This window comes from Vitis riparia, chromosome 4, assembly GCF_004353265.1.
Source record: "Vitis riparia cultivar Riparia Gloire de Montpellier isolate 1030 chromosome 4, EGFV_Vit.rip_1.0, whole genome shotgun sequence".
NCBI lineage: Eukaryota > Viridiplantae > Streptophyta > Magnoliopsida > Vitales > Vitaceae > Vitis > Vitis riparia.
This window is the reverse complement of record NC_048434.1, coordinates 4,605,600-4,666,547: the sequence shown is the minus strand read 5'-3', so window position 1 is coordinate 4,666,547 and position 60,948 is coordinate 4,605,600. Positions and strand designations below refer to the sequence as shown.

General features: G+C 32.4%; 2 protein-coding genes, 1 long non-coding RNA gene and 1 pseudogene across 6 annotated transcripts; 1 reads left to right on the top strand and 3 right to left on the bottom strand.

Moving 5' to 3' along the window:
* Nucleotides 1–206: 206 nt before the first annotated feature.
* LOC117912553 (transcriptional corepressor LEUNIG) lies at nt 207–17,605 on the bottom strand. Of its 3 annotated transcripts, none has more exons than XM_034827184.1 (19): nt 17,498–17,605; nt 17,142–17,265; nt 16,511–16,608; nt 16,279–16,388; nt 14,325–14,717; nt 14,090–14,178; nt 13,756–13,834; nt 13,608–13,683; nt 13,356–13,405; nt 11,589–11,894; nt 11,200–11,424; nt 10,216–10,461; nt 9,985–10,129; nt 5,874–5,983; nt 5,564–5,713; nt 3,448–3,603; nt 3,229–3,345; nt 1,183–1,389; nt 207–655 (listed from the first exon to the last, which is right to left on the bottom strand). In XM_034827184.1, the coding sequence occupies exons 2-19, from the start codon at nt 17,171–17,173 to the stop codon at nt 512–514; spliced, it is 2,733 nt and encodes a 910-aa protein (XP_034683075.1). In that variant the 5' UTR covers nt 17,174–17,265; nt 17,498–17,605; the 3' UTR covers nt 207–511. The 3 variants fall into 3 exon arrangements, with proteins under 3 accessions (XP_034683075.1, XP_034683077.1, XP_034683076.1); XM_034827186.1 differs by having other exon boundaries at nt 9,985–10,102; XM_034827185.1 differs by having other exon boundaries at nt 17,142–17,190; nt 17,498–17,600.
* Nucleotides 17,606–27,307: 9,702 nt separating this feature from the next.
* Nucleotides 27,308–28,686, top strand: LOC117912729 (annotated as a pseudogene).
* Nucleotides 28,687–44,722: 16,036 nt separating this feature from the next.
* LOC117913154 (probable indole-3-pyruvate monooxygenase YUCCA4) lies at nt 44,723–47,528 on the bottom strand. The gene is made up of 4 exons (XM_034828097.1): nt 46,489–47,528; nt 45,964–46,212; nt 45,659–45,781; nt 44,723–45,211 (listed from the first exon to the last, which is right to left on the bottom strand). Exons 1-4 carry the CDS (start codon nt 47,122–47,124, stop codon nt 44,987–44,989), a joined length of 1,233 nt encoding a protein of 410 aa, XP_034683988.1. The 5' UTR covers nt 47,125–47,528; the 3' UTR covers nt 44,723–44,986.
* An 8,176-nt stretch (nt 47,529–55,704) lies between these two features.
* On the bottom strand, nt 55,705–60,587 carry LOC117913485. 2 transcript variants are annotated; one of them, XR_004651098.1, is made up of 5 exons: nt 60,081–60,587; nt 59,811–59,902; nt 59,023–59,165; nt 56,668–56,994; nt 55,705–55,972 (listed from the first exon to the last, which is right to left on the bottom strand). It is a non-coding gene; the product is annotated as an uncharacterized LOC117913485 (long non-coding RNA). The 2 variants fall into 2 exon arrangements; XR_004651097.1 differs by having other exon boundaries at nt 59,811–60,587.
* Nucleotides 60,588–60,948: the final 361 nt, after the last annotated feature.

Here is a 60,948-nt window from a genome sequence, read left to right as displayed (position 1 = left end):
TCGAATTTTGATCATGGTTTCGAGATTGGTCAGGAAATTATGATTCGATGATCAAATTCATATTTGGCTAAAACCTTAGAATGAACCAAGATAAAGTTCAGGCAAAACCCAAGTTTGCTGAGCCAATGTAAAACCAATGTTTGGTATCCAGAAGGGCATGGTCTCAAATGAAACAATATAAATTAGAATAAACAAAATAGAAAGACTATCAGGAACTAAAACACATACCTTTTTATAGAGTACAAATCATTACACAATCGTTTCTAAAAACGTAACTAGAAAGTCCAATGTTAGCAAAGAGTAAAAAGATAGACATAACACAGCAACAATACAAGGTCAATATCCAGGACTACAAGGAGATGAAGTTGAGATCCAAAAAGGCAAAACACAAAACGGACAGAATGATCAACCAAAATAGATTTGTATACTAGACCAGCTTTTGATCAAACACTGAAAAGGAATCTAGTCCTGAATTGCAGAGGCAGTTTTTACCATGACAAAAACAGTTGAATCACTTCCAGAGCTTGACAATCTTGTCATGGCTAGCTGAAGCAACCAAGCCAGACACAGTTGATACAGCCAAGGCAGCTATTAGTCCATCATGAGCTGAAAGAGTCATTGTCTTGTTCTCACTCATGTTCCAAAGCTCTAGAGACTGTAGCAAATAACAATACTAAAATGATTAGAAATTAAATTCTTTGAAGTTCAAGGACTTGCATGGCCTCTTCAAGAAAATCTCTACTGTTGGAAATATAAGGAAAATTAAATGGTCTAAATTCACAATGCCCTCATTTTCCCACTTAGATCTTTCAAAAGGGATGCAGAAACCTATGGGGGTCCTGACAGTTTATTTGCTGGAAAAGATAGAGGGAAATTGTGCTTATAGATATTTGAGTAGTTGATGGGTCCTGACAGTTTATTTACTAAATAAATGTACAAGGGAAAAAGTAGGCATAGGTGTTTGAGTAAAGATCTAAGGATCCCTGTTTTAGATTTGACAAAATCTCCCTACATATGGCAGTATGACCCATGCAGGTTTAATGCCATCTTTATTAGAATCTTAAATTAACTGAATACTTTTGCACATAAAGCAATACATAGAGAAAAATATAGTGCTGACTAATGCTCAAGTAAACAATAAACAAGTATAAAGGAATTTAAGCAAAAGGACAAATGACTTGCCTGGTAACAACCGATGACCAGCAATGATGAATATGTTGGGTGAAAAACACAGGAGTGGAACTTGTTGCCATTACAACTCAACTCATGAACACACTCCCCTTCGTTTCCTGATCCAAGCGTCCAAACTCTGACAGAATCCTCACTTACAGATGCCAAGAACTCACCAGAAGGATCCCAGCAAACAGAATGAATTGGTTTTGTATGTCCCTAGCATTACAAACCCATGTCAGAAGGCCTATCACATATAAGAGACATCATGTATACCTCGCGGCACCTATTTCTGGTGCTTTCATTACAATATTTGACTCATTTTCTTATCAGAAGGAAAAAGGAAAAGGGACAACAAGGAAGGGGAAGAAAAAATTTTACATGATAATGATCAGAACTCATCAAGGTCCATAAGATGGATATTTATATCCTAAGAACCTTCAAAAGTCTATCTATACTACACATTTCATCAACTAAGTAGCATTTATCAAGTATAGAAAAAACATTGAATTTATCAAACCCGCATATATGTTAAATTTTAAAATAACCTGTCTGTCAGCTTTTGAGGTTTGAAAGTTATCTGAATTTTCTACTTTATATTATTTTTTAAATACATCAAAATGAATTCTGAATTGTATTACAGTTTGAATAAGTGAATAACTATACAATAAGGTATCTTTCAAATAGAAAGGGCAAGTCTACTAAATTTTCAATTACATTTCTAATTGAAATGGCACATATACGAGTAGCCTCATAAAATTCAGAGGGTCAAATTTTCCATATCCAATGAGCAACAATCAGATCATTCTATCAGAAAAAATCCTCAACTCCCTTATTTCAGTTTTGACTCTTAACACATAAAGTCCTTGTTTTCAACAATTCATAAATGGGAGAAGCCTTTTTACAAATAAAAGTGATTCTAAATCATTGAATTTGGAATTCTCCACCTTATAAAGGCAACCACCACACCCATCCATAGGGAGATTTTCAAGGGAAAAAGTGATTGATACATAATTATTGGAACCCACCTTTCAGAATCCATTCTCTCAGTAAATCCAGGATAACATACTTGTGAGCTAATAAATTGTATTTTATATCATTTTCGTATTCTTCTGTATTGTGAACTCATAAAAAATGTCCTCCCCCTAAAAGAAAAAACATTTGAAAAAGAAATTAATATATTGAGTAAAATTCTTCATTCACTTCAAGGGCACATTGATCAAATCACTCGCATAGCACCTTCCAAATATTCATTATGGATATACTTATACCTAAGCTATAATCTTTCACATGGTCCTCTAACAACACATATGTAGTGTTCTCTTGCATCATCATCTTATCCCTTCTTTTTCATCAACCATTTCTGAATTTAAATTATATTCTAAATTAATATAATAACTTTTTTTTTAAGAAAATCTTTTCCAAATTCGAGTTTTCTTTTTTTTCCCCTGAAAATGGAGAACTCACTCCAACAGTGAGGCAGTTATTCCAACTGCCCCACACCCCCTGTCCCTCCACCCTACAACACCTAGTTAAATGGGAGGCTCAAACTCAAGCCCTCTAGTCCAATGCCATAGATCACTGCTGAGTTACAGCCCAGAGGGCACTACTAAAGGTAAGTCAAATTCAATTATTTAGGAAATTACCAAAAATAGTCAAAACCAACAGTATTATAGTATCATGTATCATGTGTTGTATTGTGTATATATCACACTACAAACTTATGTCCCATCAGGGAACCACAAAACAAGAAAAAAGAAAAGGGAAAAGAGAGAGAGAGAGAGAGAGAGAGAGGCGGGGGAATGGCTCAAGTGGGATTACGAAAGGGAAGTTCCAAAATCAATTCCATGTAAAATAACTCTACAAGATTTAAATTAAAAAAATTTAAAATAATGGACTTTTTTTATAGGCATTTTTTTATGAAAGTTCTTATAGTGTCATTTGCTTTCTCTTTTTTTTTTTTTTTTCTCTGTGAAAAAAGAATGACACTTTCTTTATAGGCATTTTTTCATATTGTCCTTGGTTAAATTGTATAATGACATTGAAAAATATACTAACCTGTAATGAATGCCGACAAGCTTGCGTCTCCACATCCAGTATCGATACAACGTTCTCTGCAGCTGCTGCAAGATATCTTCCATGACGAGGTTGAAATCTCATTTGGGCCGTACCACCCTAATTGAAATGAAGAAAATTAGAATTCTCCAAGAATGTCCATACCCCTCCAAGGCTTACATAATTTATGAAATGCATAAACCAACATGAACTAGTTTCTACCTTGAATACCCTTGCACAGCTACCGTTCTTAATATTCCAGTATCGTATCTCACCATCTCCATCACAAGAGCAGATGAGATCCTCTTGATTCGGGTGGAAGTCCAACGACATAACAGACGCAGAATGTCCAGTAAAAGTACGTAGCGAGTAACTAGTCTGCAGAATAAGTCATATATAAAGTTGAGACGACATCAAGTACAATTAGGAGTCATACCAACACATAAGCATATAGACAGACTAAAAGGAAAATTAAAAAGTAAAAGATTTGACGGTACAGCCAATTTACAAGGAATAAAAACAAGCAGCTGTCAGTAATAAGCCAGTAGGCCCAGTACACAAATTACAAATCTCACATCCATATGAATAATGCAAATAAGGACAAAAGGTAGCCCTGGCACATTAGACTATAAGCAATAAATGCGTACACGCACAAATCACATTGTATTTAAACATGAAATCCAAATTATATGCAGATCTATTTCTTATTGAAACAGTACACACACTCATATGTCCACATACCTGTGCACCCATACATACAAGCACACAGGTATGGTACCCTTAACATGTGCCTATTACCATACATATATATATAATCTATTTATTTTATCATTAAAAACATTGAATTGATAACTGATAGAATTGGGAGATTTCGCAATCAAGTTGATGTTGTGGCACAAGCTGCACAACTAAGAGGACAATGTAAAGTCCCCAATATATTTCATTAATGAAGAAATGCCAGTTCATGAAAGCAGCGAAGATGATTTTTCTTTCTTTTTTTTTTTTCTTTTCTGGGCAAATGTATGATAGAGGATGCACCACCCAAGGATGCTAGATGTGTACAATTAGCATGCATCAATAATTATCCCTAGACCTTGGTAAAGGAGTGGGATATAATTACTTTTTGTAATAGCATTACACGTCCATCACGGCCAATCCCTTGGCTAAGCTATCATAAGTTTTAAAAGTAGGGGAAATAATACATGTTAGAAATCTTATTGTAAATATTTCCCGTATCTTTTCTAAAGGTGATATATCACAGCATCAGCCTGATTCACTAACTATTACCGACCAAAATATATGCTAGGTATTCATTGTTCATCTGTAAATGCATCAAAAAATGAAAGCGCTAATCTGGCAAGTATCATCGTGATCATTTGCATTGTTGCATGATGCAGAATACCACCCCACAGCATTGCAAACATCCCAACATATATTGGAAAGCAAGAAAACACTATTTGAGCTACGAGGCAACAACAGAGGAGAAATGCCCCCATCTTCATTTATATGGCAATTGTATGGTGCAATATACTAAATTTTAACATTTTTTTCCTTTTGTGATTGAAACAAACAATTGATTTGACAGGAATAAATGTAACAGTACAAACTGACGGATGCATTATTCTTCAAACAATCTCAACCCCAAAACACAAAAAAGATGTAAAAGAAAAACATGTTCCTATTAACACTAGTAATCTTTTTTTTTTCCCACCACTTAAAGATGAGAGAAAAGGAGAAAATTCAAGCACTTCACATAAAGAGAAAATGGAGAGAGAAGGAAAAAAGAAATAGAATAATGAACCACACTAGGCTCTTTTGTAAAAAAATAAAAATAAATCCAGTGTAGGAAAGTGGTGCTTAATCTCTCTTTCTTCTCACCAAATCACCTCAATCTTTTAAGGCGATCATTTTTTGTGGGCACAAAGAAAATTCCTCTCTCCTAACAGCCCTTCTCTCTTTTTTCTATTCATTGTTGACAAACTAAACTAGGGAACTCCACCACCAACAGGAAAACAATCACAGTTTAGAAGTCATGGATTACAAACAAACAGCCAAAAACATGCACAGTTTCAATTTTGTTATCTTCAAGCAACCAACTTTCTAATATAAATATGTAAAATGCATTCTCTCACAAAAACAGTACAATAAATGAGTAATCAAACACCACCAAGTTGACAAACTTGATAGGTCAATATAATCCTAGATGTAACCAGGTCAACTCCAATAAACCAATGCTCCAGACAGAACATTCAGAAGCAAAATATTCTTACAAAAACACTAACATTAGAAAACCAAAGAAAACACACAGAACTACAAAAAGAAGAACTAGTCCACTGACACTGTCAGCATCCCAAACCCTGACGGTTTTGTCAAATGAAGATGTTGCAAGACGCGGCATGCTCGGACTGAAACGGACATCAGTGATTAACATTGAATGTTCTTCAAGTGTAGTTTTTGTCTTTAAAGTGTCTGTATACCACAATACTGCCTGCATTTAAGACCATTAAGAAAACTAGTTCAGTTATTCTTCTATGATCCTAACTATGCAACACGATGAAGCATTTTGAGCTCCCCCTTCATCACATGTTTAGTGCTCTTCAACATTCACTTTTAATAATATAGGATACTTTAATCCTCTTGGCACTTACCTTTTTATCATGGCCACCACTAGCAAGCAGTTTTCCATCTGATGAGAAGTGGCAACAGATAACTTTACTTGCACTCGCTCGAACGGAGCTGACTTCCGTAAATGTAAACCCTGAAATAAAATGCAAACACCATATTTCAAATTTTATAAGAGAGAGAATTGCACTATCTACAAGCACAAATGTGAAATTTCATCCATTACTAATTCATAATTGTTTCCTAAAAGTATCTTACTTTACGGTTGTGCCTGTCATGGCGGGGAACTGGTATTGCAAGGAAAAAACCAAAACAAATATAGATGGAATATTTCATTTTTTATTTTATTTAAAAAATAAAAAAGTGCATCTCTAGTAGGTAAATAATGACATAATAATAATAATTTATTACAGTGGATAAATATTAATGGAAACAAATTATGCAATTTGAACTTTAAAGAAATATTTTATGTACAACTAGATGCTGAGGACTATTTAGAAGGGGTAAGATTTTTAGAGCAATCTCACAACATATAAGCAGCTACTGAAAGTTAATGAATTTAAAATACCAAAATCAACCATTTTTTTAGAAAGTGAACTAAAGTGCCTAATATCTTGCAGAGATTATCTATCCCAGATTCTGAGAGTAAAAAGTGGGGCATATCAAACAAAGTTAAAATGCCTATAAACATAGCAGCCAATTGTTGAATTGGGCAACTAAACTTATTAACAGGAAGATAAAAATACAAAGACAAGGTCTAAGAGAAGAAGATTAAAGAAGGAAAAAAAATCATCAAAGAGATAAGGCCAATAAAAAGCAGAAAAAATAGAATAAAAGAATGAAAACTATTAGAACAATAAACTAGGGTAACATCAAGGTCCCACAAATTAAAAAGTCACAGCTCCACTATCAGCATTAAAATTAAGTTCACAATAAGCAGACTCAGAAACCCATGGATAAGAAACATCCAACAAGTTAGGAATACCTACAGCTTATTCAAAAGGACAGAGAGTCTACAAGCTTTTACAGTACAATCTTTACTCCACTAGATGATGTTGGAAATATCACCTTCCACAATAAAAAATACAAACTATAAGCTTGAAAGCTTCCCATTGACTCAAGAAAAATGCTCATGATTCTTCTTTATTACCATAGTAAAATTCTGAAGGGAACCAATATTGCCAAGGTGACCTGGGTAGCCAAAGAAAATTGGAGACTTCCATAACAATTGTGTTTTCTTGTTTTCAGAAAACCAAGATGGATGTTCTTTTCAGAGAAGATAATGCTTAAAGTGCTTTAGAAATTGTCCATTTGTCCCACATGGGAAGGGCACACAAAGAGATATCATCAAACTAAACAATTTTAAATCAAACACAGGTGAGCTCTTTAATCCATTTTAAACAAGGATTTGCTTGGTAAGTGGAGTTGGAGATTTGCAATAAAAAGAAAGTCCTTATAGATGCAAATCACAATAGGAAAGCTATTAGAAAAGGGTGGGAGGTTATTAAAAGCAGGTATCATTCCAAAGTTGGGATAGGGAAAAGGGTAAAATTTTGAAATGATATTTGGTGTGATAATTTACCCTTGGAATGAGCCTTCCTGACTTTATTCTCTATAGCTTTGGACAAAAATGATTGGGTAGCGGATGTGAGGGAGCAAGGTGGGGAAGGGGTGGTTGGAAACCCAATTTTTCTGGGAAATTCAATGATTGGGAACTTGTGGAAGTTGAGAATTTCTTATGACGGAAACTCCATTCCTTGCCAATTAGAAGGGAAGAGGAAGACAAATTGAGTAGGAATGAAACCAAGCATGGCAATTTCTCGGTTAGATCTCTATATGCATGTTTAACAATGGGAGATTGAAAGCCTTTCCCAAAGGGTGTAGTGTGGAGTACATGGGCACCTATGAAGGTAGGTTTCTTTACTTGGGAAGCAACTTAGGGCAGAATTCTAACACTTTATCAGCCCAAAGGAGGGGATGGAATTTGTCAAATAGGTGTTTTTTGTACAAAGGTGAAGAGGAAACAATGGACCATCTGCTACTTCACTGTTCCAAAGCTAGAATGTTGGGGCAATTGATATTCTCTCTTTGGAGAGGTTTGGGTAATGCACTCTTATGTGAAAGAGAACCTTTTGGGGTGGCACGAGTCTTTTGCAGGCAAGAAGCAGAAAAAAAAAAAAAACTAGGAGAGCTGCTCCATTGTAATTGTTTTAGTCTCTTGGCAAGTTATGGAATAGAAGGTTATTTAATGATGTTAAGTAATTTGACCAAGCAATCAAATCTGATTTCATGTATACTTTTGTGAATTGAGTTAGTGCATACATAGAGAACCAATCAATGTCAATGATAGATCTTATAGATTAGCTAAGCTTCAAGTAAGGAAAGGGTGCCTTTTTGTTGACCTATTCTCGCTTAAATTAGGCGTCTATCTTATACATCGTGTGTAATTTGGTACATCTCCTCTTAGGTGCTATTAATACTAATTCTCATTTGCCTATAAAAAAACAATGGGCTCTTTAACTATTAACAATAAGATTATTTTGAAAACCCTTGATAAAGAAAACCTATCAGAACCATAAATTAAAGAACTCAAAGGATAAAAGGAGTTAGAATGACTCAATGAGCAAAGCTAATAACAGTTCCAATCTCTAAGAACAAAACTGATATGGTCCCATATTAGAGATAGGGGCCCAAATCATGGAAATCTTATTTATAATGAAGCCTATCAAGTCCAACTAATTGTCAAAATCCAACCTTTCCCACTTCTAAGCACATAACAAATGACCACATTCACTGCCCCCCTTTCACAAAGAAGCACCATGATAGCCAGGAGAAGATGATCTAGTGAAGGGGACATTGAATGGGTCCAAGTTATACTCACTAGGTCGAGACATTAAAGATAAGATTAGGGAATATTACAATGGAGAAAAAGATGATCATACAATTCAGCTGCATTTTTGCATATTTCAGATATGAAAATCTCGAAAGAAATCTTCCAATCAAAGCAACAGTTAAAAATATTACCAATATCCACAAAAGGTAGCCACCATTGACTGTCCACTACCAAGTTGCACAAATCATCACCTCAAGCACACCTAAAGGAAAGGCGAAAATGTGGGCTAACCACGGAAAGCACAATACAAAGTAGAAGCCAAGATCTCAAGCTTTAATCTATTTAGTCTAATACCAACAATGATGCTTTAGTTTTCAACCCCCAGATAAAATTAAAAAAAAGTCTATTTTAAGTTTTTTCAGTTTATAGGGACAAATATTAGAAACGAGAATGCCATCATCACAAAATGGATATGAGACACCAAAATATTCTTCCTCAGAACAGAAAGAGCTTCAATTCATGCTTCGAGCCTCTATAATGATTCAGCTTCAAATATTCACAACCAAGGTGAAAAGGAAAGAGAAGAGGTATGTTGATATTCAAATGCCTCCTGAGACATTATCCAACAATCAGGAGAAGAGAATCAATAAAAATTTTAGTTAGCCAATTTTGGAAGCCTACTTTTCGTGGGAGCTGAATAGTAGTAGAAACATCGAAATGTATAAGCAGCAATTAAGAACGTCAATGTTTTCTTTTTACATATAGAGGTTGTTATAGAGTGAAAATTTTAGTTACAAGAAACTCCTTAGCAATGAAGAGACTAGCTTGACAGTTCTGCTGATATGTACAGAAATGAAGAGGGAATGACTGAGGGAGCTCGAAGCTCTTTTTTCAGTCACATTTGGAAAAACACCCAGGTCTCTTATAAGGCCTCAGTCACTCACATCCTTTTCCATGCTTGCTTTAAAATCTATTGTTATTTTCTCAAAAGGAATTTGAATTCTTATTATCATTGACAAATAACTGGCCATAAATGAGTGCATATAAGACAAATACAAATCTGAAATAAAGTAGCAGGTTTATAAATAATTGAGCATTACAGCCATTACCTATGATATTAGGAATTTAGTGAATAATTTGCAAACTATAACAACTTATGCAACCAAATTGGAATACATAAACTTGCAAACTCATACCATGTTATGCAACCAAATCAGAGTACATACACAACACAAGAAATTTAAAAAGTTCAGGAAAATGGTGGTCACAATGCAGGCCAGATAAAAAAGTAGTCATCACCTCACCTTTACTGACATCCATACAACGACCAACTGCATCTCTAGGGTCTGTATCATCATGGGATAAAAAAGACTCAACATTATCGTCAAGGGAACCATCTTCCACAAAACGATCCATATCAGCCTGCAATTCAAGATCTTTATCATCCCACTGCCAAAATGGAATACCAATGAGAATTCATGCGAGTAAATAAAAAATCCCTTCTGTAAGTACAAGAAGGAAAAGACTTTGCTCACCAACTGATTTGACGGTGATGTAAGAGTTCCAGTACCATCAGTGCTGAACATCATCAACGGCTTTGAAGAGCTACCACTGTGTGGCAAAGCAGGCATTGAGATCACATCTCCAGGTGTGTGAGTTGACGGTGTAGAGGGTGCTGAGCTTGGGGAGGGTCCTGCTGTGTTTGCAGTTCCTGAGCTATTGGCTGGACCAGAAGATGAAACAGGCTGCTTTCTCTTTCTTCCAGTCTGGTTTTTTGAAGCCTTAAAATGCATTAACGAAAATTATATTAGGACCCACTCAAAACTGTAATCCTAAGAAGCCTATCAGAAAACAATATGTAATCCTACAAAGCTTATGTTCCAGACCAGCTCTGACATGATTGAAATACCACTTGAGAAACACCACCTCCCTCATTCTACCCCACCCCACTCCCTAACTAAGAAGGGAAAGAGAGAAAAAGGTTTAATGTCGGCACTTCTCTCCTTGATATATTCTTTTCATCACCTAAGCTGTTAAAATCATGCTTTCAATCCAGTGTAGAAATTGATCAGTGCTCAAGTGGAAGGGCAAAACTGCCATGTAAACTACAGGCAATGCAAGTGAACCTGGTGATAAAAAGGCAGATGGGATTGGTTTGGAGTAAAATTATTAAATACAGGGAACTGCTACTTCCACTAAATCTTTGCATCATTCACAAAACTGTCACTGTTTGAAGTAATGTAAATTACACCAAGAGGAATGAGAAATTAGCAGCCGCAACAAACTCATTTATGGAATAAGGACATCCCAAATTGTTAATTAATTGGCTAATTAACGAGAGGGGAAATGAGAGAGAGATTCACTGGAGTGTAAAAATTGGAGTCCGAAAATGTATTTAGCAAACATAAAATTTTTAAAGGTAGTGATACCATTTAAGGAAATGTTTCTATTTACTGTATTCCTGATTATTGCCATTTTTAAAAGAAATTGAACAAAGAAGGCTCCCACGTGGAACAGACCTGATCATTTCCTCGAAAAGAATTTGACATGCTACCATCCACAGTGATGCTGCCAGCTCCCCCCATTTTATCTTGCTGATGCATGTTGTGATTTGAACTCTGAGATTGCTGACTTGAGAGCGCATGCTGCTGAAGCTGCTGTTGCTGCTGCTGCTGTGGTTGATTACTGTTTTGTTGCTGCTGCTGTTGTTGTTGCTGCTGATGATGCATTTGGGCCATTTTTAACTACAAATAATGGATACTTTCTTCAGTCAAAAAGGTCATGAAATGTGCAGCTAGTTGGCAAGACAACAGTGACAGAAAGAGGAATGAGGAGGAAATAAGAGAAAAGGCAAATAAGCCAAAAACCATAAGATGATAGCAGGATTATTGACAGAGAGGATGATCACCTTCATTAGCATCTCAGTATCTCCACGAGGCAAAACAGCGCAACCGGGTTGCAGGGGTGAGCCAACATTTGGAACATCACCAATGGAATTTGAAGGACCGTCCTTCCCAAGATTCATATTCCGATTATTCAGAAGCATTCTCAGCCTTCTGCTTTCATCACTGGGAGGGGATGTCAAACTTTGTTGTGCAAGCAAAAGCTGTTGCTGGTGTTGTGGTAGCATCTGGAGCTGATGAAAGGGCTGAGGAGCAGCTTGGATGAAAGTTTTTGGCTGCTGAAGTAGCCCAGAGCGAAGTTGATCCAATCCCTAACAAAAGGAAAGAACGGTCGATCAGTAAAAGAATACTAAAAAGGCTGTATGCAAGGCCTACCTGGCAATTTGCATACCAGCTTTATACCATAATAACAAAAATACAATGGTGAATGACAACCAAACATACATAAATCACATTACCATAAATCATCTATTTATAAGCTTTAAAATATACTGAAAAGCATGAAATAGAATCACTATTTCCATTAAAAAAAAAAAAAAAGCCCTGAGGTCAGTATTCCAGGAGAGGGGTACATGCTAACTTCAAGAAAAATTTAAGGTTATACAAAAGCTGGTCATCAATAGAAGATTGTTAGAGATCCCCTGCCTAGGCCCACAGCTAACTGGGTTCAATGGTTGGCTGTATGAATAGAATAGTGACCCCCGAGCTCATGTCACATTTCTTTCTGTATCTTCAGGGAAACACTTCTTACAGACACCAACTGCTCCCTCTGCCTACACATCACCTTTTAACAATAAAAACCAAGCCCAGTAGAGATCTTGCACTCAGTCTGCTTGGTTTAATCCTCAAGTGAGGTGATTCATATATTTCTGGATGCAAGCTAGTACCCAAATAAAGATGAGATTACGAACACAACTCTTCATAAAACCCTTGATGACCATTCCACCAGACTAATACCCAAATAAGGAAGCAATTACAAACACAACTCTTCATAAATCCCTTGATGAACCTTCCACTAGCCTCCTCACTAACCAAGCAAAAACATCCTAATGAAAAAAGAGGTATCAATGGACGCCTAGCTCCTTTTCTGTAAACCAGAAAAAGCTCTCTTCCCTTTTTCTTATTCTAGCATGTTGAATTTCTATTAAAATACTACACCCACAAATTGTTGACACTTCTAACACAAACATTTTTGTCAGGCGCTATTAGTATAAGTGATCTTTGCCTATCAAAAAACGTTTCATGTACAGTTTTGCCCCTGAATTCAAAATCTTTTCCCAATAGTTTACAATTAATATTTAAATTTTTATGACTGTACTCCGCCATCTCTAATTAACATTCCCTAATACTTCACAAAGAAATTACACATTTTTAGTTTTACCTTTTGCAAAAATCTTATGCCACATCAAAAAATCCAGCAAGATTGAAGATAGGATTTTTTTTTTTTTTAATCAAAAACCAAAGATGAATTAATTAAAGATAATAAAGCATAAGAAGGATGAGATACAAACCTGATCAAAACACCCTCCACTTTACAAGGAGATTTCTACAAAAAGAATAAATAAACTATACAAAAATACAACTCAAAAGCCAAACTCAACTCCTCACCAAGTAGGCCCAACCCTAAGGAGTACATACCGAGAGCCGAATAGCTCTCAAAGGGAAAGGATATTAAAACAAAAAAAGAACTTACTGACTAATAAAACAAACATATCATAATTGCAGTAAAAAGGGGCAGGAAGACAGCAATCAGCCAACTACAAGAAACTTACCGTGAGCGGCCATCCTTTCAGGGTCAAATTGTTACCACCTTGATTTGATCCTGAAACAAGAGGATACTTGTTAGTAACAATTAACAAGTATCACCATGTGATAAAGAATAATTATAAATAAAATAAAATAAAGTGAAATAAAAAGAAAAGAAAAGAGGAATTCAAGTTTAATCCAACAAAAGTTTTGACAATCATTACTTATAGGAATGACAAAAATAAATCACTGTAGAGGAGAGACTTGAGCAAGGATACCAGGAATTCCTATCAATGATCCTTCAGGACCACCAGCTCTGGGGTTCAACACTGGATTCATCTCACTCTTTATATCCTGATTCCACATGATAGCTTAGAACAACACAAAATGACAACTAATGCAACAATCTGAGAAGCAATTCTATACCGGTGTAGATCCTGGTAGTTGCTGATTCCGAGCTTGAACTTGTGGAGACATACCTCCAGCTGAAACATGCAATACTTGCCTGAAATTATGAGTTTAAAAATAGTAAATTACATATCAACAGAAGCAAGCATCAAAACTATACAATTGATTGAATGAATTGTTATGTTGATACCACATAAGCATATCCCATTTTGTTTTTTCATTAAGGCTCAAATTCATGTTACCATAGATTCACATCAAAAATCATAAAAGAAAATGATATCTATTCATGTTCCATCATGGGCCCTAGAACCATATATGCAAAGAAATAAAGGTCAATCATATAAAGAAGCACCCTGAAGGCTGGCCAGCTGCTGCAGCAGACTTCAATATTGTGGCATGATTTGGATCCAAAAGCTGGCCCACATTCTCATTAAATCTTTGCTGTTAAATATTCAGAAAGATGGTTAAGAATTAGAAAGGAACCATCTCTTAAGAAATCTCAAAAGAAACTTCCATTAAAAAAGGAAATTTCAAATTTCAAAAAATAATAAAAATTTAAAATTAAAAAAAAAAGGAAACCATATAACCTTCATTGCTGCATCATCCAAAGAATCCCGCTGAATTGGCAATTTTAACCTCTCCTCATACATCTTTGTAGCCAAAGCATTGGCAGTGGCAGGATTTGTCCGCATAAGAGGATCATTTCCAACAAGCCCATTTGTAGTTCCATTTAAGAGATGGGCACCATCTCTACGTTGCTGTTGCTGGGGTTGCTGTTGCTGTTGCTGCTGCTGTTGCTGCTGTTGCTGCTGCTGCTGCTGCTGTTGTTGCTGCTGCTGTTGAGCATGCCTCTGCAATAACAGCTGTTGCATCTGCAATTGTTGCTGCTGCTGTTGTTGTTGTTGATGCTGTGGTTGTTGGGGTTGCTGTTGTTGCTGCTGTTGCTGTTGTTGTTGTTCCCTTGCTTTAATTAATTGAGTCTGAAATTTCATATGCAGTAAGATCCGTATGTAAAGTTCGTAAGGATTAATACTAGTGCTATAGTAAATAGATTGAGTAGTAGTGCTATATTATCTTGCTTTATTCATAAAAATAATAAAAAAATAGATTGAGTACAGTCTCTAACAACGCTTGTGGATCCCATACCAGCACCATTTATATTATAAGCACTTCATCAATATCAGAGAGCTCATTCACCACAGGCAATAAATCAAAATGAATATGCATGTATACTCATGGTTTACCAAACAGAAAGCCTCTGGAATCAGTTGGCTGAAATGAATCCCTTCTCCTAACAAGGGGTAAGGTTTGCTCATTTTGCACATGAACCAACCACGAGGACCTTTTCATGACTGTGTATCAATGATTCCTCAGTCCATCATACAGAAACCCTCTAGGATCCATTTGGCTGAAAGGAACTCGCTATCCATGATCATGATATGGTATTTTCTTTAAATCAACTAGAAAATCCCTTCATTAGTTTAAGACATGAACTCTCCTTGCTTCACATCTAATCAGCAAGAGCCTCTTGCGATATCTAATAAGCTGATCCGCAGCCAATTAATTTCCAAGAATAGTAATGGATACAAGTTTTAGAGAGATGAAAGGAACAGGAATAACAGGATAAAAAGTGTGGAAATATTCAAAAACCAAGCAGGGTAACTATATCTTAAGTGCAAGCATCATTTGTGGGTTATTTAGCATGATATAGACCACCATCGTAACTCCTCTATTCTTGATTGGAAATGTGCAGAACAAGGGCACATTTTCCAGTTCAAATATTCCAACCACAGGGATAAACACAAATCATAGAACAAACAAACAAAACCAGGAACCAAGATTACGGGCATAAGAGATTTTCAACAGTTTCAGAAAATGCAATATTTGAGACTTTCGTTCCAAACAGTAATGGATCCTATTTCTTGGGAAGTCCCCAGTCTCCTTAATTGAAGCAAGTAAGCAAGCCATAAGTGACAGTGGATTAAGAGTCCTTAAGAAAATGATGAATACTAGTGACCCATGCAAATACTTCTAATTCATTTCATTCACTGGCCGCACAGACACAGAATTAGGAACATCAATCCTAGAACAAGTAAATCACATTATGCAAACAATCAGGCCACAGACAGAATATAGACAATAAAAGCAAGTTCCTAGAGCAAGACTTTCACATTACCAGTCAAAAAACAACTATTTTAACAAAGAACATAAATGAATAACATATACAGCAACAAAGAATACAAAAATCATCAAGCAACAAATTTCTAATACTGAGGCTGAGATCAGGGATCATTCGGTTACCATGAACCAGCCGGAGTTATGAAGAGGAAGTAGAAGTTTCATCTGAAATTTCAGAAACAATTTGGCTAACAATGCAGGAAAAAGGTGTGCACGGGTCTTTAAGACTGCATCTATCATTTCTATCTAATTTTTAAAAGCAAGGTCATAACTAAAAATAAGATAGGGATAGCATATCACAGTAAAGTTGCAAACCCAGACTAGAGGAAACTTTCCATTTTGAAGAAACATTCTCTAACAAACCTCAATATAAGATGCAGCAACCTCTGAGTGTTTTTCATTAGTCCTAGCAATGAATATATCCCAAAAAACCGACCACCATTCGAATAGAAAACCACCCGGAGCATCAATAGCTGGAAAACACAATCAAAATTCATCACCAAACAATAAGTATGTAACACCATACAATAAGTATGTATATCAAAACTCAACAGGGTTTTTCTTCCCTTTTATCATAGTCCTGAAATGTTCATACCAACAGGATCAGATGATACTTTCCCCTCAGCTTGAAAGGCCTGAGCAGATGCCTTTAAATCCCTCTTCACTAAATAATCATGGATGTAGACATCTAACCTGTTGATATATCAAACAAAAAAATTTAATAAATTATTGCACTATGAGAAGAGAAGGAAATTTAAAACAAAAAATAGAACTTTACAAAGAAAAACTGCTTAAAGCAATCTTCCAAGTGCAAATATTCAGAACGGATATGAGAGAAGGCCTCAACGAGAAAACTAGAATAAACAGAAAAAATAGACTAAATACCATAGACCCAAATGCTATAACGAAATATTTCAACCACCCAGCAACCATAAACATCTTGCACGAATTTAAACCAGAAAAGAAACGGCAGAAACGAAAAACCCTAGAATACACAAAACGATAAATACAAACCCAGATATACGCTAATGCAGATATTAGCAAGAAAGAAGAGAACTTGATTCAGAAAACCCTCAAAAGGGGCAAAACCCAGAAAAAAGCATATACCCAGAAGCCAAATCAAGCAGAAAACAGCAATAAAATGCCGTGAAAATAGAAGAAAACTGAAATCCTGAAAGAAAACTGTCACAGGATGGAAAAATGGGCAGTATAAGAAGGAAACTTACATTTTATCAGCTTCCCAGTTGGTTTGAGACATGATGCTGTATCCAAAACCTCACACAAAGAGCGGATAATAATACTGTCAGATTCTAAGATAATGCCTTTTTCAGCTTCTTCCACCTTTGAAGACTATCAAACCCAGAAAAAGAAGAAAAAAACAAAGATTTTTTTGTCAAGAAAACTGAAAATCCTCATACCATTCCCAAAAGAATACACAGTGAAGAGAGAGAAAATTAGAGAGAATGAAAGCCCCAATTTCGACAAATAAAAATACAGAAAAAATATATATAAAATATTAGTATTTTTCAATTTTAAAACCTTTAAAAAAAAATTAAAGAAAGTGAAAGGAGGATGTAGATACCTGCAACCCAAAAACCCCTTTTGTTTGCAAGCTTTTTAACTAAATTTTTTTATTTTTCTCGTTTTTTTCATTTTTCAGACAGAAATTTTTTTCTGATGGCTTCGGTGGATTGAGTTGCTGTTGCAGATATCATTGTGTTTTTGTGGGGCTGGATTTCCCAAACTAGCCTTGCGTTCTCATCAAATTTTCACTTTAAGCTTTATTTTACTCTATGACTGAAATGGGCTTTGAAACTCATGTATTCCACTCTTCACTCTGCAAGGAAGGCGGTGTACTTTCTAGATTTATGGTGGCCTTTTTGTCTTTTCACTATATCCTGCCACGTGTCCGAACTTTTCAAATTTGGGACCTATGCTTTGCTGTATTTCTATATTCATCCTCTCCCTTTCCTGTATTTTAATTTTTCCTAGCCCAGTTCCCCAGTCCACCAGAACTGAAGGCTGAAGTGAAATGACTCTTTTGGACCTCCGTTGTAAATTTCTAATTTTCAACCAAATTTCAAGTCATTTTCTTTCTAATTATTCACTAGTAAAAGAAATATTTCCATATTTGTCCAATAATTAATTTATCATCCCTTCTTTTTTTCCTTTTATTTTGATCATTTATATTGGTCCCTTTTATACATTTCTATTTTTATTAAATATTTACATTTTTATAATAATTAATTTACCAATGTTACCCAAATTTTCTCTCTCTCTCTCCATATATATAGTCTAAATAAGGTCAGTTTTCGGGTAAAAAAAATAAATTGAATAATCAGTTTTATATGTCATAAAACTTGAACTTAAAATATTGAAATAATAAATGGAACCAAATCAAGTTGATTAAAATCGGTTTGGTTCCATTTTCATAGATCAATTTTAATTCAACTTAATAATTTTTTTTAATCCTCAACCCAGTTGTAAATTTATGTTTATTTTTAATTCAAAGCCTATTAATTTAAGTTTATATTATGCTGTAAATTTAATTCATTTTTTAAAATAATTGAAATGAATTTTGATTTAATATAAAAATATATATTAAATACATTTAAAATTAATTTGATCATGATATAAAATCAACAAATTATTTTAATAAAATCTAATATAATTTTTTTATCAAATATCAAACAATACATAAGTTTTGATTTTATTTTTATCAATTAGGAGACAATAAAACCAAAAATCTTACCAATAAGTTCGGCTTTCAAAATTCTTAAATAGAATTGACTTTTTTTATTATTGAAATCCAAATCAATATGATCCGCCTGAATTGGTTTGGATCAGTTTATTGGTTTTTTCAATTTTGTTTAGACCTTGTTCATATATATATATATATATATATATATATATATATATATATATATATATAAAATGAATAAGTTTTGTATATTATTTTATTTTTATAAATTAAAAATGTGAAAATTTTTGTTTAATCAGATTTTGAGTTCTTAATTTCATCCTATCATCCACAATTTATTTCCATTTATAGCCAATAATTAATTCATAACATAAATATTTCACATTTACTTATATTAAAAATTATTTGTAAAAAAACCTTACGTAACCGTTGGTGCAAAGGCAAAACGTTGGTGGGCAACATTCAAGATAATATCAATGAAAAATTTTAAATTAATAAATAAATATAAAAATTAATTCATAATAATTCTACTCAATAATTCATCATTGTCTACAACAAGTTATATATGACTAATACCATCATCAGTATATAATGGAACATATTTCTCTCAATATCTCTAATTAACTTATTATTTTATTGTGTATTTTTTTTAATTTATAATTTAATTAAGAATTATTAGCATTAAACTTGAAAAAAAATTCTATAAAAAAGATGATAGAGGGAAAAATAAAAATTTTCAATTTAAAAAATATTTTTTTGGAAAAAAACTAAAGACCTGCTTAGGAACTATTTTTTTTAGAACAATTCTTTGTTATTTAGAACAAAAAAATACAAAAAAACACTTTTGATAACCAAAAATTGTTTTTGTTTTCTTGTTTCAAGTAACACATTTTAGTTTTTTTCTATTATTTTTACTTTTTTTTTAAAGACCGTTTTAAGAAATAATTATACTATGTAAAATGCTTCAAAATAAAAACTAAATATAAAAATTATTTTTAAAAAGTATTTAAAAATATTAAAAATAAATTAAAAACATTTTAGGTTTATAAACAGACTTTTGTTGTATAAAAAATCAAATGATAATTTTTTAAATCTGTTTTCAAAAATTATTTTTCATAATTGTTTTAAAAAATAGTTAGTAGTTCACTCTTAATGTGAGTGTTACATTCATTCGTAGTCATTGTAGAAGATTTTTACTACGATAAAAAGGATAATATAAGAGAATCTCAAAATGTCTCACCCTCTTTTTCTCTTTGTTTTTTTCTATCTCTCAATACCCCAAAAAATAAAACTTTCTCTCAAAATTGGCTACCTTAAACATAATATAAATAAGGTAACCAAATCACAAATGTAAAATCCCCAAAATGCCATAATTTAAAATATTCTTACTATTAAAATAATAATTAACCGACACCTTAATATATGTATTATATTTATATATCATAAAAGATATTATATTTTTATAAGATTGAAATAGACTTTAATAATTTATTATATCTTATCTTAATATTATAAGAGTATGTTGAAACAGATATAAACAATAGGACACAAAAAAAAAATCTAACCATCTAATATAAGCAAAACAAACACTCGCTCTAAATTCTCATGAAGGAAAAAAAATCCAGAGAAAGAAAAATAAAAGAAAGGAAGAGGTGAAGGAATTTAAAATTAATAAATTATTTTTATATATTTTCTTAAACTCATCTTTTATATTAAAATTAAATAATTTTAAAATACGATAAGTTTATAACTAAATTTAATTATATTTTATTTTCTTTCTCAATTTTATAATAAAGAAAATATGAAGAAAATTTGTATTTTTTTCTTAGCATTTTTTTTCATTTTCTTTCTATTTTTCATAAATTAAACATAGTTTTAACATTTTTCTTTTTCTTTTTTTAAGTACTTTCTTAAAACCAAAGTTGCAAAGGACTCGTTGGCAACTATGCTCAAGAACAAAAGAAATTAAGTAGACTTGTTTGATAAATAGAAAATTATTTTTTATTTTCTGTTTTCAAAAACAAAAAATATAGGATTTATTTGGTAACTATTTTCGAAAATAGTTCTAAAAAATAGTTTTTGAAACTTTTGTAAAATAAAAGTATGTTTTGAATTTTAAAATATTTTAACCTATTTTTAAAAATAAATTTTATATCCAATGTTTTATTTTTAATTATTCTACATATTTGTATAATTATTTTTTAAAATAACCCTAAAAAAACAAAGTGAAAATAATAGAAAACAACTTAAATATGTTTTCTAAAAACACTTTATTTTTTGTATTTAAGAACAAAAAAAATATAAAACATTTTTTAATTATCACAAGTGTTTTCTATGTTTTTTGTTTTGAATAATAAAAAACTGCTTTCAAAAACATTTTCTAATAAACCCATAATATTTAGTTGTTTTTATTTATTTTTTAAGAATTATTTTAAAAAATAATTAAAAATGTGTTATGTTTTCAAATAGATTTTTATTTTATATAACATTATAAAACAATTTTTAATAACTATTTTCAAAAACTATTATCAAACATGGCGAACCATTTTAGCAAACTCCTTTGAAGATATCCAACAACTAGATGATCCAATAAATTAAGGATAGCAAATCTTTTCATTCATCCAAAAAATAATTAAGGCTCAAAATCCGAAGAGAATAAGAGACCAAAGAAAGGACAAAAAGGGAATCCTATTTCAATTGCAGAACTTTTATAGTATACTACAAAATACTAGCAAAATATAAGGCAATGTTTGGTAGAGGGAACCTTTTGAGGTATAAATAAGAAATGTAGGCAATGGAGAGGGGTGGGGTTTAGAAATATGGTAAAGGCAAAGGGGTGTAATCATACAAAGCCCATCTTTTGGTCTGTGGCATGATATAGGAGCTTTAAATCTTTCCCATTAATGAAGGTTTTGTCCAATAAATGTGTAAAGACTAAAGGTACCCCCAACTTTTGTTACTCCTCAATCCTTATGCCCCTTGGATTTTTCATTTTTGGGTGTCCCATACCCATGCCCACTTCCATTTCTTTGATTAAAGAAATAAGGGGGAAAAAAAAAGGTTTGGTTTGTCACATTGTTCTAGTTTACCATTGAACTTTTTGTCCACTCAGTTGACCAATTGGTACATATGTCTCTTTATTCATTTTTATATGTGACATAGAAGCACAAGCCACTTTCCAATCAACTCCCTTGTATCACAAGTGTACGTAAAAATGATTTTGACTTACTTTTTAAATTTTTAACTAAATAAAATAAATAAAAATATTTGGTTATTTCTAAATAGTAAAAATAATCTATTGATTTTTCTCTATTTTTAAATACTTAATAAAAATAAAATATTAGAAAAACAAAAACTCAATACTTAAAATTGTTAAGTACTATTTAATTTTAATTTCTATTTAGAATTAAGTAAAAACAAACAAACAAACAAACAAACACCATCTACTAAATTATGATTCTAAATTATTTTACTAAATATATTTAATCTATTATGCATTAAATGCTTCAACGGCTAGTGAATCAATCGACCCCTAGTTTGATCGGTCGAGGTTACCTTTTGCTGTTTTTGACTTTTGAGCTTAGAAACCTATAAATTGAGAGCTCCACTTCATTTATTGAGGAGAGAACATTTGCAATCAATAGTCTACCTACCTATTCTTGATCAAAAAACTCTCATTTCTTTCATAGTGCATTAAACCATCACTTGCATATCCTTTAGTGCACTATTGTGTGTCATCCTAGCTTTGTCTTGTATTTGAGCTATCCTTAAGCTAGGTTGAGGGATTATTTCTTGTAAAAACCTGAGTGTTAAAGCCTTCAAGAGGTTTGAATTCTGAAGAGATTGTGTAAGAGCCCATTGAAGCCGGAATCCAAGTGTAAGAAGATTGAAAGCTTGGTTGAAATTTCAAGTTAGTGGAACCCTCACTCGGTTAGGAGATTGAGGAGAGTGAACATAGACAAGGAAGTGTCGAACCACTATAAAACCCGAGTTTGAATTCTCTAACTATATCTCTTTATTTTGCTTATATTGTGTTTGAATTTGTTGTGTTTGAAAAGATTTTAAAAACCCAATTCACCCCCTCCTCCCCTCATTTTGGGTGTTTTTTTTAATTAAGCATAACCTTTGTTTTCTCAATTACTATTAAAATCAAATCAAGAAAATAGTAATAATAATAATAAATGAAAATAATAAGAAAAAAAGGAATGTAAGGGTGTTGGAAATGGCGGGCAGTGGCTATTCGGGGAAGATGTGGGTATGTTGGAATAGAGGAAGAAAATAAAAATAAAAAGAAAAATGGGTTGTGAGAGTAGTCTCGTGAGTGTGGTAGTGTGTGGGTAGGAAGAAGAGAAAGGGAAGAAAAAAAGGAAAAAAGAAGGGAGGAGATAGGGAGATGAACAGTTGGTTGGGTGTGGGAGTTGGCTGTGAGTGGAGTGTGGTATTGGAGAAAGAAAAAAGATGAAGAAGAATGGGGGGAAATGGGGGAGCTGGGCACTATTGGGAATGGGTAAGGAGAGAGAGATGAGGGAAAAATAGAGTAAAAAAAAAATGAGGCATGTGTGAGAGTTTTTCTTTGGGTAGAGAAAGGGTTTTCGCCAAAAGGTAAGAAGCATGGGGAAAAAACCAGAAGAATGGAGGGGCCGGTCATTCTATGGGTGTTTTGGGAGGGAAAACAACAAAATGAAAAAAATGCAGAGAGGAATTGGGGGGCTGCTAGCTGCTGTTTGGGGGAGATAGTGAAAAATCGAAAAAAAAAAGATGAGGGAGGGGCCGACCAAAATGGAAGAAAAGAGAGAACGAGAGGGGAAAAAATGGGAATAGGTGAGAAGAAAAAGGAAAAGAAAAAAAAAATGAGATGGTGGCCGGTGGTGAGGGGTATGGGAGGAGAAAGGAGTTAGTGGGGTGGTTGGAGAGTAGGAAGAGAGATGAGAGAGGAGAGATAAAAGAAAAATAAAAATAAATGAAAATAAAATAATAATAATAAAATAAAAGTAATAGTGATAAAATAAAATAAAATAATAAAAGCTATTAAATGGTGAGTGGGCAAAAAAAACACATGGAATTGGAATTTAAAATCTAAGGACAAAATTGAGCTCAAAATTAATGTAAAAATAAAATTGGGACAAATTTTGGGGTCTACACACCCGTTTAAGTCTATTTAAAAAAAAAATCACAATGATATATATATTTATTTAATGAAGAGTATTCCTATGCAAATGGAAGAAGTTTGAGAAAATACTTATGAAATAATGCCTTAAAATGTATCACAACGTATCTTATATTAACGAAAAATTACATATACCATTTATTAACTTCCAAAACATTTTTCTTTGGAAAATCTATTTCAAGGATTGATTTATGAAAGTTAACATCATTTTGGTTTCGCGTAAATCACAATATATATATATATATATATATAAAATAAAAGTTTCTACTAATTTTATTTAAAAGTTTTGAGCGAGTATATGATAAAACTTAATACTTATTATTTAATATTTTAAATTAATTTTAAATTAAATTATATTTAAGTTGTTAACTTAAAACTTATTATTTAATTCTTACTTTGAGCATTAATGTTATTTGATAAAATTAATTTAAATATTATTATAAGTAATTAAATTGACATATTTATTCTTATAAATCATAACTAAGGGAAATGAAGTCGAGTAATAATAAAGACCGTGAAGGAGTAAAGAAGATTATGAAGGTAATTATGATAAATAGAGACAAAAAGATAATATAAAAATGCGAACTTAAGAATGAATTAATTATCTTTACTTATTATATAAAATTGTTTTTGAGAATCAAATTAAAAACCCATATTCAAACCTTGGAGACAGCCATGCATGGCCCTACTGGGTTTCTTTTTTTTTTTTTTTTTTTTTTTTTCTAGTTACTAATTTTAATTATATAATTTCAAACTAAAGTAAATTAATCTTCATTAAATTTTAATTACGTTTTTAATTTTGAAAAGTAAGCGTCTATTTGGATACATTTGCCCTTTTTGTGTTTTTGGGATCAAAAACTTCTACATAAAAATAGAATATATTGTATAAAAAATATAAATTTGTTAAACATCGCTTTCAAAAATTTTAAAATTCAACCTACTTCAAAAATAAATAAAAATGTTTTGATGAACTGAAATATGAACAAAACATGATTGAAGCTTCTCTTGCCTCAAAGCGTTTATATTTGAAGAATAGAGCAAAATTAAAAGAAATCTCAAAGTTTGCATCAAATGGCTTCATGTCCCCTCTATCTTGTGCCTTTTTTTTTTTTTTTTTTCTAACCCGTATATTCTTATTAGCTTATTTTGAAACTTGACGAAAAGGTGAATGACTTCTCTCTCACAGACTCTGTACTAGCTTCTCGCATTGATTTAGTTTTTGTTTGACAATGCTCTTGAAAAATAGTTTTTCGAAATTGTTCTTCAATATTTTATAGAATAAAAGTATATTTTACTATTCGAAATGCTTTTAACTTATTTTATATATTTTAGAAATAAATTTTATATGTGATACTTTTTTTGAATTGTTATTCATATATGTATAATTATTTTTTAAAACAATCTTCACAAAACAAGTGAAAACAATTGAAAACAACTTTTTCTATTCGGTAATCGTTTTCAAAAATGATTTTCCATTATCTGAAACAAAAAACACGATTGATTAATAAAAAATTAAAAACAATTTTTTGTTCTTAAAAACAGAAAAAGTTGTTTTCAATTGTTTTCATTTGTTTTATGAGGGCTATTTTAAAAAAATAATTATACAAATGTGGAAATGATTAAAAATAAAGCACTACATAAAAAATCATTTTTAAAATATAAAAAATAGATAAAAAAACATTTCAAGTTCCTAAATAGATTTTTATTTTATAAAACATAAAAGAAATTTCAAAAATTGTTTTTAGAACTATTTTCGAAAACAATTATTAAATAGGTCATAAAAGATGTTATTTGAAACTATATTTTTAGTTTTTAAGAATAAAAATTGTTTTATAATTTTTAGTTGTCAAATGTGTTTTCCTATTTTTTTAATGTTTTGGAACAAAGAAATTATTCTTGAACCAAATAAAATCTTATTATATCTAATTTGAGAATTTTTCTTTTTAGGTTGTGTGGGGATAAGGTTTTTTTGTTATTTTTCATGGCTTAAGTAGACAAATTCGACACTTCAACATTGGCTTAATGATTTCACTAAACATATTTATTCATTTGCTAAACAATCTCATTGAGCACATTTCTCCATATTTTAAGTGTATTATGTCATACAAGTCAATGTGCATATTTTGTGTTGATTTATTATGGTTATTATGGTTAATGTGCATACCAATTAATTAATTTAATGTTATTTGATTCAAAGGGTCATTGGAAACCCAATTTTGGAAATCTAACACTTCATTTTTTTTTTTGGCCTCATTTTAACAAAAATACTTTCATTGTTTTTTTTTTTTAATAAAAATAACATTTTAAAAAAAATATATTGAAAATACTTGAAATAGTTAAGAACATTTATGTTAAAATGGTTACTCTTCAAACAAAAACATGAGAGAGGATAAATTTACAAATATAAATATTATTTCATCGTTTTTAACCAATTAATTAATTTTATTATTTGATTTCATTTTTTAATTTTTATTTTTATTTTCGTGTTGTTTGAGTATGATAAACAAAGATGTTATATTGTTTAAAGAAATCTTATTAAACATGATTAAGACATCCCTACCTCAATGTTGCTTGTTTTGAAGAAGTCAGACAAAATGGAATTAGGCTTATTCATATTTTTTTTTATATATGGTTTTTGGAATGTTTGAAACTTTAAACAAAGATGTTGGTCTATCGTTAAAATGGATGTAATGTTGTTTCATTTTAAATGAACATCCACGGAGACCTTAGGGTATTCATTTTTAAACCTAATTAGTCTGTTTTTGCAAATTATCTTAAGAAAAGAGGATTTTTTAGATGTTCAAAATGAAATCCTTTTAATTGAAATCACTACAAAGGGGATTCCTTAGACAAAAATAAAAGAGAAAAAAATTAGCATGTTTTTTACAAAGAGTCATCTCAAACTTTTCCATATCATTAAGACCATGACAATGACAAAATGAGTAAAAGGTCCAAAAGATTCGAATGTAGGGTTTTGATGAGGCTATTCCTTGTGTTAATGTTCTCACTATTCTAATCTTTTTTAAAAATCCAAATAAGCAAACCATCTTATTACTTTTTCTTTATTTTTTTTCATATTTGTATGGAATAACTAGAAAAATGTGAATCAAAGGGTACAATTATCCTCTCATGAATTAGGTTTCCTATGGGAATTCAATAAATAGGTGACCTTTAGGGTTCTTATCATGCTCGATCCACCTTTTCGATAATTTTCTCAATAATTTATTATTTTAGAAAGAGCATGCTTGCAGACTTGCATTTTTCATATGCGTTCCTACTCGACGATAAGACTCATTTTTATGGTGAAAATTTGATTTTTTGAAAAGTTAGAGTCGTTAATGTAGAACCCTGTTGTGGTGAGGGCCCAGGGGGAGAGCTATTACTTCTTTTTTTTCATTGTCATTATATTTTTTTGAAGTGTAGGGGACCCCTTTTGGTATGAAACCAACTGCATCGGACAGGTAGCAGAAAGAGGGAGATGGCGGCCATGTTGGTGGTTGAAAAACGCCATGCTTTGCTGAGGAATGAACAGGAAAGCAAGTAGTGGCTTGCCAAGGAAGATAGAAACAGGAAGAAGCAAGACAAGAGACGAGGGAGGGCAGCGAGTTGAAAAGAATCAGAAGATCCGCTCAACCGGATTCTTTTGGTCCAGGTATGGTTTTAGTTTGTTTTGCTTCCCCGTTTTTGAACTGCTTTCCCCTGTTTCTAGTCACTTGTGGACTCCTTTGACATTTGAAGACTACATGTACATTTTGTTTTCTGTTATGCCAAGCCTGTTGTTCTTTTGGAAAAGCAATTGTGATGGTAATTTAGAGCAAGTTTTAAGTATACCCACCCACAAAATTTGCCTAGTTCTGCTGCAAACTATCATCAGAGGTGACTCCCGCACTTGTATGGCGAATGTAATCTAGATTAGTCCAGATACCACGACTTGGATAAGAAAACTCTTGCAAAAGTTGGCAGGGCGAGCTAGCTTTGGACATGGTTCTTGAAAAGGCAGTTGTTAGACAAAGAGGTGATGTATGGAGGACCGTCCATGATGCCTTTCTGCCTATGTACTCATTATATCCCCATGCGCCTCACTCACACCCCCACTAACCCATTTTCTCCATCATTTATCATATCCATCCCGAGACTCATCAAACCAGCTCTGTTTCACCATCTTTCTACCATTTGTGCCAGTCATACCCATTCTTCACTCACGCTTGCTAGAATCAAGCATCCTCCACCACTCTCATGTTCCCTCCATTCATTCTTCATCCAACCTTCTCTCTTGCATGGAGCCTCATGAAGGCATGATGTCTTTTCCCTTTCAAATACCCATTGAAACCCTCACTCATATTTTTAATCACCCCATGCATGGCCACCATCCGCAACCCCTCGCGTCCTTCTACGTTCTCCCTGGAATGACCTCCGCGACCGCCACTCTACTTCAACCCAATCTGCTACTTCTTTGGATCACTCGCACTCCCTGTCGGAGCAGTTCGCTTCGCAACCGGATTCATCAGCTCCGTCACGGCTTTCTCTACCGTTTGCCTCTTCTTTGCCGCTGGCAACATGTTCTACTCCTCCGTCGGTCTCCATTGGGGCATGGCCCAACGCATGGTCAGCGCGGTCAACGACTGGTCAATAGTGGAGTACGCCCTCGATGTCGGCTATGGCTGTGACATCCTCCTCAATGTCGTCGCCATGAAGCTGAGAAAGGAGGGAAGCTCGAGACGCGTCATGGGCCTGAACCGCCGGAAGACCATGGTTTCCACGCTTTGCACCGCCGGGATCGAGGAGGTGCAGGAGTACGTGGACGTGCCGAGAAGGCGACGCACATCGGCTGTCGTTCTCTGACAATTATTTCGACGTGGTGGTGTCGGTCGCTGCCGCCACGGAGAGGTGGCGAGGGTGTTGAAGTTAGGCGGGGGGTAGGTTGTGAAAAGATGGGTGCCTTGGGCTTGCCCATGGCAAGGATATTGGGCTTGAGTTTGGAGCCCAACCTAAGCATGTTGATGGGGGGCCTCATTGCTCCTCAAGCCAATCACTCTCATGGCCTATGTCCATTTTAAGATAGCCCATTTGGCTACTCCAATTCTAAATAAGTTTTCAAACCTCTAATCTTCGTAATTATTTAATCTATTCATTCATTTTTATTTTTATCTTATTTTATTTTTACCTATTATGTTAACTCAGCTTAAACACAACTAAAAGATAAATTATTAGGATGGAATATTGTTTTTAAAACTTAAAATAATTTATATTTCATTTTCTTTGCTTTAGTTATGTCTAATCATCATATACACAAATTTTCATATAATTAATTTATGTTGGTCTCAATGAATTTTCTACATTCCAAATTTTAAGTCCCATCTTCAAAACTTACGTATTTTAAAACCATTCTTCAAAAATTCGATTTCCTAAATTAATTATTAATTTCAAATATTCGACTATTTACTTTCAGCCGTTTAGATATTATTCTTGTTATTATTATTATTAGTCCGTATTTATGTATTTAATTCTTCTAAAAATTCCAATAATTAAAATTCCATTCTTCAAAAATCCGATTTCCTAAATTAATTTTCAATTTCAAATATTCGACTATTTACTTTTAGCCGTTTAGATATTATTCTTGTTATTATTATTATTAGTCCGTATTTATGTATTTAATTCTTTTAAAAATTCCAATTATTAAAATTCAATTCTTCAGAAATCCTACTTCCTAAATTAATTTTCAATTTCAAATATTCGACTATTTACTTTCATCCGTTTAGATATTATTATTATTATTATTATTATTATTATTCCGTATTCATGTATTTAATTTTTCTAAAAATCCCAACCATTAAAATTCAATTCTTCAAATATCTGACTTCTTAAATTAATTTCCAATCTCAAAATTTCCACTATTCAATTTCACTCATTTAAACATTATGTTTGTTAATTATTATTATTATTTTGTATATATTTATTTATCCTCTTCCAAGAATCGCATTCATTAAAGTCCAATTCCTTCAAAATCCCATGTCTTAATTTAATTTTTCAATCCTAAAAATTCCATTATTCGTCTAAATGTTATTTTCGTTAATTAGAATTATTATCTCATATTTATTTATTTATGTAAAGGCCCAATTCTTCAAAAATCCAACGTCCTGATTTAATTTTCAAATTCAAAAATTCCACTACTCATTTTCTATTTGTTCAAAATGTTATTTCCGTTAATTAGCATTATTATTCCATATTTATTTATTTATTCTAATCGTTAAAGTTTAATTCTTCGGAATCCGACTTTCAAATCTAATTTCCAATCTCAAAAGCTCCACCGTTCATATACCGTTGTCTAATGATTATTCTCGTTATTAATGTTATCCCATCTGTTTATTTATTTAGTTATTCATATACCAAAGATCTCACCTCTAAATAAATTTCTTAAATTTTCAATCTATAAGTTTAATCTTCAATCTCTAAAAATTCCATCTCTCGCAATTATTTACCTGACCTTTATTATTTCACCATAGTTATTATTCCATTCATTTACTTATTCACTCCTCCACTTGTCCACTCATTTAGAATCCCGAGCTCTCAAATCATTTTCGAAATTCCAATCTCGTTCAAATTTAATTTCTAAAATTTTCTTTCTCACATTTAAAAGTCTGATCTTCAAATAAACTCTAAAACTCCAATTTTTGAATAATCTTCGAGACTCCAATCTTGCAAATAAATTTCAAAAATCCGATTTTCTCTCAAATAGTTTTAATTCCACTCTGGCTTTCTAACAACCTTCTGTTCATCTTGATTTTAATAAGCATGAATGAACTTTTTCATAATTCCGAAATAATGGAATTTGAGACATTAACTCATGCAAAATAAACGGGCTGTGGTGAGGGCCCTACATAAGTGATTTTATGATTGATTGATTTATTGTTTGATTGCATTATCATACGTGATTGATTTATCCTACTCTCTGACATGCATGAGATTATTCATAAACTGTGCACTAACTCTCTCTATTGATAGCGCATGGTGGCTCGTTGCCCAGGTATGTACCTATTTTCCCTTTAATCGTTGTCTATGCATGTCCCGATTCTCACATGTGCATGATTTATTATGGGTATTCATTGATTCACTCGTCCATTGCCATGATTGCTTCAATTTTTTTTAGTAGAGACCCGACTTTAGGGGCTTAGAGGGGTGCTGCGGTCCTTGCCGTACCTTCTTGATAAGTAACCTGACCCCCGAGTTCGATCTGGTTTTTCACAGGCCACATTTTCCAAAATAAGGAGTCACACTTAGGGTTTTCTTTCTTATTTTGTTTACCCTTTTAAAAAATAATAATAATAATAATAAAACAAAAATAAATAGCGACTCCAAGTCATTTTTCTTAATCAATAAAATCATTTTTCAAAATCAAAATTGAGTTCGCCATCGAGTGGAAAATGCATGAGCCAAAATGCAGGGTTCACAGTTACTTATTTTATTTATTTTTAAAGAGAAAACAAAATAAAAAAATAAAACCCTAAATTGACTCATTTTTAAAGAAAAAGCATATTTGCAAAAACCAAGTGTAAATATGAGATTTGTTTACTATTGAAAGGGTAGCATAAGGGTAGAACGCTTCTAAGCCCTAAAAAGTATTTATTAAACAAATGAAGAAAATTATGACAATTAATTAATTAATCATGAATATTAAGAAAAAATTGATACAATTATATACATAAAAGGATCAAGTTACAAAAAAGTACAACACAAATGATAAGAAAACTACACAAATCAATTTATCAAATTGATTATTATTTTTTATTATTTCAAATATCATATAACACATATTTAAGAAATTTCAAAAAGAATTTATTTACATCAAAGACAATTTCAATTTAATGATTTTGATTTGTTTTATTTACATAGAAGAGTTTTAACCTATGTATAACAAATAATTTGATTTATTTGTTCCTATTCAGTTTTTTTTTCTTTTTTTTTTTAAAAAAAAACTTTTCTTATTTTTATTGAAAGAATTTATTGAATGCAATTTCACTAAAAAAATATATTCAAATATATATATTAATTGGGAAAAAAACGATCTTTACAATTTTATTTTCAGAAAATATTTCAATTCATAAGAAGATTTTGACAACTTATTTAGAAAAATGATTTTCACAAACTTATTTACAAAAAATAGTTATTTGAATTCAATTTTATTTAAAAATAATTTTTACATCTTTTATTATTATTATTAATTAAAAAAAAAGGAGTTTTACAAATGCATTTACAAAAAAAGTTATTTTAATTCAATTTTCATTTAACAGAGACTTTATTTAGAATAGTGATTTTTGCATTTTTTTTTATTAAATAAGTGACTTTGTAGTTTTCTTAAATGATTTTGTAATTTTTATTTAGAGAAATATTTTGCAATTTTTATTTGAAAAAAAAAAAACTGATTTTATAGTTTTTATTTGAAAAATGATTTTGCAGTTTTTATTCAAAAATTTTTATTTCTGCTTACTAAAGAAAAAAGATTTTCAATTGCATGAAAAATATGAAAATATTTTATTTTATTTATACAAACTTAATAACAAAAAATACTAGAAAAATATTAGACAACTCACAAGAAGACATTCAAGGCATATAAAAGAAAGCAAAATACTAAAAGAGTATTAAACTAAATATGAAAATAATCAAATAATTAAAAGAAACAAAAATGAGGAAGAAGAAGAAAATATACTATGGACTCTGTATTTTTCACGTGCGTTCCCACTCGAATGGCTAGATATGTCTGGAAAAGAAAACCCTATGTGACTCCTTATTTGGAAAAGACATGTTTGCAAAAATATAATCTGGATCGGGAGTCAGGTTATTTATTGAGAAGGTACGGTGGTAAGTCGTACTACCCTTCTAAGCCCGTATACGTACGACTTCTATTAAACGAATTAAAGGAATTGTGACAATTAATTAATTAATCATAGATACAAGGAAAAATAATCATGCAAATGAGTATGTATAAGTCATGGTGAAAATCAATATACACAAAAATAATGATGAAATCTAATTATAAGAATACACAAAATAAATAACAAGAGAATTATGCAAAATGATTTATTGAACAAAATAAAATAAAAAAGATATTAAAAAAATAGTTTTCGAGAAATCTTAAAGGATTTTATTAAAAATGTTTTTGAATTAATGATTTCAATTTATTTATTTACAAAAAGATTCAATTTATTTTCTCAATTTCATTTGTATTCAATTTTCAAAAAAGTTATTTACACTTATTGTATCAAAAGAATTTATTACAAAATTTCAATTTGGGTGCAAAAATTATTTTTACTTGCTTTTACAAAAAATGAATGAATTTTTACAATTTTATTTACAAAAGTATTTCAATTTGTTTTCATTTAAGAAAAATGACTTATATAAATTATTTTAAAAAATATAACTTTATTTGCAAAAGAATTTTTAATTAAAAATTAATTTTTGGGAAAATTTTATTTACAAAACAATTTTTGGATACTTTTTATTAAACAAAGAAAATTTTGGATTATTAAAAACGATTTTTCAAATTCTATTAAAAACATTTTTTTTTTCTAAAAGCATTTTTCTAAATTTTTATTAATAAAAAACTTTATTTTATTAAGAATAATATTTTAAAATTATCATTTTATTAAAACATGTTTATTGAATTGTTCCTCTTATTTAAACACAATTTCTGATTTGTTCAATATCTAATTGTGTGCACAACAAGTAAATATATATAAATAAATATTTACATAAACTAATAAAAATAAAATCAAATAAAAGTGCGAAATAAAACGTATACCCAAACAAGCTTACAACAAGTTCAATGTCTTCCTACAACTTTTCAAGTCTTACTTTTTTCCATGAAATTTCGTGTTCCACGTATCATAAATTCGTACTCAGCTAACAAGATTGCAGAATGAGCCCATGCAAAAACAAAAATAGCTCAAATTTAATATCCCCGTGCCAATAGCCATAGTGCAAAATTTCTCAATTAATTACCAAAATTGAAGCACAATCAACCAAACCTAAAATTGGATAAATTAAAATAAATTCTACTAGGCCTAAATTTAATATCCCTTAATCCAAACCTAATTTAATATACACCACAATTGTCCCATGTCCAAATTAAATAGTTCAAATTGGCCAAGCCCATATCAAATATTCAAGTCATCTAACAAATTTCACCCACATTGTGGGCCCAAAATCCATATCAATTAATAAGCCCACATTAATAATACACATGATCAAATGAAATAATGTCTCAAGCCTCATCTAATAAACCCAAATAAATAACCAATAAGTAATAAGCCCAAATCCAAATAATATAAACAATATGAAATTGACATAATCCAAATATCTTAAATTAATTACCAAGTGCAATATATCCACAAACTCAAATCTTATATCAAAAAACAATACATGGTAGAGATTAAGAATTTATTATAATAAGAAAATAAAAACACATAAATAATAAATAAGGAAATGAAAAGTTACCCCATTTCAAAGCCCAAACATATGACCCACAAACAAACACACCCAATTTCAACAACAATCACTATTAAAATCAAAGAAAAAAAAACTTAATTTCAAATTTTGGAAGGATGAGAAAGAGAGAGAAAGTTGAGGAAATGGAAGAATGAAAGAGGGAATGAGGGAGTCATTGGTTGGCAGTGGCTCGCCGGCGGCGACTGGCCGATGGTCCTATTGGTAGCGGGAAGGGTTTTTTTTTTTTTAGGAAATAAAAAATGAAAAAGGAAAGAAAATTGAAGGAAGGAAATGAGGTGGGTGTGTGGCAGTGTAGTGTTTGGAGGAAGAAGAGCAAGTGGAATGGAGATGGGGAAAAAAATGGGGGTTGGCCACTGCCATGTGTAGGGGGAGGAAAAAAAATGGAGAAAAAAATGGGAAAGAAAAGGGAAAAAGAAAAAAGCCAGAGGGGAGATGGGGGCGGGTGGTCTTGGGAGTAGGGGGAGGTATGAGAGGTAGGTGGAGTGGTTGGGGAAGAATAAGAAGAGAGAGGAGAAAGGAGAGAGAAAAGAAAAAAAATAGTAAATAATAATAAAATAAAGTAATATACAAAATGATAAAAACTAATAATTAGATGATGAGTGGGTAAAAAATATAATATATAATTGGGATTTAAAAATTAAGAATAAAATTGGGCTAAAAATGAATACAAAAATAAAATTGGGAAAATTTTTGGGGTCTACATACACCCTATGCAAACTTGTAGCAAAAGCAATCCTAATGACTTTCTACAACTTCAGTGTGAAGTTATAATGAAATACAAACAAGTCTCAACTCTCTCACCAAATGAAAAAAATTAATAAATATAGAGAGACCCATCCCCCTCTTTTGAGCCCTGAGGTTTGCGCCTTCTTATAGCTTTTAGCTTGGTCTTCAAGTGAGAAAATATAGCCTTCCACATGATTATCATTCAGACTCCAAACAAAAGTAATTGGATAGAGGTGGTAAAAATTGGTCATGCACAAAATCAAAATAGGGTCGAAGTTAGCATAATAGCAAGCTTAAGACAACAAAAATTAAATACAATCCAAACCTAAATGAAATCAATGAATCTCAAAATATAAAGCCCAATATGACATCTAAAACAAACCATAATATATTTTAAGCCCAAGTCAATACATGAGCAACCCAAATCTAAAACATGTGTTGTAGGAATCAAAGGAAAGAGGCTTACCCATGTTCTTGAAATCTATGGACGATGAAGTGTGGCAACCATGAACATAGACGAATGATGGGGTGACAGTGCAGATGTGGACAAGGGTGAGATCGATGCAATTATGAGACGAAGATTACCAACAACATAGTCATTATTGGGAAACCCTGCATTACTTTGTTTCTATGTTTTGGATCATTAGGGTGCATGGAAATCTATCATACACTCTCTAAATCCATCGCAACAAAAAACTTGATATTAAAAAACAATCAAAATACCACATTAAATATAAAGCTAAGGAAAAATATCACATACCTAAAATCCATAAGTTTTTGGATCGATTCCAATTGGTGTAGAATACTCCAAAGTTGAAGTAAATTTCATAAACATAGTAACCTTCCTCCCGATGACTTCGCTTTGAGTGTAGGCATTGAAATGGTAGAGATCTTATAGGCATTGTGTTTATATGTAGATGATTTGATTATCATTGGTAATAATTTGAAGATGATTGCAAAATTTTAAAAAATGATGATTAGTTGGTTTGAGATGAGAGATATGAGATTGATGTCCTATTTTTTTATTTTTTTTTATTTTTGGACTAAAGTAATTCAAAGGATTTTATTTTATGCAAGTGATATTCCTAAAATATTCAAGATGAAATTATGCAATCCTATTATAAGGAATCGTGCAATCTTATTTTAACTTTAGTTGAAGAAAGATTGAAATTAGGAAAATATTGCTCAGGTGAGTTAGTTGATCCTACAAATTTTAAAAGAATGATTGAGAGTTTACGGTATTTAATTTCTATAGGACCAGATATTGTATTTGGAGTTGGACTCGTAAGCAAATTCATAGAGTCTCCACTCTAATGTCACTTGTAAATAACAAAACTTATCTTGCAATAAATTAAAGGTATGCATAATGATGATATTTTTTATGTGTATGGTAATAGGATTGAGTTTGTTAGACATTTGGCATGTGACATATAAAAAGGAAAAGTACTTCAAGTTATGCATTCAATTTTGGTTTAGGAGTTTTTTTTTTTTTTTTTAATAGAGTATATTGCAACTACAAACAATGCTACTCGAGTGATATGATTGCATAAGATGCTTTTTGACTTTAAGCACACTCAAGAAATTCCCATAATGATTTTTTGTGATAATAAATTGGTAATTGCATTCATTAAGAATCTAGTTTTTCATGGAAAAAGTAAATATATTGACATCAAATTTCATTACATTAATGATTTGGTGAAAGACAAAGAAATTATGTTTGAGTTTTGTTCTTCTGAAAATCAAGTTACAAATATTTTTACTAAATCAATAAAGGGGAAACATTGCTCAAGTTGAAGAAGATGATGGGTGAAAATGTAGGTTTTCATGGATATGTTGATAACTTGATCTTACGGATATATTGAAATATCGGGAAATATCAATGGATATTTTGATACTAACTATCGATGAAATAAAAATTTATCAAAACTTAAGAAAATATTGGAAAAATTTATAAAAAAAATGATTCAAAACATAAAATAGACATTTTGAAGTTGTTTTATTGAAAAAAATTATATATATGAGAGATATATTAGGAAATATTGATAGAATGAAAATTGATAAAAAAAAAAAAAAAAAAACTCATGGAAAAAAATAAAAAAAAAATGATAGAAAAATTAATAATACATATATTGAAGCTATTTTAATTTTAACAAAGAAATTAATGTGTATTGAAGGATATAAAAAAAAATAATGATATATATAAATATTTTTATTTAGAAATTTATATTTGTATTGTATTTAATTATTATATAAAAAACATGATAAGATAATTAAAATTAATTTATTATAATAATTTTATTTTAATTAATATATAATATATAATATATAAAAGATAATATCTGTATACATATATAATTTTATGTGCCATTATAGCATCAAAACTCATTTGGTCTGGTGGTAAAAGGCAACACGTCTCATGTGTAAGGTCTCTGCGTATTTGGATTATTTTACTATTTAGCTTAAAAATGCAATCCCATCCCGATCTAACATCGAAAACAGAAGAGAAACTAATGTAGTATTTATCGGTGAAGATTGGGACAAGATTGGGCCGAGGAATGATGGTGTCCAAAAGCCTTAAAAAGACTCGACCCACTTGTGTCAAGGAATTTTGGAGAAGGGAATGACGTAGATGTGGGTAAAAAAATCACCGATAAATCGGACATATCGGTCTATATTTCCTCAATAAATCATGACATTTTCAAATATTGACTAAATTTAAATTACTAATATGAGTTTGGTTCTTTTTGGGATTTGGAATCCTAATTCTATTAAGAGTTTAGTTTTTATCATAATTAGGTTTTTATAATTGTTCGTATATATATTAAAAAATAATAGAAAACACGATGTGGTAAATTTATATAATTATTTATTATTTGTTTAATTGTTTTTCATCCTTTTTGTATAGAGAAATTGTTCTTATACTAGAAAGATTATTTTTAATTGTTCACAAGTTAGAAAGTAAATAAAGTTTTTACAACATTACGTCATTAACATAATCAGGATAGAGTTTGCTTGGGGGAACTTTCCTAAAAACGTTAAAAAATAAAAATATCGCACTTTTTTCAACGTTCACTCTTTGAACAATGACAAGGTTGGACCATTGGGCTAAGGCCTATAATTATTTTCAATTGGCAAAATTTGTATATGTATTAAAGGTAATCTTGTTTCGCTATTGAACATTATCATTTCAAAAATTATATATTTGTTTTACCTTCTGATTAAAAGACTCGACTTATGAGATGACAATTTTATTTTTTGATTCACCATTTTCCAGTTACTCCACAAGAATATGAAAAAAAAATGAAGTTTACGAAAAATTAGGGAGAGAGAAAATTAGTATATGGAAATTGTAGGGATCCATCCCCCTGATGACACGTGGCACACATCCCCTGATGACACGTGGCACGCAATCTTATCCGGAGTATTCCCATCCGGATTTCCCCAAGAGTACACGTGGCGCGCTTCTCCTATCCGGACTTCCTAAAAGGAGAAGCACACGACACTCACAAACATTACATCCGGACGACCGCCATAGCACATTCGGACAACCGACATAACCTATCCAGATATGTTTGTCCGGATCATTGACGGAAGTAAGCAAGTCTTACACGTCATCACAACAGCCTGCCATGGCCCACGTTCCGCCACTTGCAGAGTGAAAGGACAGGAATGAAGTGACGGCAAGTCACTTCCCACGATCTCTGACAGTCACGGCGCCTCCCACGATCTCTGTCAGCCGCCCGTAGGGTGATGATGATCCTGCCACCACCTAGTGGCATCATGACAAGCCAAAATATCTCTCTACCATTAAAGAGGGAAACAAAGCTTCTGGTACTATATATATGAACCTTCACACAAAGAGGAAGGTAAGCTTGCAATACCTAGTAAAAGGCCAACTGATTATTCTCTCTAACCATGGCTGACAAAACCATCGAAGGGTGTGTCCGGACACCCTGTCCGGACGCCTTTTGTAGGAACAGTTGAACCAGGAATCTATATTGGTTGAGATCGTGCGTCCATCCATTTGGCAACTACGTGGATCACCAGGGACGCGAGGCCTCAACAGAAATGGCTACATTGAACAAAATGGTAAAAATGATTTCCATTCCCTTGCAACAATAGAATAGTAAAAATATGAACAATATATCCCTATTTCAACTTTGTTAGCTAGATTTCTTCAAACCCATGCAGTTTTGGGGAAGGGACAGTCAATCCCATTTTGATTCAAAAAACACACACACATTTACTTGTATGACATAATTTAACCAAAATATAGAGAAGTATGTTAGAGAAATTTGTTTAAGTGATGAACAATATTAAGGCAAATTTTATTAGATAAAAAAAAAAAAAAACTTACATTCACAAAAGAAAAAAAAAAGGTTATTTGATTAAAAGATAATTTTAAATTATAAGTAAAAGATAATTTTTAAGTCTACATATTTATAAGTCTAAATAACTTAAAGTAAAAGATAATTTTAAATTATAAGTAAAAATAATTAACTTATTTTTAAGTCTACATATTTATTGTACATTTTTACTCATATTTACCCTAATTACTTTCATGATCATTTGCTATTTTACAACTTCTACTTTTACTCGATCTTCTTTATCCTAATTATAATTTATGAGGATAAATATGTTAATTTGATGATATGGAATAAGTTTCAAGTTAATTTTATCAAATAACCTTAATATTTAAAGTAAAAATTAAACAATAAGTTTGAAGTTAATAAATTAAATATAATTTAACTTAAAATCAATTTAAGTCATTCAATAATAAGTATTAAATTTTATCAAATGCGACCTAACACTTCACTCCCTTGACTAATACATGTGCTAACAATATTAAGAGTTTTAAAAAACCCATGGAGTCAATTTTTGGGTTGGCTTTATTTGGGTTGGAAAACAAAACTGTAAGCTAACTTGGGCCATTGGGCCATTGGGCCTTGACTGTTTTTTGGGGCCTTTATCCCAATATTAAATGGACTGGTGCTTACTGATTGGGCCTGGGTATTTCCACACTCAGCAGGAAATGCATTTCCATTTCTTTTCCTACAAAATTAGGAAATTTATGGGAACTGTCCATTGTCATGAATCGAAAACAACATTAAAATTGCTCACAACTCATGTTGAAAATGAGGGTGACACAGTTTAAATTTCATAAATGGACTCACAACATTGGTTTCCATTTCCCATTCCCATTTCCCCTCATGGGTCTATTTGGTAACAGAAATAAAACCCATTTTTAATTTTAAAAAAGAATGTAAATAAATAGAGTTGGGAAAATAAATAGAAAAAGAAAAGAATACAGTGGGATCACGGGCAAGGAAGGTGGTGACAGAAGAGTGAAAATAGAATGCTATTGGGGGGATAGGGATAGTACCACAACAATGATCCATGACAGATAATTAGACACCATGCAAAAATCCAAGCTAATTATTGATGGGGGGCCATCAAAAGAATGGGCTAGCTCTACTCTTGCTGCAAACTATACGTGCAACAATTGCATGCCATGCAGTAGTCAGTATGCATTTTGCATTGGAAATTAAGCCCATCCATGTGCCCACCCTCAGCCCACAGGGTACTTTCTCACTGTTTTTGCAGCCCCTAATTATCATTTTTTTTAAAATATTAAATATAAATAAAAAATGAAGTTTTCATTAAAAAAAATACATATATTTTATTATTATTATGTTATATCACTATTGCTTTATTATAAATTGTGTTGGTCTAGACGTACATGTTGGGAGTGAAAGGAAACTTTAGTGGGACATGGAAGAATGGACAAATATTTTAGTTTTTTGCAAGCAGTGTAAGGTTTTAGGAAGAAGTACGTATTGTGTATGTGATGAATAGAGATTAATAGAAAAAGAAAGAGGGAAAATGTTGTAGCAGATGGAATTTAACAGGCAAGAAGGGAGTCATTGTGAGGTCATTCTCATCCCATACTAATTTTTATTTTCTTTGAATTCTCTCACGTTGTGTCATCAGCCCAACCAGCTGCAAAAAGCAACATACCACTGAGATAAGTGGGACCATGTACATATGTACACATCAAGAAAGAGAGAGAGAGAGAGAGAATTCCCCATGAGCTTCTCTTTGGATCATCACTTCCCAGAAACCACCATAACAATCCAAGAATTCCAACCATAAATGACAGACTACCAATTTGTCCTCTGCGATGTGTAATGCCATCCATGGCATGCATGCACCATCAGTCTTTGATCAGTACATTTGCATGCCATGTCATGCCAATCTATACTTGCTTACATTAGATACGCCTGCATTGGATTATGGGTAAAAAACCAAACCATTCCGCCTGCCCCCCCCCCCCACCCCCCACACGCGTGTCCCCCACGCTCCACTTTCCGCCACCTGGCTGCTCACCCCCTCATCCACCCATTTCCAGATTTCCCGATTTATGACCCTGTACGGCCTCAGAGAACCAGTGCTGTGTTGGGCACAAGTGGGCTGAGAGAATGGGGGATGGGGAGGGTACGTATCAGGTGGAGGTGCATGCAAATAAATCTATCACAGAGAGAGAGAGAGAGGAGAGGGGGAGGAGGAGGAGGGTGGTTCATAAACCAGGCAATCTGGGTTGTGCAGAGAGTGGTCTGAGTGGGGTAGGGATGTGGTGGGAGTGACGTAGGTTTCACCGTAAGGCGTGCTTGGAAGCGTGTGATAGGGATTTGGAAATGAATGCAGAAGGGGTTTTAACTCCAGCCTTGGACTTTTCGCTAATCGCTGCACTTGCACCACCACTATTGTCTTATGGCGGCAGAGAGATGGAGAGAGAGAGAGAGAGAGAGAGAGAGAGGAATAACAAAGGAGGGGTTGAGTGAGAGAGAGCGAGATGCTTGCATCAGCAATGGTGGAAAAAGGGTTTTTGGAGGTGTAAGCAGTTGTCAATCCGTTCTGAGAACTCGTACGACCCTCTATGGAACTGGGTCAGAGCCCCATCATTGTCTCAATAATCAGCAGCGTGAGTGAGAGAGTCTTCCTTTATCAGCTGATTCAGCTCCCTCACTCTTCTTAGTTTTTTCCACACTATCACCATTCAATTCACTCTTCTCTCCTTCCTCTAATTTTGGCTTTTCAATGAACATAAAAAAATGGGATCCTCCAAATCACTCTCTGTATCATTATTGATTAATAATATTTCAGTTTTCACTGAAAGGTACCCTCTTGCTGCAGTCTCTCTTTGAAGGCAAGCTATATATTGAAATTGAGCCTAGAAAACAGCAATTATTTGGACTTTTGAACATGGGTTTAGTCCCAATTTTGTCAGCATACATAATACATTGGATATGCAGCAGATCCCATTTGAATCTGATTTAACTAGAGCTCTGGATTGGGAGTATGGGTTACCATTAAGAACCCAATGAAAAAGAGAATAATGAGAGAAGAGGCAGTACAAAAGGCAATACCAAAAAAGAGAAGGGTGGAAGGGGTGGTCATGTACTGCAATTCTACTCAAGCTCAGTTTAGCAAAGGGGAAGGGAAAGGTGTAACTGTGCAAGTAATAAAGAGAAGCTTTCAAGGGCAGGCTTTTGACAGCCCCTGAATACAAGCAAAGATTAATTGAAGCTCTGATTCTAATTTACTCCTATTCCTGTTTTAACAAGGAAGATCATTATCCATTTGTTAACTATTCCTCCCTCCCTCTCTCCCTCTCTCCTCTCTCCTCTCTCCTCTCCAGCCTTGACCTTGCGTCACATCAGTGAAATATAGGGAATAAATGTCCACTGCACAAACCCTCCCTCTCTCCTATTTATTACTCTTCGATAAGTAGAAATTCAAAATTTTAATAATTTTTATATAATATCAAGAAATTATTAAAGACTTACATTGTAAAAGTAATGTTTTAAAAATATTTTCAAAAAATTTGAGGTATCACAAAATTCCTACTCCCTTCAAGTTTAAAATTTTTTAATATAATTTTTAAAGGTATATGATAAATTTATATATTTTTTTTACAAGAGATATATTTTTTTTTTATAGAAGTTTCTGATTTTAGGAAGAAAAAAAAAAGTGTGTTCAAGGACACACTCCCTATTTTCTAATTTTAAAATTATAAAATATTAATAAATTTTATGTAAAATATAAAAAAATAATGATTTTTAGAAGCTTATATTGAAAAAAAATAATGATTTTTAAAATTCTTTAAAAAAATTGAGATAGAACAAAATTTTGCTATCTCAAATTTTAAAATTTTAAAAAATATGAGATAAATCTATATTTTTTTATACAAAAAATTCTACTTTCATATAATTTTTTAATTATTTTTAAAATACAAAATAAGAGACATATATGCAAATAGATACTTGATTTTTAAGAATGAAATTTTAATTTATATTTTCATTTTAATAAGTAATCATAATCAATGATGAAAACATTGATAATCACACACACACATATATATATATATATATATCGGTACTAAGATATATGGCGATAAATCGGTGGATATTTTGATTCAAAATATAGGTAGATCAAAAATTGATCAAAACTAATGAAAATATAAGATTTTTTTTTAAAAAATAAAATTAGAAGTATAATAGACATTTTAAAATTGTTTTGCTGAAAAAAATTATATATGTATTATATGATTTGTGATATTAAATTTAAATATATTATGTCGATCGATAAGAAATGTGAATTTTATAAGTGTACACTAATTATGAAGTTAAATTATTACAAATATACTAATTATGTGATTCAAATATACTACTATGCTAAGTTAATTTACTTAAAAATATATTAATTAATTATAAAAGGTACTAATTTAAATTCAATATTATACTAGTTTATGTACTAAGTTAATTTATTCTCAATATGTTATTATTACACTTGAATATCAAAATAAAATAAAATAATTAATTTAAAACTAAATTATTACAAAATGTAGTGATTTAAATGTATTTATCATTTTTATTTAAAAATATTGATAATTTCATTTATGATTTTATATTTGTTTTATATTTAATTAGTATACAAAATAAATTATAATATAATTAAAATTAACTTATTTATGATAATTTATTTTATTTTATTTACAGATTTCACTGATATATTTGATATATCTCCAAAATTTCAACGATCTTTTCCTATTTAGGGTCGATATTTTACTTGTATTGTCAATATATCTGTATCGTCATATGATATATCTTACCTATATATCGTATCCACATTTTCCGATACATAATATATTCCGATATTTTCATCCTTGATCATAACACACTAAATAAAAATTTATTTTAGCTTCATGTGGAGGAAATTTTGATTTCTATTCTTATTTTTTAATAAATAATATAAACACAATAATAAATAAAAATAAATAAATTTTATATAGAAAATAAATTTCATTTTTATTTCTATTCCAATGTTTTAGATATTTTCAACTTAGTAGTATTATATATACCAAAAATTATATTGTTTACAAAATTTTGGAATTAAAATGGTAAGAGGGTGTTTGATTCTTAGAAAATTTGAAGAAAAATACTAAAAAAAAGTGAATAAAAATAAAAATAAATTTGAATTATTTTTATATTCTACTTAAAATTCATTTAATTTATTTTAACTATCATACATATAAATTAAATAAATAAAAATATACAAAATTTTATTATATTTGATTTTTATATTTTTCATAATAAAATCATGTTTTAATATTTTTCTTTTTGTCATATACTTTCTTGAAATCAAACATATTCTCTAAGACGAAAGATTCTATTCATAAAATTGCTTTATACAGATGCTAAGGGAAAAAACATACATGAGAGGAGGAGAGAGAGAGGTAAAAACCCCATGCAAAATTGGTAAAATTTACAAGAGGGTAAAAAAAGAAAAGGTGGAAATTCTCCTGCTTGGTGAAGAATGAAACACCCCATATAAACCCTACCATCCCAAACTAACCCAACCCAATTTCTAATTTTCCTTTTTGTTTTTTTTTTCCTCTTTAATAATGATTTTTGCTATGGTTTTCTTCTAAGGATAACATGGGTATTACAAATATTGTTGGTGTCATTAGATGTCCTCCACTGCTCAGCTATGTCCCGGGCGATATTAACTGCGTCGAACGCCGTTCCCAGGAGCCCCCTTCTCGTAAACCCAACTGTGTACAATCCATCCCCTCCCTTCCAACCGTTAGGAAATGGCGTTTTGGGCATCCCCCCATCTTGTGTGAAAAAGTCGCCACTCTGCAAGTATTTCCCAAAAACAAAAATTAGCCCAAATCTAACAGAAGGAAAAGATCTAAACCCAAAAAAAAAAAAAAAAAAGGTAAAAATTTACAAGACTAAGAACCCATTTGGATTCTATCTCCCCAAAAGAGGAAAGATAAGCACTTTCCATACTTCTGTTTTTCTCAAAATTCGTCCTCAGAGCACAATATTTCATGACGGTTACATAACATGACAACCCACAAAGATTCATTTTGTTTTTTTTTTTTTTTTTTTTAAAGAAAGAGAATTTTTTTGAAAAGGCAGGAGCAATCCAAACAAACCCAACTGATTTTCCTCTTTTTGAAGGGGAAAAAGAAAGGTTTTGTAGGCTTCTGCATGTATGTAAGGTTGAAAGCGATGCAAGATTGATAATAAGATAGAAGTAAGGCTAAAAAATCATATGTAAAAATGAGTCATGCTGACCTTTAGCCAACTTGGAACATTGCTCTTGTACCCTGTTGCTAAGATTATTGAATGGAATTCTTTTTCCTGACCGTCCAGAAACTTGGCTCCATTTCTTGTTATCTCTCTCACGCCTTCCATCACCTGAGAGAGAAAAAAAACACACCCTTTAAACATTGGCTAAAGGCATTGCAGAAAAGTCGAGGATTCACACAAAATGGGCTCAAAATGGGCTGAGATATTGCAAAAGGTTGCACAAGCGCACACAGAAAATGTGAACCAATATAAGGGTCTGTTTGGGTGGAGGGGCTGGGGTGGTTGATTACCTTGATTTTGCCGGATTTTATCTGCGAGAGGGCTCCTACATCCAGTACTGGGGTTTTTCCGGTGGCATTTTTGAGCTCAATTGGTCCGGTTTTGGGCCTCCGGAGGCCTAAGTGGTCGGTGTTGCCCAGGGTGAAGTTGGCTACCAGTAAGAGGAACTTGTCTACTAGTCTCAGTGGAAGCCATTTGAGAAGTGCCATGGCTACTCCAAATGTTGACAAGCCAAACATCTCTCTAGGTAGAACATGCACCTAAAATCATCAAAATTGAACACATATGAGGCCAGAACCAAGCACACCCACATGAAAAAGGTTCAACATTTATTCAAAATTGATCATGAAACTTGACTCTGATGCATACCCAGACAAGAAAATTGAAAAATATATTGAAAATGAATAGCTTTTGTTCAAGATAATTGATTTTAGTACACACCCAGATGACAGAAATGGGAAAAAAACAGTGAAAGGAAACATATGGAAGAAGAAGAAAGAGCTATGTCATTTGTGTATGAAAGTGAAGGAACTTACAGTGTTTCTAACCACGATATGAGGGCTAGCATTATATCTACAGAGGTCCAAGCTCACTTCCATGCCGGAATTGCCGCAACCAACAACCAAAACCCTCTGGTTTCTGAAATCAGACCCGGACTTATACACACTGGTATGAACAACCCGTCCACGGAACCTCTCAAGGCCCAAAATTTCAGGTATTAGAGGTTCAGCATTTTCGCCAGTGGCAACAATAAGCCAGCGAGAGATGTACTCAAAATCCTGAGTTTGAACCTTCCATAGCTTGCAGCTTGGATCAAAATAAGCTCTTTGAACTTGTTGTTTGAACCTGGGGTGGATTGAAAAGTGGGAAGCATAAGACTCCATGTATGATATGAACTGCTGCTTTGTTGGGTACTTGGGAAAATCTTCAGGGAAGCGATACAGTGGGAGTTCACAAAACTGTTTGGGAAGGTGGAGTTTGAGACGATCATAGGTTCTTTGTTGCCATAAAGAAGCTATACAGTCACTTCTCTCGAGAATCAGTGAAGGAACTCCAAGTTCAGAGAGGCAAGCTGAAGCTGCTAGACCAGAAGGCCCTGCACCAACAATGATAGGCCCATGAACGCGCACGCACCTCGACTGCTTTTCTTCTTCTTCTTTGCAAGATCCCATGTAGGAAGGCCCCGAGCAGCAAAGAAAACAAAAAAAAGACCAAGAAAAAATTGAACCCCCAACCACCTGTTTTTCTTTTTCACTCCCCCTGTTTTCACTCTGTTTCCCCGAGAAAATTTTTACTCTTGAGCGGGAATTTCAAAAGAAAATGCGGAGAGAGCTGAAAAAGGCCCAAAAAGGGTGTCAAGCGAAGCTTAGAGATAGAGTCAATGAGAAGCGAATCAAGCTGTGCTGTGATGTTTATAAATGTTTACAACGGAACAGACTTTTAGAGAGAGAGAGTTGGATAAAGAAAAAAGAAAAAGAAAAAAACAGAGTTTTTAAGAGATTTGAAGTGAGAAGTAGAGAGAGAGAGAGAGGGGTAGAGGTATGATGGAGGCGTGAGGCTGAAGAAAAGATATTTGGTTCTTCCTCTCAAGGCTCTTTCTGCAGAGTTTGGGAGATGTAGTGTTGTAAGAAATGGAGCAAAGGGGAAGTTATAAATACACTGAACGCAGTCCCTCGCCCAATCCCGTTTCATGCGCGTGCCCCCACGTCCCGCCGCTTTGGTGGCAGAGAGTGTGTTTGCTGGAGACAACTGCAGAGGAGAGTGAAGCTGCGGCCCTGGAAAACCACGTAAAAATGAATAGCGGAGGGTGGTTTGGTTAAGTTTTGTTTATTTTAAATAATATTTTTAATAATGAGGGAATGGAGCATAGTGCCACGTGGCTGACAAGTCAGCAAGGAGTACTTGCTGCGTTGTAGGAGACCGTTCCCCATACATGCAACCACAATTCCCCCTATGCATATACCTTTCCCTCAATTCTCCTGAGTTCCCTGTCAAACTAATCTTTTTTGTAAAAATAATTCTCCATCTAAAGATTCTAAACTTGTATTCAAAATATTTGTCTAAGGAATGTATCCGTACAACACTAAATTTAACTTTAATTTTATTTTTTTAAAACCATAATTACTAACTATAATTTTAACTTTAAATTTAAAATCATAGTTACAGTATTGATTTTAAAAATCACAATTAATAAGTGTGATTTCACACAAAAAAAAAAAGAAGTCATCTTTTGATAATAAATATTAGATTGGTAAATATTTTGGGAGGAGATCTATTTTGATTATTTTTTTCTTCAAAAAGACTATTTTGGCCTTAAACTCCAACCCTTCCATAATCTTCATTTCATTTTCATTCCGTACCTCTCTTCCCTTTTTCCCTCATTATCACCTCTTCATACAAAATTTTTGGTCGTTTCCAACTTAATGATTTTGATTTCTTCTCATCAATGTTTTGATGATTAGTGATATATTTAGGATAACTTTTTGAGTCCCACCAAAAAAAACATAATCAATGTATCACGTGTATGATATTAGTTTCTCTTTTTTACCTTAATTTCATTACTTGTACCCGATTTCGCCTTTTGGTACTTTGATGCATTTTTGATGAAGACAAATTTGATAACAAATTATTAGATACCCAAATAATGGAATTAATAGTAAAGTGCCACGTGTGTAGTTACATGTTATTATTTTATACATTAGTTCGGTTTTTGTACCTTAATTCCATTATTTGTACGGGGTTTTGTTCCTTTATATTTTGATTACATTATTTATATCTTTAAATTTCATTTTGCGTTTTCAATAATTGGAATGATGAATTGAATATCTAAAATAAAAGAAATCATAAATGTGGGAATGGTATGAATTGAGGGGGCATCAACCCACTAAAGTTGTATAAACAAATATGAAATCATAGATGTGGGAATAGTATGAATGGGGAGGTGGGCATCCATGTTGATAGATACATGCTAATCCCAGCTAGATCCATCTAAGGAAAATATTCGAGTCTATTAATGTTGGAGGCTTGAGAGACAAGAGGAGACAAGAAGAACCAGAGTGAAGGAGAAACAAAACTTCAAACAACATTTGCCATGTCCGGATACGAAGATCTAAGGAGTTTGTCTTGACCCATCAATACAATATTACAAGGGAGATTACATGTAATTTGGAACATTCATTCGTACTTGCATTTATAGATGGAGCTCACTTAAAATCTCATTTCCATTTCTTTTTTATTTATTTAAATTTTTTCTTTATGCTAAAGACGTGGGCCACGTAGTATGTACCACCACCTCATATTATTTTTAGATTCTTTCATTTATTTATATAATTATGTTTTTTTTTATTGTTTTTATTGTCTTTTATCAATAATTCGGTATATCTCTCATAATCTTGTGAAACAAGATGATGATGACGACATCATATTCACATAGAGATGATCGTAAAATATCATATCAATTAGGAGAAGATGTTCATAACATGTTAGTTAGAACAAATTTTTATAAAAGAGTCCTTACGACTTTAAAATGAACTTATAAAATTAAAAGAAATTTCTTTATATATAAAGTAAAAAACTTTTTCTTCTATCTGATGTGAGACATCATAAACACCTTTTATACAAACACATCGAAAATGTTATATCCTATGGGATTGTGGGGCCAAAGAGAAAAACAACTCAACAGGGTCAAACAAACCTCGACATTGGGGTCGAGGATCAGTTCTAATACAATTTGTAACGATCTACACCAAATCGTGTAGATATTATTCGATTTAGGCCCAAAGAGGTCATTATGACTTTAAAATGTGTTTACAAGATTAAGAGGAGCTCATACGTATATAGTATTAGAAACTTTCTTTCCTATCCAATGTATGATATCACAAATTTTAAAGTTGTGGAAGTCTGAGAAATGACTTAGAATGTATGATATTTACTTAGAAGGAAATGAATTGTTATAATTGAAGTTGTTGGGTTCTGATCGTATGAATAGTTTTTTTTTTGCTCTTTTTGTGCAAGTGAACTTAAAGCAACCAATTATCGGGTTTAGAGGTGATAGTTTCAAAATATCCTTACCACTAAGTGAAATCAAACGAGGGAATCGTAGGAACATATTCAATAAAAAAAGAAATAAAAGTTGCACACTTTTAATATGGAGATTTTACTGTTCCATTAAGTTGCTATTGCTTAGTGGTAATGGAAATGAGTACTTTAGTGGCTTCTCATGTCGGAGACAAAGACAAAGGAAGAACATAAGACAGTTTAGCTAAGTTGGATCCACATGGATCTCACCATATGGTGCTTTGACTTCATAAACATGTGGTGTCTTGTTAACATATATGGCAACCCAATTATAAAAGATGCTACAATATGCTTATAAATTATTATCACTAAGAAATCATGTCATTTATGATGAATTTGATGCCATTGGAGAAGAGTTGTACCTACATTATTGAGAGACTTAGACCCGGTCAGGCTTATTTGATAACTGTTTTCTTGAAAACAGTTTTAAAAAAAATGTGTTTAGAAAATATCATTTTATTATTTTCAAATTTCTTCACTTATTTTTTAAGAATCGTTTTGAAAAATAATTATTCAAATATGAAAAATGATTAAAAATAAATATTTACATATAAAAGTTATTTTTGAAACACATTTAAAAATATAAACGGTATGTTATTTAAACAAATATTTATTCTATAAATCATCAAAAAATAATAATTTAAAACTGTTTTCAAAATCAGATATCGAATAGGACCTTATACTTTGAATTCAATAAAGCATAATAAACCCCCCATCACTTTACTAGAAAATTCATAAAATATTTAAGTAGGAAACCATTTTTAAAAATAACTTTATGTTCTTTAGAATTGAAAATAATTTTCAAACTCAAAAGTATATTTGATAAAATTTAAACACAAAACTAGTGAACTTATTCTTTGTATATTGTCCATGGGATAAAATATAAACAAGTTGGTGAAGATTTTGTTAAGAAATTAGCTTTATAAACAGCTTGGGTCCAAAATTGGATGATTTTAGGACCAACCCAATTAGAGGAATTGACAAGCTTATCCACTTTGTAGGTATTGAGGACTATAGGGCTTGTCGATGGTTGTATTCTACCCCAAAACAAGGGAAGAAGGACATAATTGGAAAAGTAAAAAGAAATGTGTATGATTCCAAAATTGCACCCCATCATTTCACCCTACCATTTTCAATGACTTTCACTCCAAAAATGTGTCAAATTGAGAATTCATTTTAGTATGTCAAATTTGGAATTCATTTTGATGAAGATGTCGCTCTTTCACTTTTTAAGATTATGGTGTCAAGTGGGTTCCACATAATGTTGTGGACACTCCAATTTTTTTATTGAAGCATAGGCAATATAATATAATATAATATAATTCCCTTGAACAATTTCTCATTGGAAGGTTCCAAAGTGAATCACATCATGTTTTTGGAATTTTGAAATTTAGATATGTGAGAGATTACTGGATTATTAAAATATTATTGTTTATATGTTCATCAAATTAATTTTTACAAATGCAAATTGTATTCCATATTTTTTAAAATTAAATATATTTTAATAAAAAGTGTATTTGTATATTGGAAAAATCTAAATTAATAACACTCTTATTTAACAATTAATTGACTATAAGTTAGATTAAGTTAAACACTATACGTATTTAATAAATCAATTTAATAATTTAAAGTGACATAATAACTTAATGATATGACTTAAAGTCAAATACAATTTTAAGTAATAAGTAAAAACAACTAACTTATTCTTAAATTTATGTTTTCATTTTAATTTTTTTATCTCCGTTTATTCCAATTACCTTCATAATTCTTTTGCTACTCCACGATTTCCATTATCACTCAATCTTCTTTATCTTGATTATAATTTATAATGATAGATATGTCAATTTGATGATTTAAAATAAATTTTAAATTAATTTTATTAAATAACATTAATACTTAAAATAAGAATCAGGTAATAAGTTTTAAGCCAATAACTTAAGTATAATTTAACTTAAAATCAACTTAAGTTATTAAGTAATAAGTATTAAATTTTATCAAATACCTCTAAATCATTTTAAGAATGAGGCTTAAGAATCTCAAAACACATTCAAATAAAATTTTTTAAGTGTGTTATCACATGCCGAATAAGGTTTTAATAATGGGTTATTTGAATAAATGGATATTCAAAATGTGAATTCCGAAGAATGATCTCAATATTTTAAAAACATGACATATAGTTTTTTTTGTTGACAAAATTACCTTTTAATAATTTTTAATCCTTATTTCATATCAATTTTTTTTAAATAAATAATTTAAGGATAAAAATATCAAAATGAGGTTAAATATGTAATTTTAATGTATCCAAGTTTATTTTTTATAGTATGCATATTACCTCATTTATTTTAATAAAATATTTTTAAAATTTACAATCTAAATAAAAATATTTTAAAATTCAAAAAAATATAGAAAACATATATTCCAAAATTATATTTCAAGAGTAGGATAAGACCCTAGAGAAATAGAGGTCCCCACCATGGAATTTGTCTCTGAGCCATTTTTCTTGACTTCTCCCTATCTCAAGTCGGGTTGACAGGTCAAATACCGATTTGCCCTGTGAGGTCTTTGGGCCCCCAAACAGTTGAAAAGGATCGTTTTGGGGCCCGAGCCCATCAAAGCAGTCGATTTTCCCAAATTGCCCCCCTTTCTTTTGCCCGAGAGATGCAAGAGCTGTACGGACATGGAGGGGTCAGGTTTACGTCAGAACCGTCCGGATCCGGACGGTGCGGTTGATGTCACGTGACCTCAACCCACGTCACCACCCTGCTAGTCACGTGGCACTGACTCTTTCTATCCCATTACCCAATCACTTCTCCCCTATGTATGCAGTCCATGACGAGTGATACGTACGGCCGTCAATTGGGCTGCCACGTAGGCACCTCTGACTCTCTGAAATGACCAAAACGACCCTGTCAAATTTGACTGTGATGGCCTAAATATCCTACGGTGGAGGGCGGTGATATGACCCAATCACCGTTCGAGGATTGGTGTATTTCGGATTTGACGGTGGAGGGTACTTCCGTCATTAAATGATCTTCCACGTGTCGAGAACCCACCTAATGTTTTAGCTGCCAATTATAGAAAGATTTGACTGATGTTTAGTTTTTGATAAATTTTATTTTGTAAACCGTGACGGGGGGCATTGATTGTGGACCGTGTGATGGTCCTAAAAAGGCGCATCACACGGACTCCTAGACTGATCCAAGGGCTGATGGGGGCAGCAGAGACGGTACAATTGACTTTTCATGATGACAAGCTTGATTGGCTTCTTAATTACATAAGATATCGTACTTGGATCTCCTGTTTGTTTGTTTTAAATGTGTAAACGAAGGTGCTGACGTCACCAATTGTTTTGACCACTTCCACTCCAATTTGTCCCAAGTGGATTTCCATGTTTCTCTTCAAACCTCTTGGATCCCATTCGGAGTTTTCTCCCCCGTCCAAGTTTATATATTAAAATTATTATTATCATTTAATGGTTCTTATATTAAAATTATTAGTTATTATAATTCCTTTTATTACTTCATATCCATTTTCTCTACAGTTCATTTTATAAGTAAAAAATAATTTACTTGATTTAATAATAGTGATGACTATCGGTGCTTGTAGTTTTTATAATTCCAAAATGAGGATAATCGGTGCCTTTAATTTTTCTAATTTCTATAACGTCCTTAGTCTTGGATAGCTCATCATTACCGTGTTAGAAATTGATTATCAGATATTTGGTGTAAAAGTTTGACAATAGTAGAACTAATACGAAGAAAAAAGATGTCATATTATACTAAATTTTTTATAAGTCAAATCATTATAATCAAGTTTAAGATAGACAAATCTAAGCGAGAATTCAAAGCCATTCCTAGATATATGAGACCTAGTTATTTGATTTACTTGGAATCAAAATAAATCGAGTGATTTTCTTTCTTAATCATTACCAAGTTCATTTGAATTTGAAATCGGGAGTATGCATGAGCCCTCACCACAATTTGACGAAACTCGTTCCTCCAATTTGAAGAATCCCATTGTCCCATCCTCCTTGAGATTCCTCAAATTTGAATAATCAAATTTTGCAAATGGATTACCAAATTTGCCCTTATGTCTCTAATATGTAATTAATATTTTGCCTCCAATATATTAATATGACTAATAAATTTGATTAATGATTTTTTTTATATATAAGGACATTATAATAAAACTATATTTTTCATTTGATTTACTTCACTTCAAATAAACATTTATGTTATCTACTCCCTCCAACATCCATATCTCTTATTTCACAACTTCAAATTCAATATGACATAATAATTTTCCATTTGTTGGTTCTTATATTAAAACTATTATTTATTTTTTAAGTCATTATTATTCTTTTTTAGTTCTTTATATCGATTTTCAAATGTCATTTATATCATAGCAGAGTCAAAAATTTATCTTAGGAGACAAAAAATAGAAAATTCATTTTAGAAGACAAGATTCAACAAACATGATGATTAACGGGTACCTTGGTTTTCCTAATTCTTACAACCTCCTTAGTCTTTGATAAATCATTGTTATCATACTCAAAATTGATTATCTTCTTATGATTGATGCTTAGTGTAAAAGTTTGACAACGAAAGTTAATACGAAGAAAAAAGAAGTCGTATTAGATCATAATCTTTAAATAAGTCAAATTTTTATAACCAAGTTTAAGATAGGAGAATCGAGAAGAGATATATTGTTCAATTTTGTCAAATTGAAGATTTATGTAAGAGATTTGAGCTTGAAAGTTACCATAGGATTGTATGGAAACCTCTCTCCTTTTCTTTTCTTTTCGTTTTTTTTTTTGGTTTTTTGACTTTTTGCTATTTCCAAATTTTTTCCATTTTCCCATGACTTATTGGTTTAGTGGGAATTCCTGTGAGATTTTGTGTATATATTATTTTTATTTTTTCTTTTCTCCAAACTTTTTTAGGAAGGTTAATTTTTTTTTTTTCCTTTGGGGGTAGGTAGGTTGGTGGGTGGGTGGGGGGTGTCTAACCTTCTGTAGCCAAGTGTAAGGACAATGATGCATTCCTGTTACCTTTCTTTCTTTTTCTATAACCAATTTGGTATGGAGACATTCAAAAAACCTAGGGATCTATCCAATTGAGGGTCTTGAGCTACTGGAATAACAAGTGTCCAATAATAAAGATTTTGGGATCTTCCTTTGGCTCTGAGCCCTCCATTATGCAGGTTTTTATTCAATGGTTTGACTTGTTAGCATATTTGTAATATTGAAAAGAAATACAATCTTTGGATTATTTGTTTGTGATTCCATAGACCTGCCTAGACTTGCTCCTAGTTGCCCACTTTTTCAAGGGTAGCCACCAGCCTTCCCTCTGGGGGGCCGCATTGGGTGCCATTAGATTTAGGGCAAGTGTGTTCCTTCTTCTACGGTGATACCCCAACTTGGCTCTGGCTACTGGTTTTTTGCAAATCCAATTTTCCAGGGATTAGATGTTCTTGTTTTGAATCATATGGGGAAGACAAGGAAAAGACGGTAACAGAAGAGCAATCAAATAATATTAGTGCATATTCATTGTGATGATCATGATTGCTTGATTAGGATATGCGATCCCCAAACAATGAGACCCCACCGATGGATACCCGAGAATATTTGGGATATTATGACTGACTTACCTGTCAGGTTGTCATGGGGGAATATACTCTCCAATGGGATATTGATCATTGAAATCTTCTTCTAGCTTTCAGTTAGGCCATCACACTAGTTTTAGCCTTCAAAGTGGCATACATGCCATTCCATATGAAGTGTTGGACAAGGGTTGTGTATTGGTGACAGCCAAAACCTCTTTGCACTTTCAATCCATTCATCATATGCAAGCATTCTTCTCGCTATCATTTCATGGCTTGTAGGCGCGAATCAGATCTTCCTTCAGTGAAATGGTATATGAACAGCTTAGCATCCATTTGCTCCTGTAGCCAAGTTGTATCAGTTAGAATAGGTAGTGCAAAAATAAAGTCTGAAATGGAATAAGCTCTTTTGTTCAAACAAAGAGGTAATAGATGCCCTCAAGTGCGCCCACAACACAACTAGTTCTTCAGTGACAAGGATAAGGTAGATGACTTAAGATGTCCAACTAGTTGTTCAGTGACAAGGATAAGGTAGATGATTTAAGATAAAGTCATTATTTGATTGATAATATGTTTACTCGTAAACTTTTCCACATCGGGGGCAGACCCATTAAGTCCAGTGGCTTTATTCTACTCCCAAACACCGAACTCATACGACGAGTACATCAATATGATGGTTGTGGATGGCATATGCTTTGTAGGGGACATTGTTGAAGCAATGCTTGACAATCAGAAACACTACATCAAATTTGCCATGATGGTGAAGCCTAGTCTTGACTTAATAGTGTATGAGTATGATATATGGTGTGTGAACTGCAGGTGAAGATGAAGCAATGTTGAATTATGAACTTTTCAGGGTTGCAAACCCTATAGTGCTGTTGAAGGTAATTAAGGTGTTATAGGCATGTGGTATCTGTGTAATGAGGTGATGTACCTTATTGACAGTCGCAATCAGGAAGTGGGCAATTCAAAAAAATGGATTGAATTGGGTAACATCAGACTAGTAGCGAGGAAACAAATGGAAACCTAGTACCTACATTTCTGTCCAAACAAAGTAGCTCCTTGCAGCCTTCCAAAGCAACACTCACGCGTGCCTGTTTGAGATTCAACTCTCTAGTTGATGTGCTATCAACATGTTTTGGGTGTAGTCGCTCTCCTTGTTTGTGGAACAGAAATATCCCTCATGGAGATCCCTTCCATCATTGCTTGCCTATTTCTGCCTCCCTCTTCCACTGACCCTTTTGTCCTAAAACCTTTATGTGTGTACACCTGTGGCGCTGGTCGTATGGTGCAACAGAGCCCTCCATTTATTAGATCTTTCAAGAACACTCCCAATTTTTAAGGAATTTTCCTAAATGCTGCACCTGCATATTGAGAAGCATAAGCTAGGAAACATCAGAATGGAGTATCCTACAAGAATATTCAAGCCCAAAATTATCATTTGCCCATGCAGTTGCTAATCTAAAACTACATAAACATCATTTGAGATCAGTTATTCTTCTTGGAAATACCAATTCACAAAATCGGGGGTCCGATGTGGCAATTACATTTCTGAAAACTATGGTAAAGGCTATAATTATTTCAATGTGGAAGGAAAACGAAAGATATGACCTGTCTCATTTATGATTTTTTAGCATTGGTCATAGCATTTTATACTTTTCAGGGACCCACAGTCAGCAGGGCCATTTGCCAAAAGCTTACCTCTTCCTTCTGATGCTTCTCTGCTGTAGCAGCAAGCGTGACGAAGGAAAGATTTCATGGCCCTCGCCCCCTGATCCTAAAAAAAATTTAAAAAGGAACCTTGGAGTCTAAATGAGCACTGGCAATATCTCAACAGGATATTGGCACATTGAGGCCAGTTCATGGCATTTATTGCCCTCAGAGGTAAGAACAAGTGGAAACAAGGCACAGGAAAAGAAAAGTAGAAACCTTCTAACTGATGATTCTACTCAATATGGTATCCAACATTAAAATAAAATTTGACAAAAGGGAAAAATTTTACATTGATAAGAAATAGAAATCAGTCAACAGGCTAGATAACCAAGGGAAACTTTTCTCAAAGCAAAATTTGGAACCTGAGAAAATTTCCTGAAAGCTATTTGAAATTCCTGCAATTGGAAATTGAGAATTACAAGAACTACAAGCAAACAAACAATTAGTCTCACAGTTAGTTTCTTGAGTGGTATTAATAAGATGCCTTAGTTCTTCTGAGCTTCAAAAGCTCAATATTCAGACCAGTTTTAGGTTTAATGGCTACATGCATAACCTTGGGTTTCATTTCTTTTTGGAGATTTGCAAGGACTTGGTTTTGTTTAGGTTGTAACAGCTCCAGTTCACTGAAAAACCATAGCAAAAAGCAGGAAAGATGATGCTGAATTAGACAAATGGATGGAAGACTGGACCCATAGAAACAGTTTCTCCATATTGGAATGTAATGGTTAGAACAGTTTTCTTTTCACATGAGATGTTTTGGATCCATTTGCTATGAGCGACAAAATCCAAATGGAGATTTTTAGAGGTCATGTCAAAAATTGCATGCTCCCATCATTGGCGTTTTATTTTAATGGCCTTAATCTCAAAGTTCTCAGTTGTACTTAAATAGTGTAGAGATTCGATTCTTCCCTCTACTGTACCGATTATTTTCAACATTCTCCATCATTTTATCATCAACTATCACCTAGAAGGCCAATTATTGCACCAGATTTATCATTTTGTTCATCTCAACAATGATCCCACACATTAAAAAGATGCAGGGGAAAGGCATCAGTTCCTTGTCACTCTTTTCTTTTCTTCTCCTCTATGCTTTACCTCATATTTTTGAAAGCTATCTTAAGTGGTGCTGGTTCCTGAGACCCAAAAATGGAGTTATACCGAGCCACAAAGTACATCTGGTTGACCTTGTTCAATGGGGAACAACTCTCAGGCTTTGTCATTCCTTTAACTTGATAAGCAGACATGTTTCCTAAAGCAGTTAATCGGACATATGAATTTTCATTATTATGCTCTCCAAACAAAGCAAAGGGGAAATGTGGCTATTATTTCTAGACAACCTCTTGTGTTCTTCGATTTTTTTCTTTTGTGGGAAAATTGCTGTACATCATTCACAATGATCTGAACATTATTGATACATGAATCATGAATCAGGTAAGCATGACCATTAAAAACATATAAGTATATAATTCAGGAGTCACTCAACATTCAGAAAATGTTATTGCAATGTAGGTGTTGTCATGCACTGGGACATGATCCTCGTGGAGACTTGAACAAACAACCTCCCACAACAGGGAAAATGCCATCACAAATTCTCCACAAGTTCACTGGAAGTACTTGCCTAGACTTGATAAGAAAGAAGACAAAACATAAAGTCAGGGATGTATTGATCAATACGATACCTGACAACATGCTAAACGAGATTTTGCAAGAAGTGAATTCCTCAAATAGCAGCTTCTAAACCCAAAAATAAAAACAACATGCAGGATGGTGATGAGAACTATCAAAGCTGCCGGACTTCTAAACCTCTGGAACTTGCTTAATCCTGCAGACATAAATGGTATGTGTTAGGCTTTTCTATACAAGGTTACCTTAACAAAGAAAACAAGCAGGACTTATGGAGGTTTCATTAGAGCAAATGAGCAAACATGTTATGTGACTATCATGAGGGAAAATTGGGGAAGGCCTCATTTTAACATACTGATCACAACCCAGAACAAGAAATGGTGAACCACAAAAATGGCTCACTAATCGCACTTTTGTGTTATAGCCTAAAGTGTTCCATACAACATTTCAACAAACAAACAGGTACTGTCCGATGGAGACGTTCCCACAGTTGTGGAATCAAACAAAATGACAATATATATTGACATGGTTAACTGCCATCATCTTAGTTAAAAAGTGTAAAGAAAGCAAAAGGAATCAAGTTGCATTAAAGGCTCATTTCAAATCCCAAGTGATATCCAAAACTCAGAAGAATCACAAAAAAGACAAAAAGATCAAATAATGTACAGTTGAATTGAAATCTTATGTGTTATGTCTGTCCATGTCAATGCTTGAGATGAAAAATAAAAACAGAAAGCAATTCAAAAAATTCCTAGATGTCTCAAAGCCTAATTCATCTGAAACAAATAGCACATACATTGCAATTGCAATATATTAATCCACATGTTCACATTGAAGGAATTACCTTGAAGCAATCCATTTCTGCATAAAGTGAAGCTTGAACAACTGGGAAAACCAGAAAAGAGTTTCTTCAATTTTTTGAAAACTGAAGGTTGCCTTGAGCAGAATGAAGAAAAATCAAATTAGAAACATAAATGCACCCTAAACCCTAAACCCTACACCGATTTCAGAGGAAGTTGACAAATATTAAATCCAAATTTTAGGTACTTGAAACAAGAGGGCATAAATTAGTTCAAATGGTAGTTCCCAATAACCAAGAGTTTGGAAATATCACCTCAAAAATTGTGGGCAAACCCATGATTCAGAAACAACTAAACCAGTAAATGAATATGGATTAATCAGAGAAATAGTTCTCAATACAGTAGGTCTACTTATACTCTTTCTTCTGCTAATCCACTCCTCAGGGTATAGAGTATATAAGCAAAAGCGAAGAGCAAATTAATAGAAACATTCTTCTTCTCAATACCCACAAATTAGGGGGAAAATTACACAACTTGTACAAACCCTTTATGCAAAACAAGCAAAGGTAACCCATTTGGGGAAACCAGTGGAATAATTGAAAAGATAGGTACCCAGATGGGTCTGAAACCCTCTGGCATAGAGACGTGAGCTTGGACCGGAAAGGCCATGCAATGGCCATAATATGAAAAGAACAAAATTAATGGGAGCCAATGGAACCAATGTCTAGTGTTGCCTCACTGGAAAGCAAAATTCCCTTCTGGCTTTTAACAATCTTTTAATTATTCTGGGAGAATTGGGCCAACAAATTGATGGCATAGCGCACATATCTGTTTTGTCGAGGACATCCTATCATTGTATCTGAATCAGTTAAGTCAAACCAGATATCTCCCTTCCTTTCAAACAGGGCATTCTCCAAGCTATGATACAAACCAATTTGAATCATGTGATAGAAAGACAATCCCCTCTCCTTTGATTGTGTTCTTCTCCCAGCCACACATGCTTCAGTTGTCGCCAGCCATGGCTAGTTTCATTGCACCATCACTACCTTCCTTGGCATAAAATTTTATGGTTGTGGTGAATAAAAAAAAGATAACATGTGAGATTAATTATTTCAAATAATGTAAAGACACACATGTCCAAAACTTGGGTTTTATCAAATGTAGTCATATTAATTATTTCAA

Excerpts from the sequence above, each read along its gene's own strand:
- LOC117912553 (XM_034827184.1), bottom strand. The coding sequence starts at position 17,173 with ATGTCTCAAACCAACTGGGAAGCTGATAAAAT. Across the intron at positions 11,425-11,588 it reads ATACTGAGATGCTAATGAAG|TTAAAAATGGCCCAAATGCA; the intron begins GTGATCATCCTC and ends CATTATTTGTAG. Across the intron at positions 10,130-10,215 it reads CATCACCGTCAAATCAGTTG|TGGGATGATAAAGATCTTGA; the intron begins GTGAGCAAAGTC and ends CCATTTTGGCAG.
- LOC117913154 (XM_034828097.1), bottom strand. The coding sequence starts at position 47,124 with ATGGGATCTTGCAAAGAAGAAGAAGAAAAGCAGTCGAGGTGCGTGCGC. Across the intron at positions 46,213-46,488 it reads ATATCGTGGTTAGAAACACT|GTGCATGTTCTACCTAGAGA; the intron begins GTAAGTTCCTTC and ends TGATGATTTTAG. Across the intron at positions 45,212-45,658 it reads ATGTTCCAAGTTGGCTAAAG|AGTGGCGACTTTTTCACACA; the intron begins GTCAGCATGACT and ends AAATACTTGCAG.